Source organism: Pelobates fuscus, chromosome 3 (genome assembly GCF_036172605.1).
Source record: "Pelobates fuscus isolate aPelFus1 chromosome 3, aPelFus1.pri, whole genome shotgun sequence".
Taxonomy (NCBI): domain Eukaryota; kingdom Metazoa; phylum Chordata; class Amphibia; order Anura; family Pelobatidae; genus Pelobates; species Pelobates fuscus.
The window spans coordinates 375,286,862-375,358,950 of record NC_086319.1 but is presented as its reverse complement, the minus strand read 5'-3'; the positions used below and the strand labels follow the sequence as shown (position 1 = coordinate 375,358,950).

The following is a 72,089-nucleotide window of genomic DNA, read 5'->3' as shown; positions in this document are numbered from 1 at the left end:
ATTCAAACACCAACACTCAAAAAGCACACCTGCATTTCAAGTCCGACACTACATACAAACACCCATGCATTCAGACGCAAACATTACAAACAAGTACACCACTACATTCCAATGGCAACAGTACATACAAATACACCCATACATGCACACATATACTTAATACAAAAACATGCTTACATTCAAACGCTCAAACACTGCTCACAAATATAACCCTGCAATTATAAGAAAATGGTAGATCCCCATCTGGTATAGCATTATTGAAATTCTCAGACAGATGGGGATCTACCTTTTGGCCACACTTGCACTAGAGGGGGGCCCAGAAAACATATTTGCACCAGGGCACTCTCTACATTAGTTCCATCACTGGGATAATCAACGTGAGGTGCCTGGATGAAAGAGCAGGACACAGCACTTCTGATTCTGAGTCTGTGAGTAAGCAGTTGTATGTCTCTAAAACTGATTGCCATGATGTGCAAAGTTTCTGCCTCTAAAGCTGCCATGATATCCCAGAATTATGCCTCTAAAACTGCCATGTTATGCCAATTTTATGCTTTTAAAACTGATTGCCATGGTGTGCCAATTTTATGCATCTGACTGTTTGCCATGGTATGCCAATTGTATGCCTCTGAAGCGGATTGCCATGATGTGCCAAGTTTATGCATCTAAAAGTGATTACCGTGATATGCCAAGTTTATGCCTCTTAAAGCTTATTGCCATGCTGTGCCAAGTTTATGTATTTAAAGCTGCCATGATGTTCCAATTTTATGCCTCTAAAACTGATTGCAACGACGTTCTGAATTTATGCCTCTAAAGCTGGTTGCCAAGGTGTGTAAATTGTAAGCCTCTAAAACTGATTGCTATGGTGTGCCAATTGTATGCACCTAAAGTTGCCATGATGTGCCAAGTTTATACATCTACAACTGATTGCCATGATGTACCAATGTTATGCATCTAAAGCTGATTGCCATGGTATGCCAATTGTATGCATCTAAAAAGGATTGCTATAGTGTGCCAATTTTATGCATCTAAAAGTAATTGTCATGGTGTGCCAATTGTATGCCTCTAAAGCTGATTGCCATGGTGTTCACTTTTTAAAATTCGCATTAAAAGCAAGTGGGTCTCGAAAAATTACCGTTTTGAAAAGTGGGTCTCGGCCCATAAAAGTTTGGGAAGCCCTGCTCTATCCTAATCCTCCTTGATCTTTCTGCCGCATTTGACACTGTTGATCATCAACAGCTTCTTCACATTCTTCGTAACTTTGGTCTACGGGATACTGCTCTCTCCTGGTGCTCCTCCTACCTCTCCCAGCGCTCTTTCAGTGTTTATTTCTCTGGTTCTGCCTCTTCTCACCAACCCCTCTCTGTCGGCGTCCCCCAAGGATCTGTCCTCGGCCCCCTATTGTTCTCCATCTATACTGCCTCCCTTGGTAAACTCATCAGCTCCTTTGGTTTCCAATATCATTTATATGCAGATGATACGCAAATCTACCTGTCCTCCCCTGATCTCTCTCCGCCCACCTTGACTCGTGTTTCTGACTGCCTCTCTGCTATTTCCAACTGGATGGCTGCTCACTTCCTTAAACTCAACCTGTCCAAAACAGAACTTCTAGTTTTTCCTCCCTCAAGTGCTGCTACTCCTGTTGTCTCCATCCAAGTCAACGGCGCTACTATCACCTCTACCTCGCAGGCTCGCTGCCTAGGGGTTCTTTTCGATTCTGACCTCTCTTTTATTCCCCATGTCCAATCGATAGTCAAATCCTGTCGCTTCCAACTCAAGAACATAGCGCGCATCCGCCCATATCTAACGCCAGACGCGGCTAAGATATTGGTTCATGCTGTTGTTCTCTCTCGCCTCGACTACTGCAATCCCCTTCTGACCGGTCTTACATGTTCCCAGCTTGCACCGCTGCAATCTGTAATGAATGCGGCTGCGAGGCTTATTTTCCTGTCCGGTCGCACCTCCCACGCCTCCACGCTCTGTCAGTCCCTACATTGGCTTCCAGTTAGATATAGGGCCCAATTCAAAATTCTGGCACTTGCTTACAAATCCCTACATAATGCTGCTCCAACATACCTATCCTCCCTCATACACAAGTATGTCCCATCGAGACCCCTGCGCTCATCCCAAGACCTACGCCTATCCTCTGCCCGGATCCCCACCTCTGACGCTCGCCTTCAAGACTTCTCTAGGGCTGCACCTATTCTGTGGAACTCCCTTCCCTCCTCAATCAGACTTTCACCCAGCCTCCACTCCTTCAAAAAATCTTTGAAAACTCACTTCTTCGTTAAAGCGTATCAATTAAACTGTCAGCAGGCTTCTCATCCCCCACCCCATGACTCCTTTCCTGTAACTGTCAAAAATGACCTACCAAGCACTCAATAAACCCTTCTCTAACAAACTATTTAATTCCCCTACTTTAACCCGTTTGTGTCACTATACCCCACTCCCTCTAGCATGTAAGCTCATTGAGCAGGGCCCTCAACCCCCTCTGTTCCTGTACGTCCAGTGGTCTGATTATGTGTCTGTTAGTCCACCCATTGTACAGCGCTACGGAATTTGTTGGCGCTATATAAATAATAAAATAATAATAAAAATAATAATTATGGGTGGTTTAAAAGGGGAAAACCAGGCCTTTGTTCGGTTACTGAACCATAAGTAAAAAAACGAATTGCCAGTAATTGCTCAGTGTGGCGAAACCAACCTCGCCACTGGGCCCTGGAGAAGCCTGTTTGCTAGCCTCCTACCTGCTGACTATGGCCCCTGGGTTATTTGGGGCATATTGTACTTTATATTGCTGCTACTGGCCCTTTAAAATCAGCGATGGACATATTGGGACTTTTGGGACTACTGTCCCTTTAAGACTGTGGAGCATATTCCAGTATACTGCCTTTAATATTACATATGTATTTATGTGTTGAGTTTAACCTGGGATATCTATGCAGCATTCACCTGATTGTTCGGTAGAATCACTCCATTCATTATATTGAGTGAAACTACCGAACAACCAGACCACCCAGGAATAAGTGTGCCTCCAATTACAGTTTGCAACAATGTTGCAAACGGGTAATTGGCAATCAGTGTAATGTGTTCTTTGTCCTCTGGGTGGCCGCCATTCGGGAAACAAACACGTGGCGGCGGCCATCTTAAACTACCGAACAGCGGTGTTTTGCCGTCGAGTGTCTGGAACTAAAATCGGACACTTGACTAGGCAAACACCGCTGAGACCTCCATACTTCCAGAAATTCGTATAGAAACTACCGAATGACCCGCCGTTCGGTAGAAAGAACCCCACAAACAAGGGAATTCATTCAAACCCTCTCCAGGCTCTATAACACAGGCAATTCGTCTGTTTTCATTCCCTTGTTTGTGACCAACCGCAGGGCCAAAATGCATGGAACTGTTTTCGGATACTTTACCCATGCGGTCGGTCAAATCTTTGGAACCCCATATCTCACGAACCGTTCATCCGAATGACTTGAATTTTGAATATGTTGTCCCCCTGAATAAGGGCTATCCAGCGATGCTGGATTTAAAGGTGTACCCCCGGGTTTTGGGGTACATCCAGAACTTGGCTGAAAAGGTGTACCGGATAATTGGGTTTAATGTTATCTGAGGGGAGGGGATGTGTGGGCTGAACCATGTATGTGATTGGATATTTTATGCCTCCCCCTGGGTGTGGACTGTATGTGTATTATTGTAATAAAAGCCGGGCTGGATGAGCCAGTCCAGAGTTCCTGTTTTACCCTCAAAGTGAAGTGTCGTCTCATTATTGGGGGAAGGATTTATTGCATGCTGTTCCAGTTTGACTGCTAGGAGTGCAAACCTATTCGTATGGTTCCTATTCAACTGTCTACAGCATTCAGAGGCTTGAGAGGATTCATATGCTTCTCTGATTCGGTGATTGTGGTGTCGGCTAGAGTGCTTGGAGGCCTCAGGAAGCACTAGGAGCATCCATTAACGGAGGTACCCAGTCGGGGTGCCAGGCGATCCGTTACACTCAGTGACTGGGTGTCCAGTCACACAATTTATGCAAATAATATGAAATTTAGAACAAGAACAATGCATCTTATTTATACAGACTGATTACACCAAAAGTGAAATATGTCTAAATATCAATACAACTTGGATATATTATTCATAAAGTGAACATAGGACTCATATCTGGAAAATAAAAGTGTAATAAAAGGGCAAAAATCGCTGGTCACACAGAGAGCTGATATTTGCACCCCCCTCAGCTTATGCCCCCGCCAGGGGTCAGTTTCACCATCCCTTAGGTACGCGCCTGCCCCTATCCTCCCTCCCCTTCTCTGATCTCCCTTCCCCTTTGGTGAAGGAAAATGATATAAAGCAAGGAGGATTGGGCTGACGGGAGAACTTGGACTCAGCAATGGAACAGATAGGTCTACTCTAACCAAAGCTATTGAAAGAACCCTGTTTTTCTTATGTAGTAACCCTTTACGTACATGTAGTGGATCTTGGTATCTGTGCTTACCTCCCTCCTTTTCCCCACGGAATGTCATAGTGATTACAGCAGTTCTATCTCAGCTCACTCAAAGATCAGCCGAGGCTTGATGAAGGGTGAAACAGAACATGGTATATTGCACAAAGTCACACACATTTATACCTGTACAATGTGAATTCAATCAGCAGGCGGTGATTAGGTGATCAGAGGGAATGCCCACTAAGGTGCTGTCCAAATGTGGGCTAATGGCTTTATGGTAATACAATCTCCACCCATATCGGACCTGGGATACTTGGTGTCGTCATGTATGGGGCTGCTGCTCCCCCTTTGCTCACTGTAACCCCCTAAACCAGCATACCCTAGACAGCTCACCCTAACAACCGCCACTGACAAAATATATCCATTTTGTGTTTAATCGCCACCCGGTTGAAGTGTCTGCCAGGCTTCAGCTCTCGGCCCCTAGTCAGAAGCCATATTCGGGATATCATGCTACTGGGTGGCTGCCAGTGTGGGCTCTTGGATCAGCCATGCCGGCAGGAGCAAAGGGGGGAGAAAAAACAGAGAAATTAGTTTTTGGGGAGTTATTTTTTAGGTCCTTCGTAACAGTACAAAACAAGCAAACTGTAGCTGTGTCACTAACTGGTTTCATTTTTAAAATCAAAGTAGGGCTTTCTTTCATTAAACATTATATTGTAGTGAATAAATTACAATATATTTTCATAAACGAAATTATGACTGAATTTTAGAACCTGTCCAAATTCTTACTTTTTTTTTTATATTTTGAAAATTAGATTTGATTTCACTACAACTCAGTGTTTAGGGAATAATTCCCACATGATTACATATACGTATTAAACAAACATATGCGGTCACACACCAAGGACAGGGAAAGAAACATGTTGGGGGAGAGGAGGTTAGTTGTTTGTTTGTTTGTTTGTTTTTTATTGTAAACTGTGAAGAAAATGGGAACTGCATGTCATGGTGCTCAGCCAATCAGTATGCTAGATGTGATACCGGAGAAACTGACGGAAGCCAAGCACAGAGAGATGGACACAGGTTTCTTCAGGAAGGAAGAGATTCTTTATTGGATCACCGATCGGGACTCAGAGGGACTAGCGTCACCAAAATACAGCAAAGTCTGAGTACTGAATACATAGAGTACATTCCTTATATAGCACTGTAGCTCCTCCCACAATTAACTACACCCACACATACCCTTAACCTATTTAATAAATAGAGTCTAAACTCATCCATCCGGTCTAACCACGTGGCTCATCTGATACAAAGGAGAGGGACGCGTAATTCCAGTTCTTACATTCCTGCACCTGGTCAGTACAGTGATAACAGTATCTTAGCTACGTGTAATTAACCAACTGATACTACAAACACATATACATACATATGCCTTGTGGCAATCTTAGCCTGCTAAACTTGTATTTTACTGGAATTACATCACATTCCCCCCTTTGATGCCTCTGATATTTCACAATTACTTGAGGCATCACTTAACCTTGGTTTGCATATACCTCAGGTTACCATGAACCAGACCAGACTTATCTTATGATGTGAATCTTTTAACACTCATCTTCCTGCATTGGTTCTCCTTGATCTAGAGCCTTATACTTATATATCGCCATTATCTGTGCAGCAGCCTTCCTCTCTGCTATACTTCCTATCAGGCTTTGCACAGACCTAACTACTAAGGGTATAAGACACGGTAGGAGTAGACACAACAGTAAAATCAGTAGGACTCCACCTACCACTGCCTTAAGCCCTCCAAACCACTCATACCAGCTACCAAACCAACTACTTGGATTGTACCCTTTCCATACCTGAGTAGGCACATGCACTAGTTTAACCATATGGCTAGTAAGCTCAGCTATTGCTTGCCCTTCGTCATCTATTTGAAGACAGCAATTGCTCAGGTTAAACTTCCCACATACACCTCCCTCTACTGCCAAAAGGTAATCCAAGGCTAATCTATTTTGGTACACTGCTGTCCTCATCCTGGTATTATGCTTCGCTAGAAGATTGAGTGCTTGTGAGGTCTCATTAGTAATAATCTCAACCACCGCCTGTAATCTTATAATACGGTTGAGCATATAAATTGGGGTTCTATAACCAAAGGTACCATCTTCTGCCCACGTGGCTGGCCCATAATAATCTATGATACGCTGGGGAGGCCATTCATTATCTTCCCAGGTGCCTATCTCTAAGGGTCCCCTTTTCTTCCTATGATTCACATCATACACTTTAACACCTAAAGTCTCACCTGTTTCAATCGGTAACAAGAAGAAGGATGGTTTGAGCATACCCAACACACATGCCCCTTCCCAGTCCTGTGTCAACTCCGAATAGGCTTTCTTACCACAGATCCAGTACAAATTTGCTGGGGCTCTCCAGGTAGATGTGATGGATAAATCAAACCACACATCCTTTAAACTGGCATATCTAGCAAACGGGTTAGATGGTTCTGAGACATTTGAAGCCGACCACCAAGTTGTATTTTTAGTATCATCATCATAAGCTTTTTGCCCTAGACAAGTTAATTCTCCTACAGAAGTATTATACATTATTCCTTTCCTTGCTATGCAAACATAACCTATGATGGAGGTCTTTAATCTCCACTCAGATTTACCTCTAACACTCAAATGATAATCGGCTTGTGTAGATATTAGTTGGTCAACTGCCTCAGAACCGGACATTACCTCCTTTGCTTCCCAAGGCCATTGGTCTCCCATGTTAGTACCTCCACACACATAGCAGTTGGTAACATTAAGACTACCGGCAATACTTTCAGCTAGGTCAATGAACAGGTTTTTAGCGTTATGGGGGATCTTATTATCTATACTCATCTCTTCATAAAAGGAATGGTATACTTGATGAGTCTGGGAGGATACCGTATCAGTCTCTATTCCTATAAACAATAATGTCCCAGGATCTAAACCCGTCCCGTATATCTGAAACCCAAATAAATTTCCATACTTATCTAGGAACTTGTCGGGGTTATTAATAAGTATATGGACTGGGTTGCATTCCATAGACTTACAATAAGGGCTAGTCGGCAACTTAGTCACTATCATGTCTTTATCTACTGTCTGTCCCCAAGTCGCCCACCCCACACAAGACCAATATGGACAAAAGTTATAGTCTTTATTTGGGCATCTAGGACTCACATATTTATTTTTACTACTGGGACAAATATATTTATCATTAGACCCATACGTCCTCTCCCATCTAAGATCCCCACATACATTCCACGGTTTTCTACCACTTGATATCGCCTTACATGCATCAAATAGCAGAACACCCGAAGAATGTACGGATTCTAACACCGTCTTATTAATTAGGGTCCCCTGAGGATCTCCATTCCTGAGAGTCAACCAAATTGTACGAGGTTGATACTCTGGACTGAAGCACTTAGGTTCTCCTACTCCTAAATGGCACACACTATAGTCTATATTTAGGTATCTACATCTTGATACCTCTCCTTTACATTCGTATTGTGAATGCCAAATTAGGGTTTGGGAAATATGGTTACCTGTTCTCATAGTCTTAATGCATACCTCACAGCTAGGAGTGTCGGTACCTCTACCTTCCTGAATATAAAAACACATATAAATAAACACAATCAAAAGCACATCTTTCGCCGTCATCCTCAGTCTTCGTCCGTGCGATGGAACCTCAGCTTCCAGGATGTGAGGGCTGCAGGGAATGGAGTTCTGCTCGTCTTCACAGGTGTCCCTTCGAGACTTTCCTGGCTTATACACTATGTGTTGGTAAGCGGACAGGCTTTATTATGGCCTTCTCACTCACACCTGTAACAATAAAATTTGTAATCCACAATAATTCCTCGTTACTCCGACTGAGTAGTGCGTTTCAACCGGATCTTGCAGGGATTCTCTGGATCTGCTGTAATTTGCCAAGAATCGACTGCTGCTGGTTTAACCCTGGAGTGATGTATCCACGGAGTTACTTCGGCTACTTTTATCGCTGTAGGGGTAGACAAAAGAACAACATAAGGACCTCTCCACTTGGGCCCTAACGGTACATTATTCCACTCTTTAATCCACACTTGGTCTCCTGGATGATAACTATGAACAGGGGGATAAATATTCACAGGTAATCTATCTTGTACCCATTTCTGTACCTCCTCCATAGTCTTACCCAACTCTACAACCTGCTGCCGGGTAATTCCTTCTCCCAACTGACTCAAGTCCCCCCTTAAGTTACCAAGTACGGGAGGTGGTCGCCCATACATGATTTCAAAAGGAGAGAGGCCCATCCTTCTGGTAGGGGTACTGCGGATTCGCAATAAAGCTATGGGTAAGAGAACGTTCCACTTAAGTTGGGTTTCCTGACACATTTTAGCCAACTGGTTCTTTATAGTTCTATTCATTCTCTCTACCTTACCAGAACTCTGGGGTCTATATGCAGTATGAAGCCTCCACTTTATACCAAGCATATGAGTCAGTTGTTGTAGGCACTGATGAACAAAAGCTGGACCATTGTCCGATCCTATAGAACAGGGTAGTCCATATCGGGGTATTATTTCTCGTAGCAGGAATCTTACAACTTCTCCTGCTTTCTCTGTACGAGTAGGACATGCTTCTACCCAGCCTGAATAGGTGCACACAATTACCAACAGGTAACGATGTCCACCCGATTTAGGCATTACTGTAAAGTCTATTTGTAGATCGGACATGGGGAGTCCCCCCATAAACTGGACTCCTGGTGGCTTTACTGGTCCTTGTCTTGCATTATTCTTAGCACACGTTACACATCTGCGTACAATGGCCTGAGTCAAGTTGGACAATCTTGGTATGTAGAAATGTTTCCTGAGAGATTCTTCAGTACTGTCTCTCCCAGAATGTGTCCCGTTGTGATAATTTTGGACAATTTCTACCGCTAGTGATGCTGGTATGACTATTCTTCCATCTTCTAGCTGATACCACTTGTTCTCCAAATACTTTCCCGGTTCAGTCTTTAACCACTCCTCTTCTTGAGCTGTATAAACTGGAGTCCATTGGGACAGTGGAGTTGGTATAAGAGCAGCTATATGCCCCACATACTCCTGTCTTCCTGATTCAGCAGCACGCTTAGCTGCACTATCTGCCATCCGATTTCCCTTGGTTACATCACCATCTCCTCTCAGATGCGCTCGACAATGTATGATACCGACTTCTTTCGGCTCCCACACTGCTTCCAATAGTTGTAGGATTTCAGCTGCGTACTTGATTTCTTTGCCTTCTGAATTCAGTAGTCCTCTTTCTTTATACAAAGCTCCGTGGGCATGAGTGGTTAAAAACGCATACTTAGAGTCCGTATAGATATTTACTCTTAAACCTTCAGCCAATTGTAACGCTCGTGTTAGTGCTATTAATTCTGCCTTTTGTGCTGATGTTCCTTTCGCCAGTGGCCGAGCTTCTATCACCTTGTCTATTGTTGTCACTGCATATCCTGCATAGCGGATCCCTTCTTTCACATAACTACTGCCGTCGGTGTAATATTGAACATCGGGGTTCTGGATGGGAAAATCACGAAGATCTGGTCTACTTGAAAATACTTCATCCATTACTTCCAAACAATCATGTTGACTTTCAGTAGGTTGCGGCAAAAGGGTAGCTGGATTTAAGGTGTTTACAGTCTCTAAATGCACTCTTGGGTTTTCACACAACATTGCTTGATACTTGGTCATACGGCTGTTACTAAACCAATGATTTCCTTTGTAATCCAACAACGTCTGTACTGCATGTGGGACTCGTACATAAAGTTCTTGACCCAGAGTGAGTTTATCGGCTTCAGCTACTAGCAGGGCGGCTGCAGCTACGGCTCTTAGACAAGGTGGAAGTCCGCTGGCCACTGCATCCAGTTGCTTAGACATGTAGGCAACAGGTCTTTGCCATGATCCCAAGTACTGTGTCAATACTCCCACAGCCATTCTTCTTTGCTCGTGTACATATAAGTAGAATGGTCGTGTGTGATCAGGTAGACCTAATGCTGGGGCACTCATCAAAGCCTTCTTCACATCTTCAAATGCCGTTTGCTGTTCTTGGGTCCATAAGAAGGGGTCGTGCTCTGTACCTTTGATGGCTGCGTACAGAGGTTTTGCCAGTATCGCATAGCTGGGAATCCATATCCTACAGAAGCCTGCTGCCCCCAAGAATTCTCGCACTTGTCTTCTATTCTTGGGTATTGGTATTTGGCAGACAGCTTCTTTTCTCTCTGGCCCCATAATCCTTTGACCTTCAGAGATATGGAATCCCAGATACTTGACAGTTGGCAAACACAACTGAGCCTTCTTCCTGGACACCTTGTATCCTGCCTTCCAGAGAATATGTAGTAGATCGTGCGTTGCTTGCTGACATTTTTCTTTTGTAACTGCTGCTATCAACAAGTCATCTACATATTGTAACAATACACATTCTCCTGGGATAGACTCGAAATCCAGTAGATCTTGACTTAGAGCTGAACCAAATAGGGTAGGTGAATTTTTAAACCCTTGGGGCAGTCTTGTCCAAGTCATTTGGCGTTTTGAGCCCGTTACAGCGTTCTCCCATTGGAAAGCGAAAATACATTGGCTTTCTGCAGCAATTCGGAGGCAAAAGAAGGCATCTTTGAGATCTAAGACTGTGAAGTAAGTAGCCCCGCCCGGAATTAAAGCAAGCAGGTTATATGGATTGGGTACAACTGGATGTATGCTAACAACCGCATCATTGACTGCTCTTAAGTCCTGTACAGGTCGATACTCATCTGTACCGGGCTTTTGAACAGGCAGCAATGGGGTGTTCCAGGGGGAAGTACAGAATTTTAGGATACCATACCGTATGAACTTATCCAGATAGGATTGGATGTTCTTCTTAGCCTTCTGCGGAATGTGATATTGTCTTAGGCTCACTGGATAAACCCCATGTTTCAGTTCAATTTTTATTGGTGGAATATTGCGGGCCAGTCCTGGTGGGTTGTTCTCTGCCCAAACTCCTGGTATGTTAAACAATGTCTCATCACTCCTAGGGTTTTGGCTAGTCAACACTGTATAAAGTCGCCACTCTTCTTCCTTTGGTACGGATAAAGTCATAATACCTGAAGGTCCATTAAACTTTAAGGATGTTGTTCCATTTGGTAGGAACGTAATCTGCGCTTGTAATTTTGATAGCATATCACGTCCCAGCAATTGGACTGGACATTCAGGCATATAAAGGAATTGGTGTTTTACTACGTGGCCTCCCAATGTACAGAGTCGACTTTTAAGAACCGGTTTTTCAGCACTTCTTCCAGTTGCTCCTATCACAGTAATAGTCCTTCCAGATGGAGGAGCAACTAGATTAGTCACCACTGAATGTTCAGCACCAGTGTCGATCATGAACGCACTCCTTTTCCCCCCTATTGATACATCGACCATAGGCTCCGCTCGACCAAGGGGGAAGGAGCCCGGTCGGTATCAATAGTCCTCCATGACAGTGTCAGCCAATCCTACAAAGTCCCTACCTTCTCTATCGCGGGACCTTTGCGCTGCTGGAATATACCTGTCTTCCCTAACACTTCCTCTGTTCCCATTACTCCCTCTATAACCATTACTCCCTCCGGGGCCTCCTCTACCTCTCGCTCTACCTCTAAAGTTTCCGTAGCCTGCCCTGGGTTGGTCTCTCTCGTACTGCTCTCTTTGCGGACATTCGTTCCTCCAATGCCCTTCTTCCTTGCAATACGCGCATTGATCCCTACTCAAAGGCTCCCTACTCCATCTATTATTGCCTCTATCTGGGCCCCGTTTATCTACGCCTGCGATCGCTACCGCTAGCATATCAGCCTTTTTACGCATCTTGCGCTCTTCCTCTTTCTTACTTTCTGTATCCCTGTTCATATAGACCTTATTTGCTACCTCCATTAGTTGGGTGATGGACATACCTGCAAACCCTTCTAACTTTTGTAGCTTGCGCTTAATATCTCCGTATGCTTGGCTGACAAAGGCGGAGTTAACCATTCGAGAATTGTCTGCGTCTTCCGGATTAAAGGGGGTATACAAGCGGTATGCCTCCAATAATCGGTCATAAAAGACACTGGGCGCTTCATCGCTTTTCTGGATCACCTCAACTGTCTTCGACATGTTAATGGCTTTCTTTCCTCCGGCTTTCATGCCAGCAATTATAGCGTCTCTATAGGCTCTGAGTTGAACCATATCAGCACCATTTACGTTCCAATCGGGATCGGTGTTGGGATAGTGTGTCGCGGCCCATGCTGCTGGATTGGCTTGGTTCAAAGCACGGGCTCTATCCTCTAATGCTTTAATGGCTGCTTGATTTATTCTTGTCCTTTCCTCATTGTTAAATAAAGTCATTAGTAACTGCTGGCAATCAGCCCATGTCGGATTATGCGTCAGTACTATTGAGGTGAACAGATCAGTCATAGCTTGTGGTTTCTCAGTATACGAGGAATTATGGGTCTTCCAGTTTAAAAGATCGGTTGTGGTAAATGGGACATATACGAAGACTGGGTCAGCGTGTGCCATTTGACCTGCGGCATCGATATAAGCTGACCCGGGATTCAGACGAAGAGGCATCTGATAGTGCTTTAATTGTTGGGCACCAGTCAACTGTCGGGTTTGGATGGGGCTACGTAGAGAGGCGTCAGTCATGGGTTCCGGTCGGGGAGAGATAGGGTATGGGGATGTGGGAGGTCGGTTTTGGGAAAAGGTCGTAAATAAAACACTTCGAGCCGAGCTAGATGAAGCTTGACCGGAAGTCTGAAGTGGCGCCAAATCAGGATATTCGTTTCTAATGGGGGTGGATTCTGGTTCCGGAAGGGGAGATTTAGTACGAGGGGGGGTGGATCCTGTACTGGAGGAGGAAGCGGAAGTGGATGAGGGTAATGAGGGGAGGGGTGCAGGACTTCCTGCGTTTGCGTCACTTCTTCTTAACGGAAAGTAAGGGGGCGGCAAAGGGATCTCGGACTCAGGGGGCGTGTCCAAAATGGGCCTAACACCAGTCCTAGTGGACGAGCAAGTCCTAGCTACCATGAGGCGACACTGCTCCTCGTGGCATGTCTGGAGCCATTTTGGCGAGTCATTTACGGCCTGTCTCCAACAGTCAATATAAGGAAACTGGCCGTAAAGTTCAGGCCTACCCGATACAGCCACGTGTAAGCGCTGTACCAGAGTTGGATCCAAACTGCCACGTGGCGGCCATGCCGCAACCAAAGTAGGCCACTCCCTAGTACACAAAGTGACCAAACGTACAGGAGACATCTTTACCCCAAAATCACAAACTTTGAATCCCTTTTTAAAATTCTTAACCATACATCCTAAGGGATCCGGAATCGTTGACTGCGACGCACCCATACTTAACAATGGAACGTCGTCGACAACGAATACTATACACGCGTACTATTCAACAGTCACACCCGTTTCCTCTGGCAACAGCACCACGTGGTACGGTTACCAAGTGAAACGTACACAATAACAATAAACACTCAGGGAATTCCCGTACACACACAGCTGTTACACCAGTCACTATATAATCAATATTATGCCCTTTGGCGTAACTATACAGTCACCCACGCTATAATTCTCTATATACGAATTACCCGTCTATAACACACCCCAGTAACATCGTCTTTTACAAATAGCGGTTACAGTACGGTTAGCATAGGTCAAAGCACAAGTTAAGGTCACAATACAATTATTAGTGGTTATGGTGTTAAACATGCAATGGACGACAATGATTAGTACTTATTATATAATGTCAGTAAATATACAGGGTTATGGTACCGTGCACTATAATACAGCAACACACTATTAACACTCTCGCTAGACGGCTGAGCTCGCGCTATCTAACAAGATATACACTTTACTAAAACAATCGTTAACACATTTACAATTCCCAACTAAACTATTGGCCAGTACCTTGAATGGACTACCTAAAACTATATACACCCGTTTTGGTTAGCCACACTGCCCAATCACCACATATATAGCGAGCTAGAGAACCGAATTTACACAGGCGCCTCTTAGTCGCACTATCAAAAGTCTAGTGGGTTCCAAATTTACACGCCTTCCCACTTAGCCCAGATAGGATGAGAACTAGCGAACCGAATTTACACAGGCGCCGCTTAGTCTCCCGGTCCCTCCGACCTAGCGAACGTAATATACACCCTAGAACGCTAGTCTAGACAAGACACCGGTGTCCGGCTAGGGCTATTTACACCAGGACCCCGCCTGACTAACCAAATCAAACGGTCTGACTAAAGAGCGTTCGATCGAGCGGTGCGCCTTCGCTCCTTCCCTCCGACAGAGGGGGCAGATACACAGATTCAAAACCCCTTTGGGCCTACCGCACAATCGGTATACCCCTAGTGGGTCCTGCCGTCTAAAACAGCAGTTGTCTTACCTCCTCGTTCCTGAACCTGAGTTCACACTCATCGACGGGGACACCCCAGCACTTCTCACGTAGAGGCCGATGATCTCCTGGACAACAGACCAGTGGCGCCGAGACGAAGGGAGGTCCACGCAGAAGTTCAGGGGTGCAGCCGTAGAGAACGTGGGCAAAGATAGACCGTCTCACGCCTCTGCCTCTCAGCTACCGTTGAACGATGAGCTTCCCGGCCAATGCACCAAATGATACCGGAGAAACTGACGGAAGCCAAGCACAGAGAGATGGACACAGGTTTCTTCAGGAAGGAAGAGATTCTTTATTGGATCACCGATCGGGACTCAGAGGGACTAGCGTCACCAAAATACAGCAAAGTCTGAGTACTGAATACATAGAGTACATTCCTTATATAGCACTGTAGCTCCTCCCACAATTAACTACACCCACACATACCCTTAACCTATTTAATAAATAGAGTCTAAACTCATCCATCCGGTCTAACCACGTGGCTCATCTGATACAAAGGAGAGGGACGCGTAATTCCAGTTCTTACATTCCTGCACCTGGTCAGTACAGTGATAACAGTATCTTAGCTACGTGTAATTAACTAACTGATACTACAAACACATATACATACATATGCCTTGTGGCAATCTTAGCCTGCTAAACTTGTATTTTACTGGAATTACATCACAGATGAGCATTCTGGAACGTTTGTCTACAAACATCTACAATTACTGGTTAGCTATTTTTATTATTATTATTATTATTTTATTATTTATATAGCGCCATCAGATTCCGTAGCGCTGTACAATGGGAGCTATTGTTTGTACACTCTATTCAATTTTTGCTGGTTTGTCATACTGGAAAATGGGATCCACAAAATCTCAAATCCAAGAGTTACCGACCCTTGGTCCACCCGTGTTTTCTTTCCATCACTCCAATCCGTATCTCCCTCCCTGTTCCAATATATCTCTCCTGACATGCGCACAGTCGATTATTCGGCAGGTGCGCTGTTTACCCCAAACCCCCCAATAACTTACAGACACCGTATTTCTGTTGGAATAAAAAAGTCCACAGCTTTATTTATTATTACAAACAAGGTAACAAATTGGGGTCATTGCCACAAAAGTAAATATACCTCCACCCCCCACCGTACATAAATTACCCCCGGCAATGACCCCGCCAATAACAATAAATAACATTATAAATAACCAATAACACATAACATATGGCCTACCAAAGAGGCCCCATATCCATAACTTTTTAAACTGTAGGGGTGTACCGAGACCCCCCTACACCACCTGGTTCGGAGCCACCGATGAGCTCGAACCCACAAACCATTTCACACTCCAGTTTAATCCAGCCTAACCAATTTATACTCCTCCTACCTTCCAATTACCCAAGCCCTATCCCGCCGCTGTGACCAAACGGGAACTCCAAAACAACAGGGAGGGTGGGAGGGACAATTACCAGGTAAGTGTCAGTTTAGTTAAAATGTCCCTTAGTCATAAAATGGCCGCTTAATATACTCCTATAGTCCAACCCCCATTTACCCATAACCACACCCCTTTAACTGGTTACTCCCCTGCCTACTCCTGGCTCTGTCAAGGCCCACTCCCCTGACTGCGCTGTTCCATGGGCTACATGACATGCGCACAGTCGATTATTCGGCAGGTGCGCTGTTTACCCCAAACCCCCCAATAACTTACAGACACCGTATTTCTGTTGGAATAAAAAAGTCCACAGCTTTATTTATTATTACAAACAAGGTAACAAATTGGGGTCATTGCCACAAAAGTAAATATACCTCCACCCCCCACCGTACATAAATTACCCCCGGCAATGACCCCGCCAATAACAATAAATAACATTATAAATAACCAATAACACATAACATATGGCCTACCAAAGAGGCCCCATATCCATAACTTTTTAAACTGTAGGGGTGTACCGAGACCCCCCTACACCACCTGGTTCGGAGCCACCGATGAGCTCGAACCCACAAACCATTTCACACTCCAGTTTAATCCAGCCTAACCAATTTATACTCCTCCTACCTTCCAATTACCCAAGCCCTATCCCGCCATAGCAAGAGACTTGACCCCTTAATGTCTCGAGCGACCCCCACCACACATAAATAGGGCTTTGGAAATACCCTCCTGGAATCCTAAGTTTAGTAGATCACACCCCACATCAGACAGGTGCACACCATCCCGCCTAAAATAACCGGGCAACCCGCCCTCCAATTCAAAATGCCTCACTGGGACCCCCCCTAGTCTCCTAATAAAGACAGACATGGCCTTATTTACTTTACCACGGCAACGTGCCACAGCCGCCGGGTCCCTGGCATGCCTCCAGTTCAACCGCGGCACCATTTCAGACCAAACTATTGTAACTCCTGGGACCAGAGCCCTCACCCTGTCCAGGTCCCTCTTCATTCTCCTGACCAACACCTTCTGGGGGACCAAACCTAAGTCATTGCCCCCACCGTGAATCAACAGTATATCCGGGGCAAACCCCTTGGACAACATCCCAAAAATTTCACCACTTATACTCTGCCAGCTGAAACCCCTAAAACCAAACCACCGAAGGTCCACTGTGTCCAGAAGAAAACCCAGTTGTGTGCCTTGTCTCCGAACTGCGGCCCTCTTCTCCGCCCAGTAGACAAACGAGTGACCCACCAGCCAAGCGACCAAGCCTGAAAGGAAACAAATTCAGTTAACCGGCAGAGCACCCTTTTCCCACATCCACAACATTCCATTCACACCAACCTTTCCGGCCTTACATATGCACGGAACCTGATGGATTCCCATCTCCCAATCTGCTTTATCCGCTCCTCCCCCAGCCCGAGCCGCGCCGCCTCAGTCGCAGCCCCGATACGGAAGGAGTGCGTACCAAATTGTCCGGGCTGCAAGCCCAATCTCGTCAACCCCATGCGGAAGACTCGCAAGAACTGAAAGCGCGACAGCGCCTTCCCATCCTCGTGAATCAGGAAGCAACCACCAACCTGCGGGCGAACCCGTAAAAACACGTCCCCACACGCAACCGGGCACACCGGGGACCCTGGTAGTGAGGACAGGACAACATTCTTACCTTTTCCGAAGACATCCGTCTTCGAGCGCCGGAGCCAAATCACGACCTTGTCCTGTTCTATAGCCACATCCTCATACCGGAGGCCCGATGCCCCCGACCTATTGGCGCTCACCAATTCGCCAATACGAAAAGCCCCAAAGAAAGCCCACACGAAAGCCACAGAGAACACAGTTACTTCAAATGCCGAACTACACACTTCGTTCAACAACCCCACCAACCCTTGAAGGGTGGCAAAGGACACAGGCCTCCTCGTATCCACAGACCTCCTGCCCTTCTTGAAACCCTTCAAAGTTTGCTTTACCAAGAAATGTTTGGTCAGGTCTTCCCACCCGTTAAACTTGAACAGGAAGGCTAACGCAGACATGTAGCGCTCCACCCTAGAAGGGGATGACCCACCTGCCACCAACCTGCAAAGAAGCCACAACAGCGTGTCCAACCTACCAGCTGCAGAATCGCCTGCTCCCGCCTGGGATAACATTTCCTCCCATTCACACCAAACCTTAGTATAAGCGGTCCAAGTCCCCGGCGCCAGTGAGCTCCTTATGTATCGCCCAAGCACAACGTCCCGAGCCGCCACATCTCCTCCGGGCATGCCTGCCCTGTCGCTTGTGCGTCCGGCGCCGCTTCCCGGAACCGCACCCACTGTGAACGAGACAGAGCGTCAGCGACCACATTCAGCAGGCCCGGCACGTGCCGTGCCCGGAAGACAATGTTCCAAGACATACACAAGAGCACTAGCTGCCGCAACAACCTAACCACTGGCAGGGACGAAGCCGATAGACTGTTAATTACCTGTACCACTGCCATATTATCAGAGTGGAAGATAACTTTCTTGTCCCTGAGCTCCTCGCCCCATAGTGACACTGCTACCACAACTGGAAAAAGCTCCAAAAAGGCGAGGTTCCGAATCAAGGGGCTCTCGGACCAAGCCTCAGGCCAAACCTCTGCACACCACTTGCCCCCAAGGTAAGCCCCAAAGCCAACGCTCCCCGAGGCGTCCGTAAACAGCCCGGCTTCGCCAGATGCCTTCATCACATCCCTGAAAAACACCCGTCCGTTAAACTCAGTGAGGAAGCGGTCCCATATGTCCAAGTCCTCTCTCATACCCACCGACACCCTGATGTAATGACTCGGCAGACGGACCCCACAGGTAGCCCTAGCCAGCAATCTACAAAAAACTCTTCCCATAGGGATCACCTTACAAGCGAAATTAAGGCTGCCGAGCAAGGACTGCAGTCCCCGCAGCGTAACTTTCCTAGCGCCCTTTATCGCGTGCACCTGCTGGCGGAGCACCCTCAACTTCTCCTCCGGCAGCCTACATTCCCCCACGACCGAGTCGATTTCCAGCCCCAAAAAACTCAGACACTCGGTCGGGCCCACTGTCTTGTCCTCGGCCAGAGGAATCCCAAACTGTTGGGCTAACCTCTGGAACACCCGCAGTATTTGGGCGCATCTGTCGGACCCAGCCGGGCCCACACACAGAAAGTCGTCCAAGTAATGGACCACCGTACCCCCGCCCGATTCCCTGCGCACTACCCACTCCAGGAACGTGCTAAACTTTTCAAAATACGCACATGAAATGGAGCAACCCATGGGTAGGCACAGGTCCACGAAAAACTTACCCTCAAAAAGGCACCCTAACAAATGGTGACAGTCTGGGTGGATAGGAAGGAGCCGGAATGCTGCCTCCACATCCACCTTCGCCATCAAAGCCCCTCGCCCTGCTCTCCGAACCAACTCGACAGCATGGTCGAATGATGCATACGATACGGAGCACAAGGCCTCATCGATATCATCATTTACTGACGCCCCTTTCGGGAATGATAAATGATGAATCAACCTAAACTTACCCGCCTCCTTCTTGGGGACTACCCCCAGCGGGGATACCCTCAAGTCAGGCAGCGGCGGAGCCTCGAACGGCCCAGCCATCCTACCCAGTTGCACCTCCTTCAGCAACTTGTCCCTCACAACTCCCGGGTGTTCACCCCCCGACTTGAGGTTACTGCATAACCTCCCCACATCCCTACTCTGAAACGGTATTGAAAAACCCTCCGTAAAGCCGTGCCATAAGAATTCAGCGTCCCGACGGTTACCGTACTGTTTTAGCCACGGCAGCATCTCGCCTACTTTCACCGGGGTTGCCCCCCGCGGCAGCGGAGGGGGCCGACGCTCCAACGGCTCCCGCTCCTGGTGCAGACTTACCTCGCTTAAAACACCGGCTGGCTCCGTGAGCACCCCCACAACCTGAGCACTCGTGTTTAAACCGGCACGACGCACCCCACTTACATTGGCCCTCGTTAAAGAGCCAACAGAAGCCTTTCTTTTGCCCGGCCGATGCAGGACCCCCAGGGGCCGCACCGGCCGTCCCTTGAAAGGGCGCAGCCTTTTGCGCCATCATGAGCCGCATCCAGAGGGGAAGGTCCATTTGATCCCACCGCATGCTGGGATTCGCCGCTAACCTCTGGCGAAACTGCTCATCGTACCGCCACCAGGCGACCCCGCCATAGGTCCGGTACGCTTCCCCAATCCCATCTAGGTAGCAAAACAACTGGGAGCATTTATCCGGCGACTTTTCCCCTATCACGCTGGCCAGGATACAGAAGGCCCGCAGCCAGTTCCCAAACGTTTTAGGAATCTTCCGATACCTACGCTTTTTCTCCTCCTCCTCCTTCTTTGCGTCCTTCTTGTCCTCCTCCTTCATGTCTAAGAACTCCTCCAGCGGGAGCAAGGAAAAAACTTCCACAAACTCACCCTTCCAAATTTTCTCCTTGATGTCCATTTTCAGATGACAACCTAATGGGCCCGAAAAAGACACGTGTACGTTTTGCCGCGCAGCGTCGGTAATTTCGCCCCCAATACCTACCTTGTCCCCCGACTCCTTACTAGTTTCAGACCCAGATAACCCCACTTCGCTATCCAGCGTTGGGCCCACGGCCCTACCTTGTAACCCCTGGCCTTTCTCACACGTCCACACTCTCCCAAACTGAGGTGAAGCCATTTCCCCACCCGCCCATGAATCTAAGAAAGATTTTAAGCAATTCAATAGTGTTCCTGCGTGTGGTGTAACAGTTGACTCACCGCCTGAGCCCGAAGCCGCAGAAGGCTGTGGGTTCGTTTCCCGTCCGTCCGCCATGCTTGGCTCCGGAGCATCCAATTGGCGCCGACTCCCGTCAGCCTGGCCCTGCCTCAGGACCGCGGGTGTAGTGCTGCGAGACCTGCAAGGAGAACGACACCTGGGTAGTGTGTCCACATGATCACATACCCGCCCAACTTCCTTATGTTCCTGCCTGTAGTTCCGCACCATATCCCGTCTCCCTGCCTGGCCCTCCCGGCCGTAAGCACTGCGCCGCTGACCTGGCGAGCTCCTGCCTGATGACCCAGACGCACTGCGCCGCTGCCTCCACCTCCGGTCCCTTGAGGCCGATCTCCTTCTGCTAAACCTGCTTGCAGACCTGCTCCTTTCTCTACCCCTCCACCCGTCAGCCTGCCTCCTGTCATGCCTGGCACTGACGCCGTGCTGCTCCCTGCTGCGATGCGGCCTAGGGCTCCGCGAGAGACCCCTCGGTCCCCGGGAGCCGCCCCTGCGGCCCTCCCGCTCTCTCCCAGCCCGTCCTGTCTCCATGCCCTGAGCTGAGTCCTGGGAGCTATCCCGACTTGCTGAACCTGGCCCCTTTTGGGCCGCCTTGCGAACTGGGGATTCCGCCTGTCTATCCTGGCGTTTCCTGTCTGCTAAAGCCGCGGGCCCTGCCGGCCCCAATGTACCTGGCTGAGCGGACCCGCCGTCTGCGTCCCTTGTGCTGAACCTGGCCCCACTAGAGGCCGCCCCCGATGTGTCCCCTTGCCCAGGGGCTCCCCCTGCCATCAGGGGGACCGCCTGATCACTAGAGGCCTCCGCTCTGCCCCCCGCCCGCTGCCCAGCCCCAGCGCCATTCCCTGACTCACCGGGCCGCAACCGCTCACTGCTTCCACCATCCGATCTGCTCTGGGTCCTGGCTCCAGCCGCAACCGTCCCGCCTGCCGCCTCCCGGCGGGGCGCACACCGCGTGGTAGGCCTCGGCCTAGCTGCTGCCCGCGCCCGGCCAGCACCGCGTCGGACCGACGGTGCCGGCCGCGGTACATCCACTCCGCTGGGGCCCGCTACCTCATCCAGGGCCCCAACAGACTCCGCTGACGGGCTCCTCCGTCTGCCGACTTTGGGCTCCATGCCCGGGCTCAGCCGCTGGGGCGGTCTCGCCCTCCTCATGGAACGCCGTGCAGCCGCCGCAGGGGTTGTAGGGGGGGGACCCTGAGCCCCCAGTTGCTCGTGAAGCCAGGCCAGTCCTCTATCCCGCACAGCAGCTCTCACTCCCTCCAGGATTTCTTCCATTGATGCCATGATCTGCAAGACAAAAGAAAAAACCAACACAGACCTGCCAAAAACAATTACCAGGTAAGTGTCAGTTTAGTTAAAATGTCCCTTAGTCATAAAATGGCCGCTTAATATACTCCTATAGTCCAACCCCCATTTACCCATAACCACACCCCTTTAACTGGTTACTCCCCTGCCTACTCCTGGCTCTGTCAAGGCCCACTCCCCTGACTGCGCTGTTCCATGGGCTACAAATCCGTCCTTCACTATTAACCTCCCACCAATCACTCACTGCCTTCCCATTCTCTCAACACTCCCAGACATACCTAGATTACTATATTTCCAATCCATCTCTCCCTATCTAACTTTCCATCACTCCAATCCATCCATCTCTGCCCCCCCCCCCCCCCCCCCCCCGGTCAACTGACCTGCTCTATACAGCTCTTTGACAAGCCTTGGAAAGCAGCAAGCATTGAAGCTTCTCAATGAGAAACCCCTGGCTGGACTGACAGTCTGTGTTGGTAAAATAGGGGATTCCTTGCGAGGGCTATAAACAGCAGGTCTACAGCTTTTGCAATCTTTTCTAATTTAATATCCCAAATACAAACAGGCAGGAAAAAAATGCATGCATGTATTATTAGGGCCATATCTACAAAAAAAAAAATACAAAATAAAATATTATATATTAGGGTTCTGGAAACCTTTGGTCTTGTGTGTTATTTTCAAATTAAAACATTGAAGCATAGATTTTTATGGCAAATGAGAATTTAAAGCCTCATCAAGTCTGCCCATCACTCCAGAACTACTCAATGGTATTGTTTTTTTCTATTAGCCAAGGATCATCATGTATATATTACAGTTTTGCATCATCCCTGAGGTTGGAATTTCTAACCCTCCCCTATCTTCACAGATGGTGACATGTTTCTTTAACCTGTGTGTATTTAATTAGGGCTTTCAGTTCACTCCCTGGTACACCTGTTGCCGTAGCTCTGCATGTTTTGCAGTTCTTGCCTCTCACTATCCCAGTGGAAGGGTGACGATCTGATAGGTGTTACTTCATCTGTAAAAGTATTTCTGCTGGTTTTTTGGCATTGACTTGTGGACGGGGGAATCAAGGAGCTGTGTATTGAAGATCGATTCGTTTTTGCACAGGGTATTCAAATAACAAGATCATGGCTACTGAAAACCTTGGGGACTCCTCGCAATTAAAGCTGAAAAGTCACAGATGTCTCTACTGCAAGGCAGTAGGTAGCAAACTGTGTCTAGATTGTGAAGCCTATCTTTGCCGTGATCACCTAGAGGCCCATAATTCGGTAGGACAGCACACCCTAACTGAATTGATCACTGACATGCAGACAAGAAAGTGTGCTACTCACCAAAAACTCCTAAAATATAACTGCTGTGTGGATAACGTTTATGTCTGTGAGTTCTGTGTTGTAGTTGGTGATCACGTAGGACACAATGTGGAAGTAATAAGTGACAAGTCTGTGGCTGTGAAGTCATCACTAAAAGAACTTGTGGACAATCTGATCGCGCAGTGCAAAGAATTTGAAAACCATATTCGTGAAGCAGCGGCCACAAAGGATGACATCCATAAAAGAGCTGATGATCTACAAAGACAAGTCACTATGATGATTACAGATCTTAAACAAGAGCTGGAAGGTGAGGGGGAGAAGATTTTAAGTGAAATTAGAAATCAAGTACAGGAGGAAGACCTTAAAATCCATAGATTTTTGTCAAAAAAGAAAGAAGAAAAATTAAAGCTGATTGCCCAAGTGGATGAGATCAGAGATTTTTTAAATACTACCGACCCGATGACCATTTTGGAGAAAGGAACTCCGTCAATTAACAAGACCAAAATGTTAATAGACGAGGTTCAAGGTAGACTGGAAGATACAGGATTGAATGTGTTATTGGTAACAGTGCATTTAGAGTCTGGGCTAATCAAGGTAATAAAACGTATTCCACAACTTCAAAAAAACCATGGTTTTGCAGTGCAGAACTTAATCCATATAATGCTGAGGAACGCAAATGATCCGACTGAAGGCCAAGCCTCTGAACTTGGAAGCCTGATGGACTCCTCACTGAATTCTAAGGAAAAACATTGTACGTCTCTGACCTATAGCTCCACAGCCATTTCATCAGGACAACATTATTGGGAAGTAGAAACCAGTGACTTGCCAAGTTGGAGTGTTGGAGTGTCTTACTCCCAAAACAAAGATTGCAATTTGGGAGATAATGACGATTCATGGTGCATGAGTTACTATAAAATGGGTCAATATGCAGTGGTTAACAATGGTGTAAAAACATCAGTGAGTACCAGCTCTCCTATTGAAGCTTTAGGAATATATTTGGATTACGAAGCAGGAAACTTGTGTTTTTTTCAGCTGGCGAACCCTATCAAACACCTACATACAGAGTTTGCTACCTTTACTTCTCCTGTTTATGCTGCCTTTTCCATAAGTAAAAAAGGCTGGATAAATTTGAGATAAAACAACGTGGTCATAAAGCAAATTGGCTATAAGCTGCTCCTGTGTTCAGTAAGCCCAAAAAGCACTGCATCCTCTATGACAGGGGTCCTCAAACTCCGGCCCCCCAGATGTTGCTGAACTACATATCCCATGATTCTTTGAATTACATTGATAGCCAGAGAATCATGGGAGTTGTAGTTCAGCAACATCTGGGGGGGGGGGGCAGAGTTTGAGGACCCCTGCTCTATGACCTCTTTGTAGCTGGGGGTGGGGGCAGTGGGAAATAAATGACTGACAGTAAGTGTGTGTATGTGGCATTGTGTATATGTTTCTGTCAGTGTGTGTCTCTGAATAATTATTTGTGTGTCTTTGTGAGTATGTATGTGTTTCCAAAAATGCTGTTTTATATATGTGTTTACAACTCTTTATCACTTTGCCTGTAAAATTGAATTTGAGTGTGTGTCTGAGAATGAATGTCTGTGTGAATTTGTGTTTTTGTCTTTGAATATATATCGGCAGACAAGAGATCTGCAGCTTTTGCGAGCTGATTTAGATATACTCTTAATAAAAAAATGCATTAATACATGCATGTTTTCATTTGAGGTACCTTTCAGGTAAATTGAGTAGGTGAAATGAATTAATTTTTTTACATTGAGAGAAGTTGAGACAGCAAGTTGTTCATTGACACACAAAATGCCTTATGAGGTAATGAACTAATTCAAGTTCTAACTTCTAAACACTTAAACCACTTTAACTATTAAACACATAACTATTGTTGATGCTTCCTATCTCTAAAATCTAGTATGTGTTAACTCGAACAAAGAGGGACTTCCATCTCATGGTGAATGAGGACAAGAATTAAAGTCCAGATCACAGATCACCTTTTGTCAGAGAAATATGAAGGGGGGTTAATATCACATGGTCTGACTGAAATTAAGTTAGAAGGATAAACATTGTAAAATATATCTTAAATGCAAAGTATAACAATTATACTAATCATGTTTAGATTTCTATATATATATATTCCTCTCTAATAAATATTATCCATGTATGTAGTTATAGGACACACTTGTCAAACATATGTATAAAACATATTTATTTAGAAGTGTTGGTACCCGATTAAGAATCTATTTTAAAATCTTGAAAAAAATGAATGTTTTAATGTCATTTATATTCATAAACTTTGGAACTAAGACATGGTCAATTTACCAGAAGAAAATATATACACAAACAAACTAAATTGAGTGATTTTCCTTAATGCCTGGAATAAGGATCATATGACTACATTTATCTATGGCCAAAGACTAAAATAAATACCCATGTACACGTGTCAGCATAATTTTAATTTACCAATTCTAGGAAATGTGAATAAATTGAAAATCATTTATCAGAGAAGAGCTACGCCTGGAACAACTTTGGTAAAAGTCGGTGTAATTTATTTGATGATAGGCTCTAAATTATCATATATTATACCCATCAAAATCTGATTGTAGGATGTTAAATCCATAGGTGTGAGCTACCTGAGATATGGAAACAAATGTAATCTTAATGGTAAATAGAGGATATAACGCTCTTTAAAATGTTAAAATGTATCTCTCAAATGAATTATCAGTCTTTTTAATATAATGACTCTCTTGATTGATCACTCCCTTGTATTGTCACTCTTTAATATGATCAGTCTATTGAATCATCTCTCTCTTTAATGACTCACTACTTATTATTTTGAACTGATACTCTGAAAATCTATTGTCTTGAATTTATTTCACCCAACTATTAAACTTTACTATTCTTATTAACTATCTTAACCTTACAGCTAGTTATTTTCCATTTATTTTTATTTTTTTCTTTCAAAACTGAATTCCTTATCCATTGAGAAGGGGAGGAAAACCATTGACTAATTGGTAATTATAAATCATATTATATTCATTTTTTTCATAGGTATCAAAATGATCTGATACAACATTTCGAGTAATATATTATCTTTTTGGGGAAATTAATCTCTGTATATTTAAAATCTGTGTCTACAGCTCAGATTTTCAAATTTGTTTGTTGAAATTCAGATATTAATCAAAACCTATTATCTCGTATATACCCGTAGATTTGCTTAGTGAAGATACAGAGGTTACTTTAAAAAAAATGTGAACACTTGTTGATATTATCTTAATTGTTTTGTTCTACATAGTATTATTGCAAACCAATTTAGCGAAATATGTTGTTTTTTTTTTTTTTTTTAATGTCTTTGCATGTTCTCAATTTGCAATTATAAGAGCATTTAATTGCTGAGTGGATTGGAAAAAAAATATTTTGCTTGTAACCATTTGTGGAAATAGTTTGTTATTATTAGAGATTGTTTATACAAGTGATTGGTTCTTTGTAGAAGCAGCAAATGTGGGTCATTTTCCTGTTTAAACTCCTGGAATAGTTAATGGTTTATGATTCATTATTGCAGGAGATCTTGCAATATGATACCATGTCATATTATGGTGAAGAATATAAAATGCTAATGCGATATGTTATGTTTAGTTATTGCATTCGTTGGTGATAAATTATTTGAGCCAGTAACTACATTCCTCATTATCCAGATTTCATTATCTACAATGGAAATTATATTATGACATGTTTGAAGCAATTGTCTTTGTTAGATGTTGTGTGATCACTGATTATGTCACTATCCTATAGATTGCTGTTGTCACAATACATTATATATTTAAGAGATGTAGTTATTGTATGTTATATTGTATTGAATTATACAATTAAATTGAACTAGAATCATATATAAAATAGTAGGTATCTCTTTATGTCACAATTGTGGGTGAAGTCCTATAATAATTAATATTGTCATATTAATATTTATATTACTAATAATTGTGTTTAATATTAATGAATAATTATTATTATTCCCCCAGTTCATTCTATATCCTTCTACACATTACTGCCCCTATACCCCCTACTATAGCCACATTCCCCCACCACAGTCCCTGTCCCTCAACATTACAGCCCATATCCCTCTCCCCACACACACATACACTACAGTCCCAATTTCCCCATTGCACACTCTTTAATCCCAAGCCTCTTTTGTCTTGGGGCTGCAGAGTGTGAAGCCCAAGCCTCTATCCCAAAATCACACTACTGCCTGTATCCCCCTAAACACACCCCACAGACCCATATCAACCACAACACACACACAAAAACCCCTATCCACCCTAACACACACTACAGATCCTATTCCCCTAAACACACTTTTCTGGCTTTATCCACCTACAGCCCCTATTTACATGCACATGCATACAGTCCCATTTACAAACAACCCCATAACAGCTTCCCTCCCACACTTGCCACCCTACGAGCATCTTTCACCCAACACAAGAAGCCACACATACGAACACACCATCTTCCAGCCCTGTCCCACATTTTATCCAACAATCCACCTAGTCAAATTCACCATTCAATCATTCCCTAAACTAGTCGCATTAACACATCCAATCGAATGCTCCGAAGTTTTGCATATATAAAATGCATTGAGGAAACTGGCCTTGGGGAAGCAATGATGGCAAAACTGGTGGTGACAGCAGGTGTACGTTTTTAACCAGCGGCTGTCAAGTACTAATAAATACTAGAGTCGGAGACCAGCAGTTTGGCATTGTTGAAATCTAGCAGTCAGACAGTTTGCGAAAGGTTTGACATCTTACCTCAGTTTCCATATGTGCCAATCACTTCTGCATGGAACTTCTATTAACTCTCTTGAGCTAAGTCCTAAATCCTAATATGCAGGGCCAGCCTGTCAGCAGAGAGCCTCAGCTGATCGCTGTCAGGCAATGAGCTTAGCCCACCTTCACTGGACTTAGCTTAGAGCTTCTGCTTCTCATAGAGTCAGAGAGTGGTGTCCAGCAGACCCTAGCTAAAAGTCAAACCATTGGCAAATGGTTGACTACTTACAATGGGTGCTCCAGGGCTTCCTGTCACCAGAACCATAACAGTAGTGTTCATGAGGCTTGAAGAGTTCCTTTAATGTTGTATTGGTCACTGAACAAGTTAACTATAACTACCAAGTGAGTAAATGTTAAACCTGGCTAGTAGCATAGGACTAGGAATAGAAATGTTGAGCCTTGCTTAGAGATTCTATTTTATGTGTACTGTAACAAAGGAACCGTCCAGGAGCCATATAAGAACTCTGTGGTGACTTCTTGGACTGAAGTTAGTGTACTTGCATGCTGATTCTATGCTAAAAGGTGTGAAATATATGTTGCTTTAAAATTAAATAAAATCATTTTCATTTTAAACTGAATAAAAGTGTCTTGTCGTTTTTATTTAATATGGAATTACCATACAGCCTGAACTATTAATTCTTTATTAAATACTCAAACTGAATGTGTTGGAATTTCACCGAACGCACTCAAAAGAAATCATAAGACAAAGTAGGGAATAATAATATTTTTTATCAGGTATTTTCCCTCCACTTGACACTAGAGACAGCTTTAAATGAAAAACGCGTTGTCCACAGAGTCTCCGGTTGTCTCACAGGACCCTCTATACATGTCACTGGACAGCATCGGAGCAGAAGAGGAACCCCTTCTAGATGGACATGCTAGTAGCCATGAGGGACAGCTTCAGCTAAATAAAACCTACCTTCACCTGCACTCTCAGGCCACCACAGTTCAAGAGGCGATGAGGGACACTTGAATTTTAAGGGTTTAGCCAGGGTCGGGGCTGTTTGGAGACATTTTAATAAAAATGCATGCAACTTACAAGTATTATTGCTGTGGATACCCTGTTATACACTCAGATACACCAACAATATGAAGCTATTAGAAAAAAGGGACATTAGGATAGAAAAGAGGGACAGAGGGATTAGTGCCCAAAATAGGGACTGCCCCTCCTAATTTAGGGGTGGTTGGGAGCTATGCTATCGGGTACTCTTTGCAAAATATGCAAAGACCACAGAGGGTGACAGAGCCATTTTAAGGCCATGTAAGCAAATATTTTTGATAGTCATATTGTATATACTGTGTAGTCATCCTTAATATTACTCACAAAGCAACGAGGCACGATAAGATTTATATTCATGCAGATAGCTGTACGTAATATCTCTTATCATAGAAATGATGTATTCAGACTTTTCAATATGCCTAAAGAATTACAGCTAAAGTATTATAATTTACCGCCTTACTTGTAACAGTTTTTGGTTGAATGCTGAGGGGGTGAGCGTTAAGTGTCAGACCACTCAAACAGCATTTTATTGCATAAACTTGACAATTATTTCAGTTGAAATTGTTGCTATGGTGAGTTTTCTTGCTGTGTTACTCTGTTGTACGAGTATACACACAAAATATTCTGAGAGGAAAAAAATTGGAATATCAGCATAAAAAAAAGAGTAACGTGATTTAGGCTCAGACTAGGGAATTTCCTTCCTAAGACGTTTATTTAGGAAGTATGAATAGAAAGCTCATTAGAATCCTTCTTCGAAACAACAGACGACAATGTTCAGCCTTCAATTATATGATATCTGAACTGGAGCCAAATATCTTTATTACCACTGTGACAAGACCAATCTCGCCACATTGCATTGGAGGAGCCTGGTTGCCCGCCTGCTGCCTTTGGACTATGGACCAGACATTAAAAGACTTATTTTCCCTGCAGAAAGGCTTATTCGTGCCTTTTCTGCCGGGGTGTTCGGTAGATTTTATCTACCGAACAAACTACCGATTGCACGACCCCCTGGGAGCTGGAGTGGGCCGCCAATTGACCACCCTGAAGCTGCGGTTAACCGCAGCTTAATTGACGAAGGCAGGGTGGTCTTTGTTCGTCAACCGAACACGTGGCGGCGGCTATTTTACAAGTACCGTACGGCCAGCGGTGTTCGGCACCTAAACTATGGAACTATAAATGGACACTTATTTGCACGAACACCGCTGAGCCGTCCGTCTCCTGGTTCCTATTCGTGGGGATGTAGCCGAACAGCCGTTCATACGGTAGTTTGTTTCATGTGAACTGTGGTAACCCAGATAGCTATGCCATGGAGCCTATTCGTGTGATTAAAGACTTTGGCTCCATGGCGATTAAACTGTATTCGGTTGGTCTGAGTGCCATTCACCTAATAATGTGCACTCAGTCCTGAGCTATCTGGGGATATGTAACATGTCTATGTTTAATGTATAACAAGTAACTTTATATATTTTAAAACATAATACTGTTTTTAGGTCCCCACATGTGTAATGGAGTTTTGCCTTTGTCCTGGGAGATAATTGGATTACTTCTCCAATTATCTCCAGGGCAGAAGGGAGGAAACCAGGATGCATTGTGGGGATGTTTTGCTTCTGTGAGTCTGTAATGTGATACATGTCTGTCTGTGTTACAGTCTTCCATGTGGTCCCCTAGGGGAGTGTCCACCAGGTGGGAGACTTGCATAAATACAGAGGCAGGTAGCCCTCAATAAACAGACCACTGCTTGACCCTCAACACGGATTCACTGTATGCTGCTGGAGATTGATTGCTAGGAGTGTAAGCTGATGTCTGCTTTTCCTGTTCGTCTGCTAGCAGCTATTCGTGAGGTTCCAGTTTGGAGTGCTACCTTATTCCCTTGTATGCCGTTCGGGAGTTTGATGCATTCACCTATATCCAATTCGTGAGGTTTGGTGATTTTACAGTAGCTGTGCCTGTCTGTGAAAAGGGGATTATCGCCTAAACGGATTTTTACCCCTTTTCTGCTGAAACGGTCCGTTACAACCACTGAGTTGGGGAAGAGAGTCTAACTAGGATATGTTCCTATAGAAAGCTATTCCTAAAGAAAACTTCTCACCGGTTATCCATCAAGTATCCACAGCCTCACTGTGATGTCCAATAAGGAACAAGCCATTACCCAACGTCCGTGACGGGGATATGCATCTCTGTTGTAACCAGTGGGGTTTATCATGTAAATGCCAATTCCAAAAAGATATGCAAAAGTTATAGGTCATATGAGATACTTTTATGCTGCTTTCTACTGCATTTTTATATATATTAACTCCCATCAGCCTCAGCCAGAATTTCATTAAGCATAGGATTTGTAGTCCAGCAGAGTCAGGCAACATCTTTATCTCAATTTGATGGGACATAAACAAACAACAGAGTGGCGCTTTGTTTTTTTTTGGGGGGGGGGGGAGTTATGACCTCTGCATATGGGAAGAGCAGAGATAAAAAAAAAAACTGTTTATATTATATTTCATTATCAGTCGCCAAATTATGGAGTGGTAGAATTGTCATATAAATTAGACTTATTAGTTAATCTAATTGTTAGGACTTAGGACTCTATCAAATATTCTGTACTCTGCCCTTGTTTTTTTTTCCACCTGTCATGGCCAACTTATGTTGAATCTCTTTAAGTAATCCTTTAAGTAATCCTCACCAAGAAGCCAACACTCTGCCACAATGCTCTGTGGCAAACCTACCCAACAGGCAAAAGAAAAAAACTTGAAAAAACACAAAAAAATATATAATATTTGGACCCAGAGCGGTCACATGGCTGCAATAGGCATCCACAGTGCTGCCTGCAGGGGGAAGGCAGTCCCCCCCGCTGGTGAAAAAAAGTTTTTTAAATAAAAAAATAAAGTTAATAAATTGAAATTTCTATATGTATATATATATATATATATCTTATATATAACGTCATACTAAGTGTATTTTGTTTATTACTATATACATATATTAATATAAAAATACACTTAGAGTAAAATTACACACATATATATAATATATATATAATGATAAAAATAAATAATAATTAATTAAAAAATTTGGCTGGCGTGGCTTCGACTCTGAAGGGAGCAGTCGGATGGCGGCTGAGCTCCGGCGGAAAATCACACTGACACTAGCCTCAAGGCGATTAGACACCCGATATTGGCAGACACAGTGCCCAATAATCCCTACCAGATATGTGGGAAAAAGTCCAAAAGGCTGAAAACCCTCACCGGGGACGGCTCTCGCAGTATCAGCGATCTTCTGCAACAGCGGCCTAAACCTAAAATGGTGGCACCGCCCGACTCACCTTATTCCTTTTCCGAGGAATACTGCCTGGATGCCCCTGATAAAATTCCTTATACAGCTGGGCCTATAGCCAGATCGCCAGCAGAAGACTTACAAGCTCTGGCCACAAAGGGTGACATAAAGGCCCTCATGAATAATATCCGAGCCTTCTTTTTGCTGACCTCCACATTATCAGGGAGGATGTTGCTGGGGTCTCGGCCCGAGTGAAGGCCACTGAGGAACAAATCTCTTCTATGGCCCATCAACAAGACAGCGGCAAAGAGCAGATACAACAACTGCAGGCTGCCCACAGAGCGGTTCAGATCAAGCTGGACGTCTTGGAAGACACACGAAGACGCAATAATCTGAAGATATTATAGCTGAAACAGTCGACGAACAAGAACTGCCGCACTTCTTGCATTGCCTCCTGGCTTCCCTGCTACCTCAACGCTCTGCTAAGGGCATACAATTCAACGGCTGCTTTGGACTCCAGAAATCCAACAGGGCTCCTGCCGGGACCACCCGCGACGTGTTAGTCCACTTGTATGTATAAATAAATACATTTCGGTAGATTACTTGGTAGACTTCGCTGAACACAAATATTAGTGTTTTAAAACAGTTAAACATATCACTGCAATGATATTGTCAGTGAAAGTGACGATTTTTCACACACAAACTGCATTTTCCCTGATGATATTATTGTTGTGATATGTTTTACTTTTTTGAAACACTAGTATTTGTGTACAGCGAAGTCTCCCGAGTATAACAGTACCCACATGTACAGGTTTTATAGTGTTTTTGAAAGTTACAGGGTCAAATATAAGGCTTGATTTTCCGTTTTATTACATTGAAATTTGCCAGATTGGTTATGTTTTGAACCTTTCCCTGTTGTGGGTGCCTCATCCCAGGGCCCTATTTAACCTTGTACTGCAGAGAACTCGAGATGGAATTTTTTCCCCAAGTAAGTAGCTTATTTAGTAGACATTTGGCTGTTAGAGTGGGACCTGCCAGGGGTGGGGTGTGTTGACATTGTGGCAGGCTTGTGCAGTGTATGGTCATGTAATGTAAATAAGCCCCCATTATTTTTTGCCTAGATTAGTTAAAAAAAAAAAAAAAACTAACACAATCTGTAAGCAACAAAGTTGCTGTTTCATGGATAAGGGAGTGCGCTGGATTTTCATTTTTACAGTCTTTTTTAGTAGCCAGTTAGTCACAAACACTGGCCAAAGTTAGCGTTCATAATTGTTTTTTGCATTTTTAACACACAAACAAATATAAATACTAACTTTGGCCAGTGTTTGTCACTAAGTGGCTACTAAAAAAAAAAAAAGGACATACCCCATATTGAATACCCTGGGTTGTCTACTTTTAAAAAACATGTACATGTGAGGTGTGATTCAGAGATTTATGACAGATAACGGTGTTACAATGTCATTACTGATACATTTTTAAAAATATATATTTTGAAACAGCAATGTCCTACTTGTACTTATAGCCCTATAACTTGCAAAAAAAAAAAAGCTAAGGACATGTTAACATTGGGTATTTCTAAACTCAGGACAAAATGTAGAAACTATTTAGCACGGGTGTTTTTTGGCGGTTGTAGGTGCGTAACAGATTTTGGGGGACAAAGTTAGAAAGGCTGTGTTTTTTTATATTTTTTCATCATATTTTAGAATTATTTTTTTAAGTAAATTATATGATATGATGAAAATAATTGTATCTTTATAAAGACCATTTAATGGCGAGTAAAACAGTATATAATATGTGTGGGTACAATAAATGAGTAAGAGGAAAATTACAGCTAAACACAAACACCGCAGAAATGTTAAAACAGTCCTGGTCCTTGACGGTGAGAAAATTTAAAAACGGTCTGGTCACTAAGGTCTTAATGCTACAGCCTTAAAATGTTGTTTTTTTTTTTTAAACCTCTGTGACTGTATAAAAAATCATTTTATTATATTATTACTTGTCTTAGCACAATATTAACCAGTCTTCTCACCTCTGTACACAAATTTGTGGTTTATGGGGAAAAATATCCTTCAGCATTTCAAAGTATTAACAACGAAACTTGTGCATTCGGATTGAAACGATTCGTGATTCAGATAAACTTTGGCTAATTCGCCGGTTCAGAAGACAGAATCAAATGAATCAAGACGCAATTCTTCCATGGACACAGTGTTTTCATGCTATTCAGTCATTCATTGACTCGGAGTGGCCAATATACAATTGTGAATTTGGATGACATGCATTTAATTTGCAACTAAATGGATGTCATTTGGTTCTGAAAATATCTGATGAGTTATCAATCTGGTCTAGTAAGCAGTCTCTTAATTCAGTATCCTTAAATATTAATCCCAAGTAATGTTGCCAAATTAGGGAGCTATCTACTAAACTGCTAAAAGATCAAAATAAGAAACAATTGCTCTAATCAGCTTATGTGAATAGATAAAACAGTTTTATTAAAACATAGACCATAAGTATCGAGTAGGTAACATGAAAAAAGTCTAAACAACAAAGAGAAACAACTGTGCTCAATCAGCAATACTACTAATTATATAGCGGACGACTTGCCAACCCATAATTTATTCTGGTACTAACCCTGATGCAAAAGCAGTTCAATCTGAGCTAAGCAAAGTTTCTCAAAAAGCCATACTTCACAACAAACAAGCACTGTATGAGGCAATAAAAACAATATAATGAAGCCACATTGTACAATTAAATAAAAAAATAAATACCTTTTTTTTACGTCTTGCAAAAAAAAAAATGGTGCAATTAATCTTGGGGAGATACAGATATCTGTAACTACAGGTGCACCCCTTCTGTATGCTGGAGACAAATTTTTGGTCTCAGTCTGGCTAATTAGATGTGACGTGGTCAAATTGAAAGCTGCCATATCTCATAGATACTGAGCTGATAATACACCTTTAGCAATGCATGATGTCATGGCTGACATCAAAGTTACAGGACTACACACAAAGCACCCACCAAATCTGAAATACACCACAATCACAATCTACATTTTCTATAAACAAACGAATACATATGGAGCCCTGGGCTGATCGTTATGTAAAAGCATGGGAGATTGTTGTGGTGTGGCCCCTTGAGAAACCATGAAAATGTCTCTCTGTCCTTTAAAAGAACTCTATAGCATTAGAAATACAAAATGTGTATTCCTACCATTATAGTATCCTACCCAAAAAGGGTTAAAATGGTATTTTACAATCTTTATTTCAGCCAATCAAATGCTCTCCTATGGGAGGCTAGTGCACATGCGTGACAAAACGCCATGCTGCGCCAATCAGTTGGTCTCTTTGATGGAAATAGCAGAGTTTTACTATTTCTGCAGAAGCGCCTCTAGTATGACGGCCACAAGGTGTATTTAAACCCTGCAATGTAGATATTGTTATTCCTGCAGAATGGCGATATTTTACATAGAAGGGTTAAAACAAGAGAGTCATGGCACCCAGACAGTGGTGGAACTATCGCGGTCGCAGCTGCGACCGAGCCCGTCACTCCAAGGGGCCAGCCCACCCCGTGGACCTCCTGCGACTGGGTGCCCGACGGCCATGTGTTGCGGCCCCAGCCCGCGCGGTATAAAAGCACATTAAAGGGCCCATCGAGTGCCCATGCTGTTAGGGTCACCCTGTAAAGACATCAGAGCTGGGAGGAAGTGACTGCCCTGGTCACTTCCTCCCAGCAATCACCGGGATCCGCACGGGAGGAAGAGAGGAGGGAGTGAACTCTTACTCCCATCAGCCTGAGCCACCACTGAACCACAGGGAAGTCACCTAAGTAGGAAACAGGACGTGACATTTTGCATGTGTGTGTCTGTATGTATGTGTGGAGGGGCGGGGACGTACAGGGTGGTGGGTAGACATATGGGAGGGCAATTTTTGCACTGGGACCCCGTGGTTTCTAGTTACTCCTCTGCACCCAGACCACTTCGCTCCATGGGTATCTGTCTATAGTGTCCCTTCAACCTTTACCTTCTCTTGTGTAACTGTTAAACAAGCAAAAAGTCAAAGTACACACAAATTCCAGTTCTTTAGGACACATATTGATCTATTTTGCTCATGCTGGTCATGCTGTTAAAGGAACACTCCTGTAGTGATCATGATGCAAGGAGTATCCTGGAGCACCCTCTCACTCCAATTGTTAAGGGGTCAAACCATTTTTGAACCGTTTAATTTCTTCGCCAGGCACTGCCTCCTCCTATCTACCAACGCTAGTAAGAAAGAACTTCCTAAATCAGATGATCTCTCAGCCAAGAGCTCCAGCATTGGTAATAGTAGTCGTTATGGTGCTTGGTTGGTTCTTTAAGATGCAAACACAACAGAATGATTTTTATTTTTAAATGTAATGACAGGCCTGCTTCTGGAAACTGTAAGAATAATTACATACCTGCCGGTTATTCCCACACCTAAAATTATAGGGGAGGAGAAAAATTCTACCTTGAAACTAGCATTATTAACCCTTAATGGAAGTACATGAATATCCTCCATCTCTCCCATTGAATTGTGGCTCCAGTTACCGACGCTTATCATGAAATTACACCATTGACTAAAACATTGAAAAACACCCATAACTTACATTATTTTACTGCTCTTTTTTTTTTTATTTGAATTAAAGATTTAACAAATTACATCACAACCCAGTTGGATCCAGGCAAAGCCAAGGCACTTGGCACTAGAATCTAAACACTGTCTCATGTCTTCTCTGTCCTTTGCACAGCTAGCAGAGATAGTTTATTTCAAGGGACATTCTAGGCACCAAAACCACTACAAACAGGGATGTCAAACTAATGTGTTGTTGATGGCCAAGCTGTCTACTAGTATAGAGGGCCGAATGCGTAACGTTTATATTTATACGCACACACACACAAGAAAAAGAGCAGGCAGAGAGAACAGCTTCATATAATGTATTACTTTCTCACAACAACAACAAAAAAGAATATGTATTTGTGTGTAGTATTCCTGTTTATGCAGTTGTGTGATTGTATGGTATGTTGCCATTTTAATTCATGGAGGGGTGTTTGTGTGTAGTATGTGTGTGTTATGTGTGTTTGATGTGGCAGGTGAGCTTACACTCAAGTGGCCACTGGAGTGATCCTAAAAACCTTCAGTTATTTAAATGTGCGTAGGGATTTAAGATAGTGCGCAGGTACCTATTTTCTTTGGTCTTTGTTGTATGTATTGGGTCTCAGATGTACTATAGTCATTGCTGCCGCCTACGAGTAGTGGGAGTTTGAGCGTAGAACTTATCTTTGCATATTTGTAGACGCCTCTATTACTTCCTTATTGTGCAGAGAAGTCATATGACCACAAAGAACCATACACAATCAGACCGGCGTATAACTTGCAGGATGGGAAATAGCGTTGTACTGTGTTATACCAACTGCAGAGGAGTAGACTGAAAGAGCACATAGGGGTGAAATGAGCTAGATAACCAAGATACGAGTGGGGTGATGGAGAAGGACACGGGAAGGGTACTTGCAAGGAATTGATGGTGCTGGATGATAAAGAGAAAGTTATAGGGAAAAGGGTTTATTTTTGCCTTAAACATTGAATTGTCATGAACGGAAAAAGGAACGTCAAATTAAACAAATATTCAGAATTAACTATAGTAACAGCTAAGGTATAATTGTTCCAAATCAGGCATTTTTGTCTATATTTTGCAATTTGGTTTAAAATTCACAACTATTCTGTAATTGGTGAATAAACCCAAGGTGGTACAAATGAGAGGGAGGTCTGGAACGTGTAAAATGCATAGATAATCTATATATAGCAATCAGCTGGTATCACGCAGATGCTCTATGTGGGTAGACTGAGCACTTCATTCATACTGATCTATATAAACCAACCTGCACTATATACCGGCAACACTGACCCGTTCATCCTACAGGTTAGTGGGAAATGACACTTGTACCACCTTTAAAAGTATTTTAAGGGAAATTTAAACATGGATTACCTTAAAATGGTCTGCTGAGAGAGTTCAAAATAATAATAGATAAAATATATATTTGTTTACTTCTTCCTTTAAAATACGTGAAATTAGAAAATCGTTTAACATTTGAAGAGTTGGCCAAGCATAAATTGCTTTGCCTTCATTTCACATAATTTGATGGACATTTTTACCACCCTATTAACATCAGTGAACAGAGGCATGCTTTGATTATATGTAATCTATTTCAAGTATTAAAAAAAAAAATATATATATATATATATATATATACAAATTTATGTCACGATCTATGGACACAAATAATTTTTTTTTTCAAAATTACATAACTACTGTAGAAGCCAACGTCCCCTGAGTAAAAATCTCACGCTTCTAGAGACTGCAAGTCCCACAACAAGCATTATTAGCGAATGTTCAAGAAACAACCAAAGGAATTGTATTCGTTCAGTCCTTTCGGTTGAACTGTGTCCAAATGTTTAATCCAGAACGACTCCCTCTGAAGTAATAACTTCGATCTGTCACCCTCTCTGATCAACGGTGGAATATGATCTATCACAATGAATTTCAAGGTGGGTAAATGATGTTGATGTTCAAGGAAGTGCTTCGCCACAGGTTTATCAGTCTTGCCGTCATTATTCCTGATCTGTGGCCACGGATGCGATCGCTCACTGTAAGATCTGTCTTTCCTACGTAATATTTGCCACAAGGGCATGAGATGAGATATACCACATGATCACTCATACAGGTTAAACAATGTTTTATCTGAATTCTCTTATCTTGGTAAAAACTGATACACCGAGTTGTTATAATTTCCAGACACAAAATGTTAAGAAAGGCTGCTTCAAGTGCTCAGGCTGTCACTTGTGGGCACATGCTGACAGGTTCTTCCTTTGCACATCCACATACAGGCAAAATAATTCAGATAAAACATTGTTTAACCTGTATGAGTGATCATGTGGTATATCTCATCTCATGCCCTTGTGGCAAATATTACGTAGGAAAGACAGATCTTACAGTGAGAGATCGCATCCGTGGCCACAGATCAGGAATAATGATGGCAAGACTGATAAACCTGTGGCGAAGCACTTCCTTGAACATCAACATCATTTACCCACCTTGAAATTCATTGTGATAGACCATATTCCACCGTTGATCAGAGGAGGGGACAGATCGAAGTTATTACTTCAGAGGGAGTCGTTCTGGATTAAACATTTGGACACAGTTCAACCGAAAGGACTGAACGAATACAATTCCTTTGGTTGTTTCTTGAACATTCGCTAATAATGCTTGTTGTGGGACTTGCAGTCTCTAGAAGCGTGGAGATTTTTACTCACGGTACGTTAGCTTCTACAGTAGTTATGTAATTTTGAAAAAATTGTTTATTTGTGTCCATAGATCGTGACATAAATTGTTCTTTATTTCAGTCCGTTTTTCCACTTACATCTAGCAGATGCACACATATCAGACTGTTTTCTGCATCTTTTACGTCTAGTCCATTTTCTTTTAATCTGTGGCTTTCACCACTTAATAACAATATGCATTCAGGACTATGTATTTAGACTTTAATAATCTTTATTGTTCCTCCATATTTGTTTTTACATTTGCTCCGACTTTCTTTCTCAATAGCTTTGCCGTTTCTAGGCAACACTTGGTGTCTATGCTTTACGTCACTTCACGGCAGCACACACGACAGTCCGCGGTTTGCGGCTCTATTCACACAACAGATCGGACAGATAGGGTGCACTTGGCGATTGGGTAAGTTTAACACACGTTATTGTATTTATATGGTACTGCATCTTGATAAAGACCGCTAGACGGTCGAAACGTTGATTTATAACGTTTGATTTAATACATTTTTTTTGATTTACAAAATCCATGGAGTGCTCTCAATTTTTTCTGTTTGTATTATTGCACGGAGAGGCACCTGGTAGTTGCTGATTTAATTATCTTTGTTTGGGATGAGTGCCAGAAACCGTTGCAAAATATATATATATATATATATTTTCTTCATTAAAGTCATTTTGAAAAAAATTTTTTTTTTATTATTTTTTTTTACATTTTATATACAAAATAATATTAAATCAAGAAAAAATGATGGAAGTCAGGATTATAACCACAAAATGTGTGCAGCCTGCACGCTTTACGGGAAGTCGCTGTAAGGTAGACGGAACGGATAGAGTGCAGAGTATCGGGAATCTTGCCAGAGTAGCTTCTCTTCCAGAAAATCCACAGCACCGACAGTTAACAGCACAGTGTCGTGTTTCAACATGCTGTAAACATTCAGACCTAGGAGACAAAAACCATTAACAGCATGGGTTTAAAAAAAAATAAGACAGATAAAAACCTGTATGAAACAAAGTGAACTTCAAATTCTTCTAAAAATTATCCTTAACACCTTAAGGACCAAACTTCTGGAATAAAAGGGAATAATGACATGTCACACATGTCATGTGTCCTTAAGGGGTTAAACAAAGAATTTAATAGGCAGGTGAAATTGCATGACCCACCTAGTTAAAGGGATTCTATAGTGCCAGTAAAACAAAGCTTGTTTCCTGGCACTATAGGACCCTACAGTCCCTCCCCCCTCCCTCGCACTCCCCTTCCTACGACGCTAAAAGTGGTAGACAGCCACTAGAGGTGGAGTTAACCCTAGCAGTTAATTATTGCAGTTTCTCAAAAACTGCACTAATTACCACTGTAGAGTTAAGGGACATGGGACATTGCACCCAGACCACTTCAATGAGCTGAAGTGGTCTGGGTGCCTACAGTGTCCCTTTAAGTTATCTGTTTAGACACCAAGGTGCCAGGGATGTCTAATGTATGGGGGGGGGAGGGAAGGCTCTATTTGGAAGCTGTAAGCACTGAAGCTACTCTGGGAGCTATAAACACTAAGAGAAAGTGAATTATTGGCGGTGATTTCCTAGTAGTACGCCACAACCGGCAGATAATGCACATGCAGGCCCATAATCTCAGGACGTGTCCTGGCCTGCCCAAGATTAATGGATGTGCCGGGAAAAAGCTGCCATTTTAATTCAGCTCTGTCCCAAAAGACATATGGAGAAAATGAGCCAATATTGCAGTTCTGTCCCTCCAGCCATATCATTGTCAGGGGAGGAGCTAAATGAATGACAACAGTTGCACTTAACAGCTGCTACCCAAAAGTGTAACTCTCACCAATGTAGGTGCCATTGGTTCCTCATGATCAAACAAATGTTAGCCCTAAACCTAATTAAAATACAAAAAAAAACACCTCAATATTCTTGTGGCTTATCACAAGCTCCCCACCCCATCCCAATGCCAATGCATTATTTTCCATAATACAATAAGGTACTGCATTTGTTATATACACATACATTCTACACAAACTAAAGCTATCTTGCTTAACTGGAAATATAAACCCACATTTCCTACTGAGAGCTTCCTGAGCACACAGTCACTTGCAAACTGTTATGTGAAAGCCATTTGTCAAAGCAAAGATAAATGTCTTTGCAAGTTAAAGTTACTCTGTCTTACTTCACTGAAACCGTTCCCAAAGCCATCCTTGATATCTGCTCATTTCATCCTAACATGCTCGTCGGCCGTGCGTTAGAAAACATGTATCGAGTGCTATTAAGCAGTGTAATAATCTCTAAGTTTTCTTCTATAATTTTGTTTCAGAATATTTGTCAATGTGGGACATGGGTGAGTGATTCAGACCAGCGACGTGCGTTTGATTCAGATTATTAGGCTAATAACTCAGAATATTTCCAGTCCTTTGTACTTCCCGGTTTTAAAGGAGTTGCTCCTTAAGATCCAAATGTTTGGGGGTTACCCAGCAAGGTCACTGTTAATTGAAAATCTAAGTTTGAAAAAGTAACACAAGAATAATAAGACCTATACTAATGACCAGGTTTAAAAGTTATTTTTTATTTTTAATATTTATTATTCCTTTTTTTCTAAGCTTCAGTACATATAAGAACCAAAAATATACCACGTGTATTTTAAAGGACCGCTATAGCATTAGGAATACAAATATGTATTCCTAACGCTATAGAGCCCTAGTCACCATTTAAGTTCCGCGAATAAATGGTTAACCATTTATTTGCTTCCCTTAATCCATTGTCGGGCTCCCTCAGCACTAGTGACCTCTTCTCCTCCATCGACGTCAGCTTCAGAGTGGATTTGAATGCGAGGCCAGAGGCGCGGGCGAATTTAAACCCACCCATATGAAAGCATTACTCAATGCTTTCAGTATGGGGATCTTTTTTGACGATGGACTCCGTGAAGACGTCCAGCATCAAATAAGTGAGATTTACTCCGTGTAAATCGCGGAAGCGGCATCTAGTGTTGTTTTTTGTTTTTTTTTTAAAGCTTGCCTTATTTCCTTTAGCGGCTTGGTCTCCCTGTGCTTGCCTTGCCTCCTCTGGCTGTGACCATCAATACTGCTGATCTCGGCCAATCGAATGCTTCCCCATAGAAAAGCTTTGTAAGGCTAGTGTTGATAAAGAGCTATCACTGCACAAATCAGCATCTCCTCATATGACTCACTGCTGGGGAGAGTTTGGCATCTACACACTCTGCATGTATTTGCAGGACCTCAAGTAAGTCCCGCTAGGTGCGGTCTGAGTAACATTACCTAGAGGTGATATTGGGCATCGTGTACACTGCTCCATTTGCAGGGGCCGGATCTTTGCCCCTGAACTACTGCATTAAGCTGTAGTGGTTCTGGTGCCTAAAAAGGTTTTATAATTTATTTTCATTATTTTCCTGCTAGCATTATATCCTACTTTTTATATGTCTGTTAGGGTGTTATAAAGGGGCACTATAGGCATCAAAGCAACTTTAGCTTAATGAAGCCGTTTTGGTGTATAGATCATGCCACTGCAGTCTTACTGCTCAATTCTCTACCATGTAGGAGTTAGGTCACTTTTGTTTTTATTTATGCAGCCCTAGCCACAATTTCCCTGACACAGCTTGCGTGAAAAAAATGATTTAATTTTGAGGTTAACTTGCTTTAGAAGAAGTTTTTATCTCCTGCTCTGTAAATTTAACTTTAGTTACACACAAGAGGCTACTGCAGGGTCTAGAAAGGTATTAACAGAGCACAAGAAAAATGTTAAATTAAACAGATTATTGTACAATAAAGGACGTTTAAACATTAGATGTCACTTTACAGGAACTTTTTAGGAAACTGTGCAAATTATACACACAGGGGGGTGTGACTAGGGCTTCATACATACAAACACACACACAGACAAGATATTATGTAAAATGTCTAAGTTTGTAAACGATTTGTTCTGATTTGTACAATAACAATGCAACTGAAAGTATGTTTACTTATATGTCTACTTACACACCTGATTTCAAGGCTGTAATGCAGCAGTACAGAGAAAACCTCTGTATGAACACAAATAGCACAGTGGTAAATACATTTATATAATCTGCCTGTTGGGTACCGTGTTTTCTGTTTTTCTGGTATCCTAGCAACATTTGTGTTGTTTTTTGGCTGAACCAATGAAAAATCATTACTGCTATGACATCACACACCAGCACCTTACTAGGTCTTGAATCAGGCCAAGTATACAATTCATTATGAAGACCTTGCTCGGTGAAGTGAACCAGCTCATCGTGCTGTCTAGAAGGAAGAGATGCCCACTCAGCAAAAGAGGTAGGGAACCCTGATTTTGGAATAATCCGCTTTAATCAAAAACCATTTGTGTGTAAAATGAAAATATTTGTAGGTCTTAAAAAAATATTTATTTTGGCATAAATTATCAAACTCTGTAATCTCATAAATCACTGCCTTTTTTGTTTCCAGATTAAGAAATAGTGCTGATTATATAGTACTGCTCGTGTCTCCATATTACACATTACCTGCTTTCACTTCTTTGCAATTTTATACACACTGTACTCTATGCCAAGCTGCAGATCCTAATCCATTTGTCAGAAATCAGATCATGTAGTCTCCTTAAAGTTAAAACCAAGTGGAAAGCCATCAGTTAATAAAGCTATAATAGGGCCAAGTAATTAGCAGGGCATTGCGGATGGCGTCCAGCATTTATGCTTACCGCTTTTAAACTCCTACCTAATCTCGCTAAGATTTCTGTGCTGCTCCTGAAATTCTATTTACAGTACTTTTAACTCATTTTTTGTATACTTTTAGTTTTTAATTTCTTTCGTGCTGCCTTTAATAGGCTTATCATATAGGGCTGGCAGGGCCCATCTCATGCCTTGAAGAGAACCAGTACTTGTCTTTTTTCTGATTAACTATGGCACTATGGTGAACTTACGCAAATGCAAGAGTACAGCATTGAGGTCTTGGGAGGATGCCGTGAGTCAGGCGGATAAAATATTCAGAGACAAAGTAGTCCATACGTTGACTCAGCATATCTCATTATTGGCCAACAACAACTGTGTGACAACATTCGGACACTCGGACAAAAATACATACAAAGACAATTGAATTCTTACCTATAGCTGGAATTAGATTTATTTTCTTTAAATTGGCAGTGGCATTCAAAATATTTTCTGGCATGTTTTCATTACTATAAAACACATGAAACAAATATAATGTTTAAGCACTGTAAACATTTTGTAACATCCTCTTAAAATAATTATCAGAAACATTACGAATGCACACAGTCTCCCTATATCTTCTATTACTCCATATAACCTCTCTCTATAACTCCTCCTATTACTCCATATAACCTCTCCCTATAACTCCTCCTATTACTCCATATAACCTCTCCCTATAACTCCTCCTATTACTCCATATAACCTCTCCCTATAACTCCCCCTATTACTCCATATATCCTCTCCCTATAACTCCCCCTATTACTCCATATATCCTCTCCCTATAACTCCCCCTATTACTCCATATATCCTCTCCCTATAACTCCCCCTATTACTCCATATATCCTCTCCCTATAACTCCTCCTATTACTCCATATAACCTCTCCCTATAACTCCACCTATTACTCCATATAACCTCTCCCTATAACTCCACCTATTACTCCATATAACCTCTCACTATAACTCCATATAACCTCTCACTATAACTCCATATAACCTCTCACTATAACTCCATATAACCTCTCTATAACTCCATATAACCTCTCTATAACTCCATATAACCTCTCTATAACTCCATATAACCTCTCTATAACTCCTCCTATTACTCCATATATCCTCTCTCTATAACTCCTCCTATTACTCCATATAACCTCTCCCTATAACTCCTCCTATTACTCCATATAACCTCTCTCTCTATAACTACGCCAACTACTCCATATTACCTCTCACTATAATTCCCCAATTACTCCACATAACCTCTCTCTATAACTCCTCCTATTACTCCATATATCCTCTCTCTGTAACTCCTCCTATTACTCCATATAACCTCTCCCTAGAACTCCCCCTATTACTCCATATAACCTCTCTCTCTAAAACTACGCCAACTACTCCATATTACCTCTCACTATAATTCCCCAATTACTCCATATAACCTCTCTCTATAACTCCTCCTATTACTCCATATATCCTCTCTCTATAACTCCTCCTATTACTCCATATAACCTCTCCCTATAACTCCTCCTATTACTCCATATAACCTCTCCCTATAACCTCTCTCTATAACTCCTCCTATTACTCCATATAACCTCTTCCTATAACTCCTCCTATTACTCCACAAAACCTCTCCCAATAACTCCTCCTATTACTCCATATAACCTCTCCCTATAACTCCTCCTATTACTCCATATAACCTCTCCCTATAACTCCTCCTATTACTCCATATAACAGCTCTCTATAACTCCTATTACTCCATATAACCTCTCCCTATAACTCCTCCTATTACTCCATATAACCTCTCTCTATAACTCCTCCTATTACTCCATATAACCTCTCTATAACTCCTCCTATTACTCCATATAACCTCTCTCTATAACTCCTATTACTCCATATAACCTCTCCCTATAACTCCTCCTATTACTCCATATAACCTCTCCCTATAACTCCTCCTATTACTCCATATAACCTCTCTCTATAACTCCTCCTATTACTCCATATAACCTCTCTCTATAACTCCTCCTATTACTCCATATAACATCTCTCTATAACTCCTCCTATTACTCCATATAACCTCTCCCTATAACTCCTCCTATCACTTTAGGTTGTGGTGGAATGCTAGGTTACTAGTCCACTGATAAAACAAAAGATTAAAGGGACACTATAGTCATCAGAATAACTACAGCTTAAATGTAGTTCTGGTGAGTATAATAGTTCCCTTCAGGCTTTTTCATGTAAACACTTAGATGGCCACTGGAAGTGCTTTCTGGCTGTGGGCTGCAAAGTAGGCAGCTCTGTCATTTAACGTCCCGCTGAATTTTCCTCATAGAGATGCATCTTTATGAGGAGGTCCTGATTGTCCAAAATGACATTTGGTCATGCCCCCGTGCACCATTTTGATGATGTCACAGAGGGGACGGCGCTGGAAATTTATAGGGGAGTTAAGGTGGGGGCAAGCCACCTAAATGGTGTTTAAACACTATAGTGTCGGGAATACATGTTTGTGTTCCTGACCCTATAGTGTTCCTTTAAATGAAAGTCAATTCATACAGCACTTACACATCCACGATTAGCACAGACTCTCCCCAATGTCGCTGTTTAACCAGGTCAGTAAGGTATTCAGGATCCGGAGAGGGAACATCAAGAGAGTCAATAATGTAGAGATCGTCCTATAATGGCGAGAAATATAAAATCAGCAATACTCGGATGACTTGAGAAACAGCTTTATAATCATATGCACTACAGCCCAAGCCAAGCAGCCAGAGAAAATATAATCAGAAAACCCCCAAAGTTATACAATTCCGTTTCTTCTTATCAGTCAGTAGCACCGGAACCGGAATTTGCTTATCATTTATTTTAACTACTGCCCAGGTCTAGTTTTATCATCCACAACAAGGGAGAGTTAAAAGACTATTACCAATCCCAAGAAAACGAGAGACTTAAAATAACACCTAGTTCTTCTATATTAAATTGCATTCAGGGTACCTGAGCAAGCTTTGTGGTCAGGGCCATCTTCAAACCCAGAACCCGGACCTTCATAGGCAGCATGTAGTAATAGCTTGTCGGTCCACGTGGTCCATGAGTCACACCACCTGAGGAACAGAGGAGTTGAATATAATGTCAGAATAGTGAAATAGACCATGATAATGTTCTTAATATTACCAAATAATTCAAAAGAATACGCAGGTGAGCTTTACTTAAGATTATGTTTACTTAATTTAATAAATACAATATTCTAAGAGACTAACCTCCTCTCCAAAGAGGTGACCTGATGCTCCCATGTCGAGCTCGCCCACTGCCCTTCTGTTGCCAAGGCTTCCTCCCACCTCCCCTGACTTCTGCTCGCGTCTTGGCCTTGGCATAGCTCTGTGGGATAGATTGACTTTCCATTAATAATAGATTATGTATACACTGTGTGCATGGGTGCATGTCCGCCCACTCCCAGTACATAAAAGAGGACGGTCCTTTGACTTCATTTGAAAGGAGATTATTATTTTACTATGTTTAAAGCTGTTGCACAAGACTGCATCAAGTATACTTTTACGATAGCCCCTGTAGAGTTCCTGAGAATATACTCTACTGTCTGAGGATTCATCCTTCTGCATCCAGTGGATACATAAGGAAACTTTCAATTACTGTCATTCCATTGTTGCAGTTGAGTCTCTTAAGCCTGCAAGTTGCACAGACACTAAAATCTTTGGTCTTTGGTAACTTCCTGGTCTGGAGAGAGTTCACTGGAATTTGCAAATCTTCTGGATATACAGCAAACTCAAGAACATTAGAAATAGATACATATTAGGTCTCAATAAAAATACCAATTAATTAAAAATATAAAATTGCAAATTGGGACAGTAGAAAATGCAGTTTGAATACACACATTTAAGTAAAAAATGGGATACTTACAATTCTTTTGAAGTTTCTCTGCCATGTTACTACTTGATGCAAAATATCAATCCTGGAATTTACAAAGACAATATGCAATTTAGCACAAAACACTGTTAGGATCATAAGCAGAAAGAACACAGCTGGGATCCCACTGCCCCCGACCTGTCATTCCATGATGCCTTTAGATTGCATATGTCTATGTCATTTGTATCCAGGCAATAGTATCCAGGCAATAGACAGTGAACATTCAAGAACCTAATCTACAGTGAGACATACGGCTTGTGTCTGACCTGGGAGGGACTGAAAACACGTCTGGGTGCAGATGGACCAGCCCCAGCTGTTGATCCTGTGGATCTTTCAGAGTCTCCAACCAGACTGGCTTAGGTGATATATGAGATGGGACAGGGATCTTGCATTCTCGCAGGACAGGCTGAGACAGGTCGACAGGAGGTCGCTGCACTACAGGTGACAGAGAGAGAGAGGAAAAAGAAAAAAGTTTAAGCAGTCTGTTTACCAATTAAAAACATCTAGAGCAAGCATGTCAATCTTTGTGGCCCACATGCCCTGGGGCCACTTTGTGCTGTGGCTGCAACGGACTCTGGACTTCCCTCCCATGCAGGGCCAGCGCTACCATAAGGCAGCACAGGCGGCCGCACATGACCCGAGGTGCGCAAAGATGTCCGCGTGACCGGTGTGAGCACGGAGAACCCTACTCCTGCCAGTTACTCGCTGCAGCAATGACCATGGTAGTAATTTACAGAACTGGCTGGCTGTGTGATAAAAAAAAACACAACAAAAAAAAAACCACGTGTTGCCAATGAGAGAGGGGGGTGGAGCAGGGAGGAGAGACCGCGGCCAATTTCTTCATGAGCTTAAGGTCGCTGGGATACGTGACATCATATCACAGCAGTCAACTGCTGTGGAGAGCGGAGGAAAGCTATCACAGTGCAGCAACACTTGGGGGACCTCAGTTTAGAATTATAAGAAACAGTAAGTCTGTGTGTGTATGAGCCGATGTGTGTAAGAGTTAGTGTGTGTGTTAGACCCAGTGTGTGTTTTTGTATAAGCAGTGTGTGTGTGTGTTTAAGTGACAGTGAGTGAGTGTGTGACACAAGGGGGTAAAGAAACCACAAAATCAGGAAAAGAATGCCAAACGGGGGATACATTATACAAAAAGGGAAAATGAGAAAGGTGGATAGATGCACAAAAGGGGCAAAAAAAATGGGAAGAGGGGCAATAGGTGGAATATTAGACAGACAGGTGAAGACAAATTTTGGGGGCAGCAAAATGTGTCTTCGCCTGTGTAGACAGAAGTCCTTGCCCCTGCCCTGAAGGCAAATCGCATGCTCCCTTTTGTGTAGTGCAGTGTAATTTGAGGGAGGCGGCAGTGTATTAAATTAGGGAAAGGAAGGGGGCAGCGTATTAGAGTGGAGATAGGTGGGGCAGTGAGTTAAATTGGAGGGAGGGCAGTGTATTAAATTAGAGTGGTGGGAGGGGGCAGTGTATTGGAAATGGGGGCAATGTATTAGAATGGGGGGAGGGGCAGTGTATTAGATTGGGTCTGCATGGAGGCGCTGAACGCTCCCCATGGAGGTGCTGATTGGCCGTGAAGCTTTTTACCACACATGCACAATAGACTCCCAATGCTTTCCTATAAGAAAACATTGGATTGTCTGAGATCATCAAGTGAAGAACACACTCATAGGACTTCAAAATCAACAAGATAACATAATTTTTTATTTTTTTTTATTTTTTTTACAGCTGTGCAACTGCATACATTCACCATTTCAGTCCCATTACCAAACTTTTCTTAATAAGTCAAGGTAGTTAGATTGAAACATTGGTTATATGCAAGTGCACGTCTCCTTAAAATAAATTTGCTCTTTTGTTTACTTTGAAGCGCGAGGACGTCCAGTGTCAGTTAAGCAACTTTTTTATACTGTACTTTTCTAAATAAACCTAAGTTTCTATGAAAACTTACGTTTGTTTTTTTGCGGCCCACGTAAACTTAATCCTTGTTTATTTGGCCCATGTTAGCCTTTGAGTTTGACATGCTTGATCTAGAGGACACCTATTAAAAGTCCATTTTGCAATCAGATTTCTATCGTACCAGGTTTACTACATAAAGAGTAGCTATTACTTAATAAATTATGACTTTATTTTTTATATTCCATTTTTGTTTGTAGTATTTTGGTACTTGGCACTAAATATGTGGATACGTTACAGAACCCTAAAGAATATATAATAAATATTTAGTGACACTGACTATTAGAAGTATCATCAGGTGATTTAAACTAGTTCATAGTACAAAATTACTAATTTATGTTCAGGCAGCCCGAAATGACAAATATAGGTCAACAAAATATTTGAAATGCCAAGTTTAATCAATATAAGACCACAAGCATTTGTTCTTTGGAGCGTTAGACAGTATCTACTTAAAAAGGCTAAAAGCGAACTTTTATACAAGCTTCACATACTTTTAGTTGGAACATTTTTTAAATCGGGAGGGAGAATGAGGTTCGGGGGTATCCCTGACTCAGCAAACGAGGATGAGAATAACTGTAAAGAAAACAAAATAAAGATTACCGAACATACTTTACATTTTAAATAGCCAAATCCCAGCAAAAACTAATAATAAATAATATTTTATGTTAATAACAAATACACTTTGACATGGCAGTATCATAAGCAATAAACAAACAAAAGCCAAGTTAAATTGTAGATGTTGTGGGGGAGCAGGTGTGTGAATATACACGTTATTTCAAAGCAGTGATGGTTCTGAAGTTTATTTCCCAATGATACTCCTTGGGATGACTGTTCATCATGGGACATTTGTTTAAGGATATCTGGGATTTAAGGTTAGCAGTCACTGCTTTAAAAATAAATTAAAAATAAAGCAATGAGTGTTGACTGGATCAGAAGCATTAGCTTGGTAAACACATATCTACCTAGAGTGTAATTGCATTACTATAAATGCACCTGTTTCTATCTCTTAAAAAAAAAAAATCAAGCCTGATCCTTAAATATGCATACACCCATCTGTGCTGCACATTATTCAGAGCAAGCCCGAAGTATTTTATTTATACCTATAGAAATGTGTACTATACTTCATGCAGCTTGGATTTAATTAGTAACAGTTTTCTTAATGGTGAAGATTGAGGGGTGAGGTAGCACTAACAATAAACAGTGTTAGACAGAACCTCCTGCATAGATGGGAAGTGCAGGAAGGAGAGGGGAATTAATAGCAGTATTCCAACAATGATAAAGCTAATAATACAGGGACACCATACCAACTCATTGTATTACTATTTACCAAGGAATTAACCTGGGATGCACCATTTAATGTCAGTAACAAATAATAATAATAATTCCACTTAATGCAGGAAATCCTAATTAGCTGCAATTACACTGTAAGCCAGCTATTCACTAAAACGCACAATGAAGTAAATCGCTCACCCTTATGCCAGACCCCCTCCAACACGTTAACAAAATCCCCCTGAACATCATTCCACACTGTGCTTCCAGGAAGGTCAGGATGGAGCACACATGTCCACATTCCGGCGCATTAGAATGACGCGTTGAAGCCTCTTCCGCCCCTCCTCTGACGTCACTACACTCTCCCTCCTGTATGAAGGGAGGGAAGTGAGGGGAGGGTGTGGTTTTTTTTTTTTGTGTGGCTGTTTCACATGAAAATCATATATAGGCTAGCTGGAGCTCTGTGACAAAATTAGGCATTTTCTGACACCCCATTACCTAAACTATGATGCCCTGTCATCTTAAGCATACCTCCAAAGTGTCCCTATTTAAGAGACACAGTCCTTAGTTTGGGCTCAAATTGCCCTTTCCCTTTTTTTTCTATCATAATGTTCTTCTTTTCTGGGGTCTCCATATTGTTGGTGTGTCTGAGTGTATAACAGAATTTCACAGCAATAAAACGCTCAGTAATGTGTCTTAAAAATTGCAATAACTGTGTTAATTATTATTATATTTATAAAGTGCCAACAAGTTCTGTAGCGCTGTACAATGGGTAGTCTAACAGACACGTATTTGTAACGTAATGAGTTGGACACACAGGAACAGCGGGGTTGAGGGACCTGCTCAATGAGCTTACATGCTAGAGCAGGGGTAGGCAACCTTGTAGCAGAACTGTGCCGATATAGGATTGTGATGTCCCTTAGCGTGCCGGTCCTATATTTTTTAAATTGAGGTGTGTATGCAGCCGTATTCTGCTTGTGTTATTTATACTGTAATTGCTTTGTATTGTTGTATTTGTGCGTATATGAGTCATTATATTGTATATGTTCAGGGGTAGTTTGTGGTATCAAGTATGATACATATGAATGTGGGCTGTGTATAGGAGCTGCTTGTGGAATTGTTTGTGTGGATGGATATGTCACATTGCGTGTTTGGTAGTGTGTGGGGCTGTTTGGGGTATTGCATGGGAGAGGCTGCATGTGGGGTTGTGTGCATGTATGTGGATTGTTAGTGGTGTTGCGTTTGTGCGGATTGTGTGTATGTTTGTTTGTGGGCTGTTCGTATTATTTGTATGAGGGGGCAGTTATTCTGCATTTCTGTGTATATCTAGCAGTGTGGGTGGCTGCCCTGGGTTCCAGTGGGGACCAGGCCAGCCAGGTACAAGTTAAGGACAGGAGCTGCAACAACAATTGCGAGCTGCTCTAATACAGTGTGGATTCCCATTCACAAGTCCTGGGATGAAGTGATCTGAGATCACTTACTGTGACTTATGTGCTGCAATGCATAAATTGAGGATTGTCCTTCACCACCTCTTCGTATTAGCAGATATCTGAAGTTTTACTGGGACTCCTGATAGGACAGAGCCTGTTTGGCTCTAGCAGCCTTGAGTGCCGTGCAAAGACACCTCGAGTGCCGTGCATGGCACTAGTGCCGTAGGTTGCCTACCCCTGTGCTAGAGGAAGTGGGGTAATGTGACACAAAATGTAAGGAAAGGGTAGAAAAGTAGGTTGTTAGGATAGTGTTCTTTGAGGGCTTAGTGTTTTGTTTTGATGACAGTTTCAGGAGAGGAATCAGGGTTCGGGGAGGGGAAGCTGTTCACAGTTTAATTGATATGCTTTTCTATAGAAGTAAGCTTTCAAAGATTTTTTGAAGGACTGGAGACTGGGTAAAAGTCTAACAGAGAGGGGAAGGGCGTTCTATAGGAACTGTGCAGCCCTAGAGAAGTCTTTAGGGTAAGCATTAGAGGTAGGAGTACAAACGGAGGTTAGATGTAGGTCTCCGGCAGAGCGTAGGGGCCTAGATGGGACATAGTTGTGTAATAGTGAGGATAAGTAGGTGGGAGCAGCATTGTGTAGAGATTGTAAGCAAGTACCAGGATCTTAAATTGAGCCCTATATCTTACTCTGTTCACCAAGATCTGACATCACTGCTGCAAGCTCGTTCATGCACGAGTGTACAGCACTGAGGTATATGGATGAGTCCGCGGGATCCTTGATAAATACAGCTAATATCTCTGCAGTCATCACTGGCTAGGAGATTGACATATCGAGATGGTGAGAGCTCCGCCCAGTGTCTAGAAGTGTCAGGTGTAGGACATATTTTCAGATAAAGTAATCCCTACTTGGATTGGAATTTCAGGAAAATTAGCATATTATCCTTATGAAATACTCATTTTGAAGGAAGGGGGGGGAGTGGCAGACCAACGTTAACTTTTCTCAGAACAACCCAGCATTAGTCACACTCCTAGCCGCACCACAAATTGAAGTGTCCCTCTTTATCCATCATCCAACCTTTATTTGTTCTATTTTAAGTTGAAAGGGTTATCCAGTTGTGAAGTTTAATGAATTATTTTTTTTAGTACAAAATAAATTAATTAATGAATTCAGAAATTTTGGCCTAAATTAACATGGGTGCCTAAAAGTTAGATGTCCAGCTGTTTTAATAATACAGCTTCCATTACGCTTTGTCATTTTAAAACCATTCTACAGGTATGCAAAGCATCATGGGATTTGTAGTTCTACAATAATAATAACAACTAGTATTTATATAGCGTCTTTCTCCCAGTGGGACTCAAATCGCTGTTCAGCGCATGCTCTCAGAATTAACCGAATCGGCAAATGAATAGTAATAGATGTTATTATTACCCACCAATTGATGGTACTTCATAGGGACCAAGTAGATACAACATCTGGGGATCTACCTTTTGCGCACCCCTGGCCTAAACAATGACATTCACTGTGAATTCTAGTTCTAGTGCTTATGTCTCTTGGCGCTGGCTCAGGGTCCGCCTTCACTTCTTCCCACCGACATCAGCCGGCAGGGGTCATCAAATGCGCATGCTGGCGCTGGACATCCTTATACAGAGCATGAGGACGTCCAGCATCTGTATAAAGACCCAGAAGTCCCTCTACTGGCTGTCTGGTAAAAGGCCACTAGAGGTGGAGTTAACCCATAAAGGTAATTATTGCAGTTAATTACAAACTGCAATAATTACCTTTCCAGAGATAAGAGACCTGGGGATATGAACCCAGACTACTTAAATTAGCTGGTGTCCCTTTAATCTTTTCTTGCAAGGCTTACTACAACCCTTTTTTAAAATGATGGTATTTCAATTTAATTTGCCCTATTGGCATTACTAATTAGGTATATCCCTTAAAATGCAGCCAATATAGGATTAAATTAAAGGGACACTATAGTCACCAGAATAACTACAGTTTAATGTCATTGTTCTGGTGAGTATAATCATTCCCTTCTGGGATTTTCCGAGAAAAGGCAGTGTTTACATTGCCCCTAGGGACACCTCCAAGTTGCCACTCCTCAGATGGCCACTGGAGCTGATTTATCTTCAAAGAGATACATTGATTCAATGCATCTCCATGAGGAGGTGATGATTGGCCAAAATGGTGACCCGTAGAGACCTGAAAATAAGATGAGTTTTAACCCATTCTGACTAAGGGGGGGGGGGGGCAAGCCACCGAAATGGTGGGATTTGCACTAAAGGGTCAGGAATACATGGTTGTGTTCCTGACCCTATAGTGTTCCTTTAACTGTAATCCAGTGATAGACAAAGCTCCCGGTGCTCCTTTCCACACCTTGTCTTATGTCACAGGCTCACTAGCATTTGATTGGACTTTTCTCACAGGCTCTGAGCGAATGCTTCTCCAGTGTGGGAAAGGAAGGGAGGGATGGACAGGAGCAGAGCCAGATTAGCATAGGGGTTGCAGCTCCAGGCCCCTGCATATGGAATAGGCCCATTGGTTAAAAAATGCTTTTACTACTCTTCACATACGTTTGCTTCAGTATGGAAACGTAAGAGGAATGTAAGGGGACAAATCTTGTGTGGAAGAACAATTAAATTAGTTAAAGGATCACTATAGGGTCAGGAACTCAAACATGTATTCCTGATCCTATAGTGTTAAAACCACCATCTAGCCCCCCTTGGCCCCTCATGCCTCCATAAATATAGTAAAAATCTTACTGTATTCAAGCCTGAAACTGTAACTCTGCATGCTGTTAGACTCAGAAAAAAAAGCAGTCTGCTGACATCATCAGAAGTGGTAGCCTGATCCAATCACAATGCTTCCCCATAGGATTGGCTGAGACTGACAAGAAGGCAGATCCGGGGCAGAGCCAGCATGATTCAAACACAGCCCTGGCCAATCAGCATCTCCTCATAGAGATGAATTGAATCAATGAATCTCTATGAGGAAAGTTCAGTGTCTGCATGCAGAGGGAGGAGACACTGAATGTTTGGATGCATTTTAGGCAGCCATGACCCAGGAAGGATCTCTAACAGACATCTGAGGAGTGGCCAGGGAAGTTATCACTAGGCTGTAATGTAAACACTGCATTTTCTCTAAAAAGACAGTGTTTATAGAAAAAAGCCTGAAGGTAATGATTCTACTCACCAGAACAAATTGAATAAGCTGTAGTTGTTCTGGTGACTATAGTGTTCCTTTAAGATAAAGCTGACTTTACGCACTATGCAAATACTCTTGCTGCTTTTGTCTCTCTCATAGTGATGTTTTTTATACGAGGGTCCCTCAACAGGCTCGACAGCATGAAAGACCCCATTTGCACAAGGTTGGATGCCGAGCTACTCATGTCCCATTCCTCGTCCTCAGTTATCTCACTGAATGTATGTTCTTCCCCCCAGCCACGTACAACACCACGGGTACCAGATAGGTGACAACGAGCACCCTGGGATGCCTGTTGTGGTTGGTCTTCCTCCTCCTCCTCAAAGCCACATTCCTCATCTGACTCCTCTTCCTCACAATCCTCTTCCAGCGTTGCCGCAGGTCCAGCAAGCGATGCTGATAAGGCTGTTTCTAGTGGTGGATTGCCTTTTGTGCAAAGAAATTTCGTCCGGGTACCTTCCACTGCGGTGTCCCAATAGCTACAAATTTTTTGAACGCCTCAGACTCCACCAGCTTGTATGGTAAAAGCTGGCAGGCTAAGAGTTCAGTCAAGCCAGCTGTCAGACGCCGGGCAAGGGGGTGACTTTGTGACATTGGCTTCTTACACTCAAACATGTCCTTGACAGACACCTGACTGTGGGCAGATGAGCAGGAACTGCTCAAGGCGAGAGACGGAGTGGCGGATGGTTGAGAGGGGGCAAGGAGGACAGCAGTGGTTGACGTGGCTGAAGATGCTGGACCAGGAGGAGGATGGCGGCTTTGAGTTTGTGTGCTGCTTGTACTCATGTGTTGATCCCATAAGCGTTTGTGATGTGCGATCATGTGCCTTTGCAAAGCAGTTGTACCTAGGTGGGTTTTGGACTTCCCACGACTCAGTTTCTTTTGGCACAGGTTGCAAATGGCATCGCTGTTGTCAGAGGCAGACACACAAAAAAAATGCCACACTGCTGAGCTTTGCAATGACGCCATTCTGGTGGTGGCAACAGCATGCGTTGATTGGCATGCTGTCTGGCTGACCCCGGGTGCCGATACATGCTGTCTGACTGTGCCACTAGCTCCTTGTGACGACCTCCCCCTGCTTCCAACTCGTCTCCTCCTCCTCTCTGTCTCCCCATCTGAACGTTCTTCTTCTGTTCTAGCGGGCACCCACGTGACATCCATGGACGCATCATCATCATCAACCACTTCACTTGTATCTGACAACTCAGCAAAGGAAGCAGCAGCGGGTACAACATCATCATCATCATCATCACACCGTACGTCCATGCGTGTAATGCTGCCTGACTGAGACATATCCCAGTTATCTACATCCTCTGGCAATAATGCCTGCGCATCACAGCACCACGACCACGACGGCCACTGCGGGGTCGCCTGCCTCTGCCTGTGTAGCGGAGAGCCGATCTTGCACAGCTATTCTCCACTAGAGATCCCAGTGAGGCTCAGGAACAAGGTGATGTTAAGTCCACAGGCAAGGTTTCCAGCAGGTAGAGTAATACAGCAATATCCCCATCGCAATCCCAATCCCAATAACTGGACGACACACAGTTTACAGCTCCTTATAAAGCCCTCTCCCATGCAAGGGAGGAGGTTCTATCACTTAAGACATTATCCAATCTACAAGCAGTAACCTCCCACAGATCTCCTCCCCTCCTCTAGCATCATAATCCCCTTATCGTGTACACAGTTTTCCCCGAGTTTTGGATGTACCCTAAATACTTGGGGTACATCCACAAATCTAATATCCCCAGATAGCTCTATTCTGGGGGACCAACATACTTTAAAATCAGCCCATTCGGATAAAGCGTTCGGGAGTTATGGGACTTTGAAGTTTGGACCGACCGCAGAGGTAAAGTATCCGAAAACAGTTCCATGTATCCTGGCCCTGCGGTCGGTCACAAACAGGCGAATACAAATGGGTGAAATATTGCTGTTAAGTGGCCTGACCGGGATTCGGATGAATCCCCTAGTTCGTGGGGTTCTTTCTACCGAACGGCGGGCCGTTCGGTAGTTTCCCCACGAAGTATTAGGAGTCTGGAGGTCTCAGCGGTGGTTGCCTAGTCAAGTGTCCGATTTCGGTTCCAGACACTCGACGGCAAAACACCGCTGTTCGAACAGATAATTACCCGTTTGCAACATTGTTGCAAACGGTAATTGAAGGCACACTTTACACAGGGTGGTCTGGTTGTTCGGTAGTTTCATTCCCTTGTTTTATTTGAATGATTCTACCGAACAACTAGAGGAATACAGTTCTTTACATACATTAAACCAGCAATATGACCAAATACACTTATTCTCATACATGTTGTGGGACAGCCCGGTACCAATCCGCTACACTGCTCCCCCTTGCCCACAAGCCGGCATACACAGTCTGATCCAACACGGATCGGCTTGGGGATGTCCGGGGGCTCACGGATCATTTCTCTAAGTCAGTTTGTCTTGACAACCCGTCAGCATTTCCATTCTGCTTACCCGGCCGGTACTGGATATTAAAGTCAAAAGGCTGTAGCGCCAAACTCCAGCGCAGCAGCCTGGCGTTGTCCCCAGCCACCCGGTTCAGCCAGACTAACGGGTTGTGATCCGTGAGCAAGGAAAAGGGCTGTCCATATAAATAGGGTTGCAGTTTCTTTAGGGCCCACACCACAGCCAGGCATTCCTTTTCGATGGCGGCGTAGCTTACTTCTCGGGGTAACAGTTTGCGACTGATGTAAGCCACTGGATGTTCTCCGCCATCGGCCCCGACTTGACTCAGTACTGCCCCCAATCCAAACATAGAAGCGTCTGTGTGAACCAGAAAACGTTTAGTTGGATTGGGAGCTGCCAAGACAGGGGCATGTATCAGTGCATTTTTCAATTGTTGGAATGCCTGCTCACACTCCGGGGTCCAGTTTACTTGGCGGGGAAGGTTCTTACGGGTCAGGTCAGTGAGGGGTTTGGCCAGGGCGCTATAATTGGGAACAAACTTCCTGTAATACCCTGCTGTCCCTAGAAACGCTAAAACCTGGGTCTTAGTCCTAGGGGTGGGCCACTGGGCTACAGCCTCTACTTTGGCGGGTTCGGGTTTCTGTTTACCGCACCCTACTCTATGTCCCAGGTACTGTACCTCAGCCATTCCGATACTACACTTGGCCGGCTTCAAGGTCAAACCTGCTTCCCTTATCCTATCTAGCACAGCTCCTATGTGAGCTAAATGTTCCTGCCACGTATTGCTTAAAATGACAATATCGTCCAGGTAGGCACAGGTATAGTCCTGCAATCCATCCAGGAGTCGATCCACCATCCTTTGGAAGGTGGCTGGGGCGTTTTTCATCCCAAATGGCATGACCTTAAACTGGTACAAGCCAAATGGGGTGACAAAGGCCGACTTCGGGATGGCGTCTGGGGCCAGGGGGATTTGCCAATACCCTTTACACAAGTCAATAGTGGTGAGGTATTGGCCCCTGGCCATTCTGTCCAGTAACTCGTCTATCCGGGGCATCGGATAGGCGTCGGATACAGTCTTCTCGTTCAATCTCCTATAGTCCACGCAGAAGCGGGTCGTACCGTCTCGCTTTGGTACGAGGACTACAGGAGATGCCCAAGGACTGTCTGAGGGTTCAATCACCCCCAGTTGGAGCATTTCGTCGATCTCCTTACGCATGTTTGCACGTACCGCTTCTGGGATGCGGTATGGCGTCTGGCGCATGGGTAGTTGCCCTGGGGTCTCGACCCGATGAGTTGCCAGAGGCGTGTATCCAGGTACATTAGAGAACGTGTCGCGTTTATCTTCTAATAGTTGCTGTACCTCGATCCGCTCCTGTGGGCTCAGCCGATCTCCCAGCGCAACCTCCCCTAAATCCCCGGACAACTGCCCATCCCCCAGCAAATCGGGGAGGGGTAAGCTGTCAAACTCTTCCGTGTTAGGGGCACAGATGGCGGTTACCTCCTCAGTACGCTCGTGGTAGGGCTTCAGCATGTTCACATGGAGCATGCGTCGCCCCCCAGTCCCTGTGCAGGGGCCGATAATATAGGTGGTGTCACATCTTTGCTCCACCACCTTATATGGGCCCTGCCAGGCGGCCTGTAACTTATCATGTCGGACAGGTTTTAAAATTAGTACTTTCTGCCCGACCTGAAAGCTACGGTCCCTGGCTCCCCGATCATACCATGTGCGCTGGCGGGTCTGGGCCTCCTGAAGGTTTTCCCTTACCGTCTTGGTCAACGCTTCTAGGCGGTCCCGAAAGGCCAATACATATGGTATGATGGGGGTGCCATCTGTGCTCCGGTCTCCCTCCCAATGTTCTCTAATAAGATCTAATGGGCCTCGGACCCTCCTCCCAAACAATAATTCAAACGGGGAGAACCCTGTGGATTCCTGCGGCACCTCCCGGTATGCGAATAGGAGGTGCGGCAGGAATCGTTCCCAGTCCTTGTGGGTCTCTGCGAAGGTTCGGAGCATCTGCTTCAAGGTACCATTGAATCGTTCGCAGAGCCCGTTCGTCTGGGGGTGGTAAGGGGCACTGATAATAGGCTTAATGCCACAGATCCTCCAGAGGTGTTGGGTGAATTCTGCGGTAAACTGGGTACCCTGATCCGAGATAATCTCCCTGGGTAATCCCATCCGGGAGAATATCCGCATGAGGGCATCCGCGACCGTTTCAGCGTGGATGTTGGTCAGAGCCACTGCCTCTGGATACCTGGTGGCATAATCTACTACCGTTAAAATATACCTTTTTCCTGACGGGCTAGCTTTATTGAGGGGGCCTATCAGATCCACCGCTATTCGGCTAAAAGGTTCCTCTATTATGGGTAAGGGGTGAAGTTTAGCTTTCCTGCGATCTCCCCTTTTTCCCACTCTCTGGCAGATATCGCAAGTCGTGCAATACCTGCGTACTTCTTGGCTAATCCCTGGCCAGAAGAAACTCTGGGTTAGTCTGTACCTGGTGCGACTAACCCCTAGATGTCCGGATAGCGGAATATCATGCGCTATCCGGAGTAATTCAGCCCGGTACCGCTGCGGTACCACTAATTGTCTCCTCGCTATCGGGTCTGACCCCGTAATCTGCTTGTTTGTTTCCCTGTACAAAAGTTGTTTATCCCAGATAAACCTCTCTCCCTCCGCCCCGGGGAGACCCGTGACAACCTTGTCCCTATACACCTGAAGCGTGGGGTCTGTTGCAACTTCCGCTACAAATTCATTAGGGGGGGCCCAGGGGACACATTCTAGAGGGGGGGTAGGATTGCTTACCTGGACCTCCGGCAGTGTGTTGTGGTCCTGGGTGCGGGCCTGTTGTCGGGTGACTACAGGGTTGACCTCCCCTGTGGTGGGCGACTGGGGCTCAAAAGCAGAAGTGAGCCTCCCCAGATCGTTCCCCAATAAAACCTCCGCCGGTAAATGCGGCATCAACCCCACCTCCACTTCCCCTGCCCCCGCTCCCCAATGTAAATGTACCCTTGCTGTAGGTAGCCGGTACACTGCTCCCCCAGCTACCCGGACGGCAACAGTTTTGTTCAGTTTTGCCTGATCTGAAATCAGGTGGCTTTGTACCAACGTGATGGTGGCTCCCGAATCTCGTAACCCCCGGACTGCTGTACCATTCAGATATACGGTCTGTCGATGGTGCCGTAGATTGTCCACATTGGCCTGGACAGGATCTGCCTCGTGCAGCACCTCCCATTGTTCCACAGTGGTAATGGGGGCTGCGGAACCATACGGGGTGGCAACTAGGTCCTGGTAGTGGTGGGCTGCGGCCGCCCTGGGTGGAGGTGGGCCTGGACGAATCCAGGTGGAACGGTCCCGCAGCTGTGGGCATTCCCTTTTATAATGTCCCCACTTCTGGCAGTGATGACAGGGGCCAGCGGTGGGTTGTCGGAACCGGGGCTGTGCAGCGGGTGGTGGTGGTGGTGGTAGTGGTCTCGGTGGAGCTGGGGTGTAGGTGGTTCCCCCGAATGTTTTAAAGGTTGCTTTTGGAGCTGCAGGTTTTTGTGGCCTGCGTGCATCCAGGTAGTCATCCGCTTTTCTAGCAGCCTCGGTGAGGGAAGTAGGGTTTCTGTCTCTTACCCATTCCTGGACCTCACTGGGTATTCCCTCATAGAACTGCTCCATCAGCAACATCTGTATTACATCCTCCATAGAACGTGCCTTGCTAGCTTGCACCCACCCGAGTGCTGCCCCCTGTAATCGGCATGCCCACTCTGCGTGCGAGTCCTTCTCTGCTTTCTTTAGATCCCGGAATCTCCGCCGGTATGCCTCGGGTGTTATAGCATACCTGGCGAGTATAATTTCTTTTACTTTACTGTAATTCCTTATCTCGTCATTAGGTACAGTCCGATATGCCTCTGCTGCCCTCCCGGTTAACCTTCCGGCCAAAATAGGTACCCAGTCCTCTGTGTTAATTTTATGCAGTGCGCACAGTCTCTCAAAGTCTTGCAGGAAAGCGTCTATATCTTCCTCTGCCTCCACATATGTTTTAAAAGCCTGGTACGGTATTTTAGGCTTACCTTCCTGTGGCACACTACTTGCAGAGCTTTGTTCTGGAACGGTTGTCGCCTGTGTCCTTAGGACGAATTCTTGTACTTCGGACATTGTCCTGGTAATAACTTCTGCTGGGGGGTTTTCCCCATAAAGGGATAGCCTGAACTGAACCTGCCTCTGGAATTCCGATCCTTGTGGTGTTCCTCCCGGCTCCCTCTGTGCCGGAGCTGAAACGCCCTCCATTCTGTACTCTGCCATGAGTTCTGTAACAAGTACCGCTTTCTTCTTATTGCTGGCTTGTATACCCCTTGCCTCTAGGAGGTCCTTTAGCGTGGAGCGTTTTAGCGCAGAAAAATCAATCTCCATCCGTACTCCATTTACGCTTGTTCCTCTGTGAGTTTGGATCCCACCGCTGCCACCAATGTAGCGGAGAGCCGATCTTGCACAGCTATTCTCCACTAGAGATCCCAGTGAGGCTCAGGAACAAGGTGATGTTAAGTCCACAGGCAAGGTTTCCAGCAGGTAGAGTAATACAGCAATATCCCCATCGCAATCCCAATAACTGGACGACACACAGTTTCAGGAGTAGAACTGACTAGCTTTATTTCACAGCTCCTTATAAAGCCCTCTCCCATGCAAGGGAGGAGGTTCTATCACTTAAGACATTATCCAATCTACAAGCAGTAACCTCCCACAGATCTCCTCCCCTCCTCTAGCATCATAATCCCCTTATCGTGTACACAGTTTTCCCCGAGTTTTGGATGTACCCTAAATACTTGGGGTACATCCACAAATCTAATATCCCCAGATAGCTCTATTCTGGGGGACCAACATACTTTAAAATCAGCCCATTCGGATAAAGCGTTCGGGAGTTATGGGACTTTGAAGTTTGGACCGACCGCAGAGGTAAAGTATCCGAAAACAGTTCCATGTATTCTGGCCCTGCGGTTGGTCACAAACAGGCGAATACAAATGGGTGAAATATTGCTGTTAAGTGGCCTGACGGGGATTCGGATGAATCCCCTAGTTCGTGGGGTTCTTTCTACCGAACGGCGGGCCGTTCGGTAGTTTCCCCACGAAGTATTAGGAGTCTGGAGGTCTCAGCGGTGGTTGCCTAGTCAAGTGTCCGATTTCGGTTCCAGACACTCGACGGCAAAACACCGCTGCTCGGCAGTCCAAGATGGCCGCCGCCACGTGTTCGCATCCCGAATGGCGGCCACCCAGAGAACAAAGACCACACTGCACGAACAGATAATTACCCGTTTGCAACATTGTTGCAAACGGTAATTGAAGGCACACTTTACACAGGGTGGTCTGGTTGTTCGGTAGTTTCATTCCCTTGTTTTATTTGAATGATTCTACCGAACAACTAGAGGAATACAGTTCTTTACATACATTAAACCAGCAATATGACCAAATACACTTATTCTCATACATGTTGTGGGACATACCCGACAGGGCGCTATAATTGGGAACAAACTTCCTGTAATACCCTGCTGTCCCTAGAAACGCTAAAACCTGGGTCTTAGTCCTAGGGGTGGGCCACTGGGCTACAGCCTCTACTTTGGCGGGTTCGGGTTTCTGTTTACCGCACCCTACTCTATGTCCCAGGTACTGTACCTCAGCCATTCCGATACTACACTTGGCCGGCTTCAAGGTCAAACCTGCTTCCCTTATCCTATCTAGCACAGCTCCTATGTGAGCTAAATGTTCCTGCCACGTATTGCTTAAAATGACAATATCGTCCAGGTAGGCACAGGTATAGTCCTGCAATCCATCCAGGAGTCGATCCACCATCCTTTGGAAGGTGGCTGGGGCGTTTTTCATCCCAAATGGCATGACCTTAAACTGGTACAAGCCAAATGGGGTGACAAAGGCCGACTTCGGGATGGCGTCTGGGGCCAGGGGGATTTGCCAATACCCTTTACACAAGTCAATAGTGGTGAGGTATTGGCCCCTGGCCATTCTGTCCAGTAACTCGTCTATCCGGGGCATCGGATAGGCGTCGGATACAGTCTTCTCGTTCAATCTCCTATAGTCCACGCAGAAGCGGGTCGTACCGTCTCGCTTTGGTACGAGGACTACAGGAGATGCCCAAGGACTGTCTGAGGGTTCAATCACCCCCAGTTGGAGCATTTCGTCGATCTCCTTACGCATGTTTGCCCGTACCGCTTCTGGGATGCGGTATGGCGTCTGGCGCATGGGTAGTTGCCCTGGGGTCTCGACCCGATGAGTTGCCAGAGGCGTGTATCCAGGTACATTAGAGAACGTGTCGCGTTTATCTTCTAATAGTTGCTGTACCTCGATCCGCTCCTGTGGGCTCAGCCGATCTCCCAGCGCAACCTCCCCTAAATCCCCGGACAACTGCCCATCCCCCAGCAAATCGGGGAGGGGTAAGCTGTCAAACTCTTCCGTGTTAGGGGCACAGATGGCGGTTACCTCCTCAGTACGCTCGTGGTAGGGCTTCAGCATGTTCACATGGAGCATGCGTCGCCCCCCAGTCCCTGTGCAGGGGCCGATAATATAGGTGGTGTCACATCTTTGCTCCACCACCTTATATGGGCCCTGCCAGGCGGCCTGTAACTTATCATGTCGGACAGGTTTTAAAATTAGTACTTTCTGCCCGACCTGAAAGCTACGGTCCCTGGCTCCCCGATCATACCATGTGCGCTGGCGGGTCTGGGCCTCCTGAAGGTTTTCCCTTACCGTCTTGGTCAACGCTTCTAGGCGGTCCCGAAAGGCCAATACATATGGTATGATGGGGGTGCCATCTGTGCTCCGGTCTCCCTCCCAATGTTCTCTAATAAGATCTAATGGGCCTCGGACCCTCCTCCCAAACAATAATTCAAACGGGGAGAACCCTGTGGATTCCTGCGGCACCTCCCGGTATGCGAATAGGAGGTGCGGCAGGAATCGTTCCCAGTCCTTGTGGGTCTCTGCGAAGGTTCGGAGCATCTGCTTCAAGATACCATTGAATCGTTCGCAGAGCCCGTTCGTCTGGGGGTGGTAAGGGGCACTGATAATAGGCTTAATGCCACAGATCCTCCAGAGGTGTTGGGTGAATTCTGCGGTAAACTGGGTACCCTGATCCGAGATAATCTCCCTGGGTAATCCCATCCGGGAGAATATCCGCATGAGGGCATCCGCGACCGTTTCAGCGTGGATGTTGGTCAGAGCCACTGCCTCTGGATACCTGGTGGCATAATCTACTACCGTTAAAATATACCTTTTTCCTGACGGGCTAGCTTTATTGAGGGGGCCTATCAGATCCACCGCTATTCGGCTAAAAGGTTCCTCTATTATGGGTAAGGGGTGAAGTTTAGCTTTCCTGCGATCTCCCCTTTTTCCCACTCTCTGGCAGATATCGCAAGTCGTGCAATACCTGCGTACTTCTTGGCTAATCCCTGGCCAGAAGAAACTCTGGGTTAGTCTGTACCTGGTGCGACTAACCCCTAGATGTCCGGATAGCGGAATATCATGCGCTATCCGGAGTAATTCAGCCCGGTACCGCTGCGGTACCACTAATTGTCTCCTCGCTATCGGGTCTGACCCCGTAATCTGCTTGTTTGTTTCCCTGTACAAAAGTTGTTTATCCCAGATAAACCTCTCTCCCTCCGCCCCGGGGAGACCCGTGACAACCTTGTCCCTATACACCTGAAGCGTGGGGTCTGTTGCAACTTCCGCTACAAATTCATTAGGGGGGGCCCAGGGGACACATTCTAGAGGGGGGGTAGGATTGCTTACCTGGACCTCCGGCAGTGTGTTGTGGTCCTGGGTGCGGGCCTGTTGTCGGGTGACTACAGGGTTGACCTCCCCTGTGGTGGGCGACTGGGGCTCAAAAGCAGAAGTGAGCCTCCCCAGATCGTTCCCCAATAAAACCTCCGCCGGTAAATGCGGCATCAACCCCACCTCCACTTCCCCTGCCCCCGCTCCCCAATGTAAATGTACCCTTGCTGTAGGTAGCCGGTACACTGCTCCCCCAGCTACCCGGACGGCAACAGTTTTGTTCAGTTTTGCCTGATCTGAAATCAGGTGGCTTTGTACCAACGTGATGGTGGCTCCCGAATCTCGTAACCCCCGGACTGCTGTACCATTCAGATATACGGTCTGTCGATGGTGCCGTAGATTGTCCACATTGGCCTGGACAGGATCTGCCTCGTGCAGCACCTCCCATTGTTCCACAGTGGTAATGGGGGCTGCGGAACCATACGGGGTGGCAACTAGGTCCTGGTAGTGGTGGGCTGCGGCCGCCCTGGGTGGAGGTGGGCCTGGACGAATCCAGGTGGAACGGTCCCGCAGCTGTGGGCATTCCCTTTTATAATGTCCCCACTTCTGGCAGTGATGACAGGGGCCAGCGGTGGGTTGTCGGAACCGGGGCTGTGCAGCGGGTGGTGGTGGTGGTGGTAGTGGTCTCGGTGGAGCTGGGGTGTAGGTGGTTCCCCCGAATGTTTTAAAGGTTGCTTTTGGAGCTGCAGGTTTTTGTGGCCTGCGTGCATCCAGGTAGTCATCCGCTTTTCTAGCAGCCTCGGTGAGGGAAGTAGGGTTTCTGTCTCTTACCCATTCCTGGACCTCACTGGGTATTCCCTCATAGAACTGCTCCATCAGCAACATCTGTATTACATCCTCCATAGAACGTGCCTTGCTAGCTTGCACCCACCCGAGTGCTGCCCCCTGTAATCGGCATGCCCACTCTGCGTGCGAGTCCTTCTCTGCTTTCTTTAGATCCCGGAATCTCCGCCGGTATGCCTCGGGTGTTATAGCATACCTGGCGAGTATAATTTCTTTTACTTTACTGTAATTCCTTATCTCGTCATTAGGTACAGTCCGATATGCCTCTGCTGCCCTCCCGGTTAACCTTCCGGCCAAAATAGGTACCCAGTCCTCTGTGTTAATTTTATGCAGTGCGCACAGTCTCTCAAAGTCTTGCAGGAAAGCGTCTATATCTTCCTCTGCCTCCACATATGTTTTAAAAGCCTGGTACGGTATTTTAGGCTTACCTTCCTGTGGCACACTACTTGCAGAGCTTTGTTCTGGAACGGTTGTCGCCTGTGTCCTTAGGACGAATTCTTGTACTTCGGACATTGTCCTGGTAATAACTTCTGCTGGGGGGTTTTCCCCATAAAGGGATAGCCTGAACTGAACCTGCCTCTGGAATTCCGATCCTTGTGGTGTTCCTCCCGGCTCCCTCTGTGCCGGAGCTGAAACGCCCTCCATTCTGTACTCTGCCATGAGTTCTGTAACAAGTACCGCTTTCTTCTTATTGCTGGCTTGTATACCCCTTGCCTCTAGGAGGTCCTTTAGCGTGGAGCGTTTTAGCGCAGAAAAATCAATCTCCATCCGTACTCCATTTACGCTTGTTCCTCTGTGAGTTTGGATCCCACCGCTGCCACCAATGTAGCGGAGAGCCGATCTTGCACAGCTATTCTCCACTAGAGATCCCAGTGAGGCTCAGGAACAAGGTGATGTTAAGTCCACAGGCAAGGTTTCCAGCAGGTAGAGTAATACAGCAATATCCCCATCGCAATCCCAATAACTGGACGACACACAGTTTCAGGAGTAGAACTGACTAGCTTTATTTCACAGCTCCTTATAAAGCCCTCTCCCATGCAAGGGAGGAGGTTCTATCACTTAAGACATTATCCAATCTACAAGCAGTAACCTCCCACAGATCTCCTCCCCTCCTCTAGCATCATAATCCCCTTATCGTGTACACAGTTTTCCCCGAGTTTTGGATGTACCCTAAATACTTGGGGTACATCCACAAATCTAATATCCCCAGATAGCTCTATTCTGGGGGACCAACATACTTTAAAATCAGCCCATTCGGATAAAGCGTTCGGGAGTTATGGGACTTTGAAGTTTGGACCGACCGCAGAGGTAAAGTATCCGAAAACAGTTCCATGTATTCTGGCCCTGCGGTTGGTCACAAACAGGCGAATACAAATGGGTGAAATATTGCTGTTAAGTGGCCTGACGGGGATTCGGATGAATCCCCTAGTTCGTGGGGTTCTTTCTACCGAACGGCGGGCCGTTCGGTAGTTTCCCCACGAAGTATTAGGAGTCTGGAGGTCTCAGCGGTGGTTGCCTAGTCAAGTGTCCGATTTCGGTTCCAGACACTCGACGGCAAAACACCGCTGCTCGGCAGTCCAAGATGGCCGCCGCCACGTGTTCGCATCCCGAATGGCGGCCACCCAGAGAACAAAGACCACACTGCACGAACAGATAATTACCCGTTTGCAACATTGTTGCAAACGGTAATTGAAGGCACACTTTACACAGGGTGGTCTGGTTGTTCGGTAGTTTCATTCCCTTGTTTTATTTGAATGATTCTACCGAACAACTAGAGGAATACAGTTCTTTACATACATTAAACCAGCAATATGACCAAATACACTTATTCTCATACATGTTGTGGGACAGCCCGGTACCAATCCGCTACAGCCTGTCATTTTTTTCGATTAGTGGTACTATGCGTGCAAGCTACGGTGACAAAAAATATGCGTGGCACTGTGCAGTGGCAGAAGTTGGCAGAGTAGACGCTGTAGGCCTGACACACACGCTTGCAGACAACTAACTGCTATTCAATCTATTACAGTCAAAATGGTATTTTTTTTTAAAATGTACACTACTGTTACACCAGATATGAGTTGCACTGGTGTGACACTGTGCCCTGGCAGGCCCTGAAACGCACACGTGTGAAGGAAACTGACTGTTATTATATTACAGTCCAAAAAGTTTTTTTTTTGTTAAATGCAAGCTATTGTGACACCAGATATGAGTGGTGGCACTGGGCAAGTGGGCACAGTATACGCTGTGAGCCTGACACACACGCTGGCAGACAACTAACTGCTATTCAATCTATTACAATCAAAAATGTATTTTTTTTTCAAATGTACACTACTGTTACACCAGATATGACTTGCACTGGTGTGACACTGTGCCCTGGCAGGCCCTGAAACGCACACGTGTGAAGGAAACTGACTGCTATTATATTACAGTCAAAAAAGTGTTGTGTTTTTTTTGTTTTGTTTTTTAAATTCTTTATTTTGTTCGTGCAAAGGTTTAACATGTGGATTTGCACTGCCACAATAGCTGGTGCAACCAGGTTGGTATTCACGTTTAATCATATGGCATTAAAGACATTGCACTTTTTTTTTTTAAACGTAGTTATGTAAACAGGTTAATATTTTAACCCCTTCACGACGGGTGACGGACGAGGTCCGTCATCCTGGGGATGCCCTTAACGACGGGTGACGGACCTCGTCCGTCACGCGGTAAAATTAACCCCAGATCGCCGCAATCGCGGCGATCGTGGGGTTAATGGTGCTCCGGTCTGCCTCTGCATTAGAGGCAGACCGGGAGCACCGGATCGGGCTGTCAGAGTACATGTGCCCGCTTTGACAGCATGCCAGAGCGGGCACATGTGCTCTGTATACTCACCTCCGCCTCCCTGCACTTCCTGGTTCAGTGTGAAGTGCAGGGAGACGGATCTGCAGTGATCCTGCCCCCTGGTGTTAAAAAAAAAAGTTAAATTAAAATCCCACCCCCCCTTTACCCATATTAATAAAAAATTAACCCCTTCCCTGCCAATTGATCACTGACTACAGTGATCAATTGGCAGGGATTACATTTTAATATGATCTGATTTTTTTTTTAACCCCTGAGGGTTAATTCTTTTTTTTTTTAACCCTCAGGGGTTAAATTTATTTTATTAATTAATTTAAATATTTTAAAATTATAAATTTAGCTAGCTGGGGAGGGTGGAAGTTAGTGGGGAATTGGGGGATTTAGTGTTAGGCTAACTAGGGGTTAACGTTAAAAAAAGTTTTAAAATAAGCTTTAAAAAGTTAAAAAATTAAGTAAAAAAAAAGTTTTAATAACGTTTAAGTAAAAAATAAAAAAAAAATAAACCCTTTACCCAGTCCAAATAAAAATTAACCCCTTGCCTGCCAGTCTATCACTGCCTACAGTGATCAAAATACAGATCACAGTATTATACTGTGATCTAATTTTTGTTTAACCCCTGACGATTAACTTTTATTTATTTTTTAACCCTCAGGGGTTAAATTAATTTAATTAACTAATTTAAATATTGTATAATTAAATATTTTGCTAGCTGGGGTGGGTGGGAGTTATGGGAAAATGGGGAATTTACTGTTAGTGCTGCTTACTGCTAGTTAGGGGTTAACGGTAAAAGAAAAAGCTTAGAAAAATGTTAAATCTGTAAAAAAAAGTTTTACGAAAGTTTAGGAAACTTTAAAAAAATGAATAAGCAAAACAAAAGTTTAAAAAATAGTTTTAAAAAGTAAAAAAAGTTTTAAAAAATAAAAAAATACATTTAATAACGCTCATTACCACTACACCTGGTACAAGCTAGCGGAAAAATGATCCCACGCTAAGGTTCAAAATATGCCTTTTGAAATACCCTGGGATGTCTTCTTTAAGAAATGGTATGGCTTTATGGGGTATTTGGATTATATAGCCTGGTAAAATACTCTAAAATGGGACATGGGCACAGCGTAAAAATTTAAAGTTTGAAAAAAATGGAATGGCTGTGTCCCAAATGTGCCCCTCCGATGTCCACATATACCTGGCAAAGGTACATACGGGGGTATATTTGTACTCAGCCGACATAGCTGAGCAACATATAAAGTATTATAGAGTGGTGGTACACAAAATGTTTGCAAAATATACTGTGCAAACTCACTTTGTGTGTCAAAAAGGCAGAAAAAACGCTTATTACCACTACACCTGGTACAAGCTAGCGGAAAAATTATCCCACACTAATTTTCAAAATATGCCTTTTGAAATACCCTGGGATGTCTTCTTTAAGAAATGGTATGGCTTTATGGAGTATTTGGATTATATAGCCTGGTAAAATACTCTAAAATGGGACATGGGCACAGCGTAAAAATGTAAAGTTTGAAAAAAAATGGAATGGCTGTGTCCCAAATGTGCCCCTCCGATGTCCACATATACCTGGCAAAGGTACATACGGGGGTATTTTTGTACTCAGCCGACATAGCTGAGCAACATATAAAGTATTATAGAGTGGTGGTACACATAAGGTTTGCAAAATATACTGTGCAAACTCACTTTGTGTGTCAAAAAGGCAG

General features: G+C 44.3%; 2 protein-coding genes across 2 annotated transcripts; one reads left to right on the top strand and one right to left on the bottom strand.

The window, feature by feature from the left end:
* The first annotated feature begins 23,442 nt into the window (after nt 1-23,442).
* Nucleotides 23,443-24,762, top strand: LOC134601862 (nuclear factor 7, brain-like). Its single transcript, XM_063446365.1, has one exon. It carries the CDS (start codon nt 23,443-23,445, stop codon nt 24,760-24,762), a length of 1,320 nt encoding a protein of 439 aa, XP_063302435.1.
* A 16,006-nt stretch (nt 24,763-40,768) lies between these two features.
* Nucleotides 40,769-52,251, bottom strand: MRPL4 (mitochondrial ribosomal protein L4). The gene is made up of 9 exons (XM_063449480.1): nt 52,087-52,251; nt 51,108-51,189; nt 48,921-49,089; nt 48,649-48,700; nt 47,994-48,111; nt 47,731-47,837; nt 47,305-47,414; nt 45,151-45,224; nt 40,769-40,986 (listed from the first exon to the last, which is right to left on the bottom strand). The coding sequence occupies exons 1-9, from the start codon at nt 52,135-52,137 to the stop codon at nt 40,841-40,843; spliced, it is 909 nt and encodes a 302-aa protein (XP_063305550.1). The 5' UTR covers nt 52,138-52,251; the 3' UTR covers nt 40,769-40,840.
* Nucleotides 52,252-72,089: the final 19,838 nt, after the last annotated feature.

Coding starts and splice junctions, on each gene's coding strand:
- MRPL4 (XM_063449480.1), bottom strand. CDS start 52,137: ATGATGTTCAGGGGGATTTTGTTAACGTGTTGGAGGGGGTCTGGCATA. Junction 47,838..47,993: donor GTCACCTCTTTGGAGAGGAG/GTTAGTCTCTTA, acceptor TCTGTTCCTCAG/GTGGTGTGACTCATGGACCA. Junction 47,415..47,730: donor TGACCACAAAGCTTGCTCAG/GTACCCTGAATG, acceptor TCGCCATTATAG/GACGATCTCTACATTATTGA.
- LOC134601862 (XM_063446365.1), top strand. CDS start 23,443: ATGGCTACTGAAAACCTTGGGGACTCCTCGCAATTAAAGCTGAAAAGT.